This window comes from Trachypithecus francoisi, unplaced genomic scaffold, assembly GCF_009764315.1.
Source record: "Trachypithecus francoisi isolate TF-2019V2 unplaced genomic scaffold, Tfra_2.0 Lachesis_group12, whole genome shotgun sequence".
NCBI lineage: Eukaryota > Metazoa > Chordata > Mammalia > Primates > Cercopithecidae > Trachypithecus > Trachypithecus francoisi.
The window spans coordinates 9,033,234-9,104,454 of NW_022681457.1; the positions used below are offsets into that span (position 1 = coordinate 9,033,234).

The 71,221-nt window shown below is 47.1% G+C and overlaps 1 protein-coding gene and 2 non-coding genes across 3 annotated transcripts; 2 read left to right on the forward strand and 1 right to left on the reverse strand.

The window, feature by feature from the left end:
* The first annotated feature begins 21,544 nt into the window (after positions 1 to 21,544).
* Positions 21,545 to 22,107, forward strand: LOC117093789 (60S ribosomal protein L10-like). Its single transcript, XM_033229285.1, has one exon. The coding sequence runs from the start codon at positions 21,636 to 21,638 to the stop codon at positions 22,065 to 22,067; it is 432 nt and encodes a 143-aa protein (XP_033085176.1). The 5' UTR covers positions 21,545 to 21,635; the 3' UTR covers positions 22,068 to 22,107.
* Positions 21,552 to 21,685, forward strand: LOC117094043. The gene has a single exon (XR_004441373.1). It is a non-coding gene; the product is annotated as a small nucleolar RNA SNORA70 (small nucleolar RNA).
* A 15,960-nt stretch (positions 22,108 to 38,067) lies between the features above and the next one.
* LOC117094013 lies at positions 38,068 to 38,172 on the reverse strand. Its single transcript, XR_004441350.1, has one exon. It is a non-coding gene; the product is annotated as a U6 spliceosomal RNA (small nuclear RNA).
* Positions 38,173 to 71,221: the final 33,049 nt, after the last annotated feature.

Here is a 71,221-nt window from a genome sequence, read left to right on the forward strand (position 1 = left end):
CCTGCCTCAGCCTCCCAAGTAGCTGGGACTACAGGCACCTGTCACCACGCCTGGCTAATTTTTTGTATTTTTAGTAGAGATGAGATTTCACTGTGATAGCCAGGATGGTCTCGATCTCCTGACCTTGTGATCCGCCCGCCTCAGCCTCCCAAAGTGCTGGGATTACAGGCGTAAGCCACTGCACCCAGCCTCGATTTAATTTTTAAATTTTAGAGATGGGCGTCTCTCTATGCCACCCAGACTAAACCGGGCTGTGCCCCTGTGCCCTCCCTAGTAGCTGGGACTTCAGGCGAATATTAGCCCATGCACAAGCAAGGAGAAAGGAAGGACTATTCTTTGGCTCTGTCTGACTTTTTGAGACAGTCTGTGACCTCCCCTCACTGCAAACTCTGCCTCCTGGGTTCAAGCAATTCTCTTTTTATTCAGTCAGTCTCTCTGCTCCTAGACTGGAGTCCAGTGGCAGGATCTTGGCTCACTGTAATCCCAGCCTCGTGAGTAGCTGGGATTACAGGTACATGCCACCACGCCCGTCTAATTTTTGTATGTTTGTAGATACTGGGTTTTACCACGTTGGCCAGGATCCACCCACCACAGCCTGCCAAAGTGTCAGGATTGCAGGTGTGAGCCTCCGTGCCCAGCCCTATCTCTGACCTTTGTAAACTGAGGAAATGAGCTTTTGAAATAGACTCTGAAATGTGAATGTTTAGCACATTTGCAACGACCACCACTCTAGTTTTAGAAGATTTTCATCACTCCAGTCTTATTCCCATTTGCAGTCAGTTCCCACCCCACTCATCTACCCAGACTCTGGCCACCGCTCCCCGTCTCTCTACCTCTGGATCTGCCTCTTGTGGGCATGTGACATAGATCAGTTTTGAATGGGTGGCCTGTTGTGACCACTTATTGAGGATAACGAGTTGGTTCTGGTTGTCTGCAGTGTGAATCTTACCACTGAAGGGTGGTCCCTGGATGGAAGCAGGAGGCTGGGAGAACTGGGAGAACATCCTTTGGGAATGGAGTGGGATGGGCAGACCCTGATGTCTGGGAAGCTCACAAGGGTGGAAGACCCCATGTTCCTCCCTGAGAACTGCAAGGTGACCCTCCTGGGGCGCTGGAAGGAGTGAAGGCATCCGGACTGGGAACACCAGGGCACTGCACCGGTGCAGGCAGGACAGCCGAGGGGAAAGGAGGGCCAGGCATCACTGGCTGGGGCCATTTTGGGTTTGATCTGGATGGAGCAGGTGTCTTCTGGGGGAGAGAGAGCCCCTGGGATTTTCGCTCTGCTCCCTGGCTGTCTTTCAGTCCAAGAATCTGATGACAAAGGCTCCCGCCCAGGGCCACTTCATTTGGTTTCTGAAGCCCCGTGGTCCTTCCTGCCTGGACTTGGGATCTTTTGGGGAAGTTTGGGATCTGGCAGGGCATTTGCATAATCCATAGAAATCCCTGAGAGTCCCTTCCCTTGACTGACGTCTCCGTGTTCCTACCCATTACCTTCCTAAGAAGACCCTTATCTGAATTACCAAAGGGGGCTTCCCAGGGCAGAGAAACCCCGTTAACTTTGTATTTCAGATCAACAGCATACTTGAGATGTACTTGAACTAGAAATGATTGGTTGTTTAGATGTGGGCATTTGTGTTACCTAACTTGGTCTCCAAGAAAAAACAAAAAATTATTGAGGTTTTACAGCCTAGCCTGTGGTCTATCCTGAAGAGTGTTTGTGTGTGTGACAATGTACTTTTTTTTTTTTTCTCCGCTCTGTCAAATTTTACTGAGGAGCTTTTATGACCTCACCTGTTGTCTATCCTGGAGGGTATTCGTGTGTGCAACAATGTATATTCTTAAGCATTATCTTAGATTCCATTTTGGATGCTCCCATCAGGACTGTGTGTCCCTGTGCTGGAACTCAAGTGAACACTGGCTCAAAATCTCTAGAAATGCAGCCCAATTCTCTTGGTTAAAGATAAGGTATGCATAGTAGACATTGCTTTTTCTCTTTGGAGACAAAACTCAGGAGCATTGCCCCTTGATGAACAAGGCTAACCTGCTGAGCCTTTGAAGCAAGGAACTGGACATGGTCCTTTAAGGGGTTTATGTTCTGGATTCCAGAAAACATGCAGACAGGGGCAATGAGTGGATCTTTTTTATTTTTATTTTATTTTATTTTGAGATGGAGTTTTACTCTGTCTCCAGTCTGGAGTGCAGTGGCACGATCTTGGCTCACTACAACTTCTGCCTCCTGGTTCAAGCAGTTCCCCTGCCTTAGCCTCCCGAGTAGCTGTGACTACAGGCACCCACCACCACGCCCGGCTAATTGTATTTTTAGTAGAGATGGGGGTTCACCATGTTGGCCAGGATGGTCTTGATCTCTTGACCTTGTGATCCGCCTGCCTAAGCCTCCCAAAGTGTTGGGATTACAGGCGTGAGCCACCATGCCCGGCCAATGAATGCATCTTTATCTTTGTGTCCATTTTAACCTGGTAAGGAAAATTACAACAAAAAACCGAGTTTTGGAGCGAGAAGATCTCATGCAGTCATTCTCCAATAGGAAGCACCCTCTGTTGTCTGAAAGCAAGCAGAGTGCCTCCTTTTGGAGCATTACTGTTTGAGAAAAACCACGTCGAAGTTGCTGCTAATCCAGTAATACATTTGCAGAGCCTGCTTCTTATCATCAGGCTTGCGTGATGTTGGGGTTCTGTTTTTGTTTAGGCTTTTTTGCAACACAGGGTCTCTGTTGCCCAGGCTGGAGTGCAGTGGCACTTCCAACCTAGGCCTCTTGGGCTCAATTCATCCCCACCCCTCCCTTATTTTTCTCTTGCTCTGTGGCCCAAATGCAGTGGTACGTTCTCTGCTCACTGCAACCTCTGCCTCCTGAGTAGCTGGGATTACAGGCACCTGCCACCACGCCTGGCTAATTTTTGTATTTTTAGCAGAGATGGAGTTTCATCATATTGGCCAGGTTAGTCTTGAACTCCTGACCTCAGGTGATCTGCCTGCCTTGGCCTCCCAAAGTGCTGGGATTACAGGCATGAGGCACTGTGCCCGACCGACAAAGTATGTTCTTAAATATCATCTTAGATTCCATTTTGGATGCTCCCATCGGGACTGTGTGTCCCTGTCCTGGAACTCAAGTGAACACTTGGCTCAAAATCCATTGCTGTTCTCTAGAAATCCAGGCCAATTCTCTTGGTTAAACATAAAGTATGTGTAGTGTGGGCTTTGCTTTTTTTGTTTTGAGACAAAACTTAGGAGGATTGTCCCTTGATGAACAAGGCTAACGTGCTGAGCCTTTGAAGCAAAGAACTGGAGATAGTCTTTTTCGGGGTTTATATTCTGGATTCCAGAAAACATGGGGACGGGGCCAATAAATGCGTCTTTATTTCTGTGTCCATTTTAACCTGGTAAGGAAAATTACAACAAAAAACCCAGAGTTTTAGAGCGAGAAGATCTCATGCAGTCATTCTCCAAAAGAAAGCACCCTCTGTTGTCTGAAAGCAAGCAGAGTGCCTTCTTTTGGAGCATTACTGTTTGAGAAAAACCACGTCGAAGTTGCTGCTGATCCAGTAATACATTTGCAGAGCCTGCTTCTTATCATCAGGCTTGCGTGATGTTGGGGTTCTGTTTTTGTTTAGGCTTTTTTGCAACACAGGGTCTCTGTTGCCCAGGCTGGAGTGCATGGCACTTCCAACCTAGGCCTCTTGGGCTCAATTCATCCCCACCCCTACCTTATTTTTCTCTTGAGACAGTCTTGCTCTGTGGCGCAGATGCAGTGGTACGTTCTCTGCTCACTGCAACCTCTGCCTCCTGAGTAGCTGGGATTACAGGCACCTGCCACCACGCCTGGCTAATTTTTGTATTTTTAGCAGAGATGGAGTTTCATCATATTGGCCAGGTTAGTCTTGAACTCCTGACCTCAGGTGATCTGCCTGCCTTGGCCTCCCAAAGTGCTGGGATTATAGGCATGAGGCACTGTGCCCGGCCGACAAAGTATGTTCTTAAATATCATCTTAGATTCCATTTTGGATGCTCCCATCGGGACTGTGTGTTCCTGTCCTGGAACTCAAGTGAACACTTGGCTCAAAATCCATTGCTGTTCTCTAGAAATCCAGGCCAGTTCTCTTGGTTAAACATAAGATGTGTGTAGTGGGCTTTGCTTTTTTTGTTTTGAGACAAAACTTAGGAGGATTGTCCCTTGATGAACAAGGCTAACGTGCTGAGCCTTGGGGAACTGGAGATGGTCCTTTTCAGGGTTTATGTTCTGGATTCCAGAAAACATGGGGACGGGGCCAATAAATGCGTCTTTATTTTTGTGTCCATTTTAACCTGGTAAGGAAAATTATAGCAAAAAACCCAGAGTTTTGGAGCGAGAAGATCTCATGCAGTCATTCTCCAATAGGAAGCACCCTCTGTTGTCTGAAAGTAAGCAGAGTGCCTCCTTTTGGAGCATTACTGTTTGGGAAAAACCACGTCGAAGCTGATGGCTGATCCAGTAACACATTTGCAGTGCATGCTTCTTATCATCAGACTTGGCATTTTCTGTTTCTGTTCAGTTCTGTTCTGTTTTTGTTTAGTTGTTTTGCAACACAGGGTCTCTGCTGTCCAGGCTGGAGTGCGGTGACGCTTCCAACCTAGATCGCTTGGGCTCAATTGGTCCCCCCAGCTTTTTTTTTTTTTTTTTCTTGCGACAGAATCTCACTATGTGGCCCAGGCTGGCGGGCAGTGACACATTCTCTGCTCATTGCAACCTCTACCTCCCGAGTAGCTGGTATTACAGGCACGTGCCACCATGCCTGGCTGAATTTTGTATTTTTAGCAGAGGTGGAGTTTCACCATATTGGCCAGGTTAGTCTTGAACTCCTGACCTCAGGTGCTCTGCCCGTCTCAGCCTCCCAAAGTGCTGGGATTACAGGCGTGAGCCACCACACCCGGTCAGGAGTTATTTTTAATGTGAGCATACATTATATTTTTTTTTTCTCAGACAGGGTCTCAAAAATATATGATGTATAGTTAATCATATAGTCTTATGTATATAATATAGTCATATGTATACCAAATTCTGTTCTACGCACAGAGAATATTCTTATATCACTTTGGGTTTTTATTTATTTGTTTCTTTCTGTGTTTTTCTTGTTTGTTTGTTTTGTTTTGAGACAAGGTCTGGCTTTATCGCCCAGGCTGGAGTGTGGTGGTACCATCTAGGCTCACTGCATCATGCACCTGCCACCTCAGCCTCCTGAGTTCCTGCCTACAGGTGCGCACCACCACACCCAGCTAACTTTTGTATTTTTTGTACACACAAGATTTCACCATGTTGCCCATGCTGGTCTCAAACTCCTGAGCTCAAGTGATCCTCCTGCTTTGGCCTCCTTAAGTGCTGGGTTTAGTGGTGTGAGCCACCACGCCCCACCCATACTTGTGTATTTCTGTATTTACTGAGGAGCTTTTACAGTGTACCCTGTGGTCTATCCTGGAGGATGTTTGTGTGTGAGACAATGTATGTTCTTGAACATCGTAGATTCCATTTTGGATGCTCCCCTGGGGACTGTGTGTCCCTGGGCTGGAACTCAAGTGAACACTTGGCTCAAACTCCATTGACTCCATTGCTGTTCTCTAGAAATCTGTGTGTAGAAGAGTGTTTTGTGTGTATATGACTATATTACATGTATAATAAGAATATGAGGCCGGGCGCGGTGGCTCACGCCGGTAATCCCAGCACTTTGGGAGGCCGAGGCGGGTGGATCACGAGGTCAGGAGATCGAGACCATCCTGGCTAACATGGTGAAACCCCATCTCTACTAAAAATACAAAAAAAAACAAAAAATTAGCCAGGTGTGGTGACGGGCACCTGTAGTCCCAGCTACTCGGGAGGCTGAGGCAGGAGAATGGTGTGAACCCAGGAGGCAGAGCTTGCAGTGAGTGGTTACATTTAACCCAATTCTCTTGGTTAAATGTAAGCTATGTGTAGTAGGCATTGCGTTTTTCTCTTTGGAGACAAAATCAGGAGGATTGTCCCTTGATGAACAAGGCTAACCTGCTGAGCCTTTGAAGCAAGGAACTGGAGATGGTCCTTTTCAGGGTTTATGTTCTGGATTCCGGAAAACATGCGGACGGGGCCAATAAGTGCGTCTTTATTTCTGTGTCCATTTTAACCTGGTAAGGAAAATTACAACAAAAAACCCAGAGTTTTGGAGCAAGAAGATCTCATGCAGTCATTCTCCAAAAGAAAGCACCCTCTGTTGTCTGAAAGCAAGCAGAGTGCCTCCTTTTGGAGCGTTACTGTTTGAGAAAAACCACGTCGAAGTTGATGCTGATCTCAGTAATACATTTGCAGTGCCTGCTTCTTATCAGGCTTGCGTGATGTTGGGGTTCTGTTTTTGTTTAGTTTTTATTTTGCAACACAGGGTCTCTGTTGCCCAGGGTGGAGTGCGGTGTCTCTTCCAACCTAGATCTCTTGGGCTCAAGTGGTCCCGTGCTTTTTTTTTTTTTCTTTATTTTTTTCTTGAGGCAGTTTCTCTCTGTGGCCCAGGCTTGAGTGCAATGGCATGTTGTCTGCTCACTGTAACCTCTGCTTCCCGAGTAGATGGTGCACGTGCCACCATCCCTGGCTAATATTTACATTTTTAGCAGAGATGGAGTTTTGCTACATTGGCCAGGTTTGTCTCCAACTCCTGACCTCAGGTTATCCACCCGCCTCAGCCTCCCAAAATGCTGGGATTATAGGCTTGAGCCACCCCACCTGGCCTCCATTTTTTTTTTTTAATGTGTGCTGCCAATGCAAGCACATATGTGTAGGAATTATTTTTCATGTGAGCATACAGTATATGGAACTTTATTTTTATTGATAGAGAGTCTCAAAAATATATGTATTTTATCATATTCTTTTCTTTTTCTTTTTTTTTTTTTTGAGATGGAGTCTTGCTCCAGGCTGGAGTGCAGTGGCGCACTCCACTCACTGCAAGCTCTGCCTCCTGGGTTCACACCATTCTCCTGCCTCAGCCTCCCGAGTAGCTGGGACTACAGGTGCCCGTCACCACACCTGGCTAATTTTTTGTTTTTTTTGTATTTTTAGTAGAGATGGGGTTTCACCATGTTAGCCAGGATGGTCTCGATCTCCTGACCTCGTGATCCACCCGCCTCGGCCTCCCAAAGTGCTGGGATTACCGGCGTGAGCCACCGCGCCCGGCCTCATATTCTTATTATACATGTAATATAGTCATATACACACAAATAGTCATATATACACAAAACACTCTTCTACACACAGAGAATATTCTCGTATCATTTTGGGTAATTATTTGTTTGTGTGTGTGTGTGTTGTTTTTTTTTTTTTTTTTTTAGATAAAGTCTGGGTCTGTCACCCAGGCTAGAGTGCAGTGGTGCCATCTTGGCTCATTGCAGCCTCCACCTGCCACCTCAACCTTTTGAGTAGCTGTCTACAGGCGCACACCACCACACCCGGCTAACTTTTCTGTTTTCTCTGCACACAAGGTATCATCATGTTGCCCAGGCTGGTCTCAAACTCCTGAACTCAAGCGATCCCCCTGCCTCAGCCTCCTAAAGTGCTGGGTTTAGAGGTGTAAGCCACCATGCCTCACCTACAGCTGTATATTTCTGCTCATTTTATTGAGGAGCTTTTACTGCCTAGGTTGTGGTCTATCCTGGAGGATGTTTGTGTGTGTGATAATATATATTCTTCAACATCTTAAATTCCATTTTGGATGCCCCCATCGGGACTGTGTGTCCCTGTCCTGGAACTCAAGTGAACACTTGGCTCAAAATCCATTGCTGTTCTCTAGAAATCCAGCCCAATTCTCATGATTAAATATAAGGTATATATAGTAGGCATTGCTTTTTTAAACAAGGAGCTGGAGATGGTACTTACAGGGGTTTATGTTCTGGATTGCAGAAATCATGCAAACAGGGCCAATAAATGCATCGTTACTTTTGTTTCCCTTTTAACCTGGCCAAGAAAAATTCCAACAAAAAATCCACGGTGCCAGAGCAAGAAGATCTCAGTCTGTAATCCTCTAGAAGGAAGCGCTTTCTGTTGTCTGAAAGAAAAGTAAGTGCATCATTTTAGAGGATTACAGTTTGAGAAAAGCAACGGTGAAGTTGATGCTGATCTTGGTAATACATTTGCAGAGCATGCTTATCATCAGACATGGATGACGGTGGGGTTTGGTTTCTGTTTTGTGGGTCTCTGTTGCCCAGGCTGGAGGGCAGTGGCACTTCCAACCTAGCTTTCTTGGGCTCACGTGGCCCTCTTTGCAGGGTCATGATCTCCGCTTACTTCAATCTCCCCTTCCCAGGTTGGAGCGGTTCTCCCGCCTCAGTCTCCTGTGTAGCTGGGAGTACAGGCGCACGCCACCACACCCTGCTAGTTTTTGTATTTTTAGCGGAGACTGGGTTTCACCATGTTGGCCAGGCTGGTCTCAGCTCCTGACCTCAGGTGATCCACCTGCCTCGGTCTCCTAAGTCGTTGGGACTACATGGGGCGTGCCACCACACTTGGCTAAGTTTTTTATTTTTGGTCTGTTGCTCAGGACGGTCTCAACTCTAGAGCTCAAGCCATTCTACAGCTGTGAACCACCTTGTCCTGAGGACCATTTCAAAGATAGTTGACGTGGTCAGGCATCGTGGGCCACACAGTCCCAGCTACTGCAGAGGCCGGGGTGGGAGGGTCCTTTGATTTCAAGGCTCTACCATGTACTAAGCTACTGCACTCCAGCCTGAGCCAACATAGCAAGATCCCATCTTTTTTTTTTTTTGAGACAGAGTCTTGCTTTTATGCCCAGGCTGGAGTGCAATGGTGTCATCTCGGCTCGCTGCAGTCTCCACCTCCTGGGTTCAAGTGATTCACCTGCTTCAGCCTCCCCAGTAGCTGGGATTACAGGCATGTGCCAGCACGCCTGGCTAATTTTTGTATTTTTAGTAGAGATGGAGATCCACCATGTTGGCCAGGATGGTTTCCATCTCCTGACCTCATGATCCCCCTACCTCGGCCTCCCAAAGTGCTGGGATTACAGTCATGAACGACTGCACCCACCCTTTGATCCAAATTTTGAATATGGAACCCATCATAAATTTGGGTGTCACCTCTGTGCAGGGGCCGTGGTGATCTCTGTCACCCCATTCATTTCTTATGTGTGCTGCCAAGGCAAACATTTATGTGTAGGAATAATTCTTTATATGAGCATACAGTATCTGGAACTTTCTTTTTTTTTGAGATAGGGTCTGAAAAATAAATGATGTACAACCAGGCACGTGAGTATATGAGCGGTTTTTTGTGTGTGTATGAGCGGTGGCTCATGCCTGCAATATCAACACTTTGGCAGGTTGAGGCGAGTGGGTCACTTGAGGTCAGGAGTTTGAGACCAGCCTGGCCAACATGGTGAAATCCTGTCTCTACTAAAAATACAAAAAATTAGCCGGGTGTGGTGGCGCATGCCTGTATCCCCACCTACTGGGGAAGTTGAGGGAGGAGAATCACTTGAACCAGACGTAGGTTGCAGTGAGCCAAGATCACGCCACCACACTCCAGCCTGGGCGAGAGAATAAGACTATGTCTCAAAAAAAAAGTGTATATATATGTGTGTGTGTGTGTCTATATACGTGTGTGTGTATATATATATACACATATATGGATGTGTGTGAGTGTATACATATGTATGTATATATGATGTATATTTCATCATATAACCATATATATATAATTATATACACAAAAAATACTCTTCTACACACAGAGATGACTCATGTCACTTTGGGGTTGTTTTTGCTTATGTGTTTTAAAAAATTTTTTTTTGTGACAAGGTCTGCCTCAATCACCCAGGTTGGAGTACACTGTTGCAATCTTGGCTCACTGCAACCTCCACCTCCCACCTCAGCCTCCTGAATTAGTATCTACAGGCATGCACCACCACACCTGGCCTACATTTGTATTTTTTGTACAGACAAGGTTTCACCATGTTGTACAGGCTGGTCTTGAGCTCCTGACCTCAAGTGAGCCTCCTGCGTTGGCCTCCTGAAGTGCTGGGATTAGAGGTGTGAGCCACCACAGCCAGCTGGTACTTGTGTATTCCTGCTCAAATTTTATTGAGGAGCTTTTACCACCTAGCCTGTGGTCTATCCTGGAAGGTGTTTGTGTGTGCGACAATGTATATTCTTCAACATCTTAGATTCCATTTTGGACGTTTCCATCGGGACTGTGTGTCTCCACACTGCAACTCAAGTGAACACTTGGCTCAGAATCCATTTGCTGTTCTCTGGAAATCCAGTCTAATTCTCTTGGGTAAGTATAAGGTATGTGTAGTAGGCAGTGCTTTTTCTCTTTAGGGACAAAACTCAGGAGGATCGTCCCTTGATGAACAAGGCTAACCTGCTGAGCCTTTGAAGCAAGGAACTGGAGATGGTCCTTTTCGGGGTTTTATCCTGGATTCCAGAAAACAGGCAAACAGGGCCACTAAATGCATCTTTATTTTTCTGTCCATTTAAACCTGATCAAAGGAAATTCCACCATGAAACCCAGAGTGCTGGAGCAAGAACATCCCAAGCTGTGACTCTACAAAGGAAAGCACTTTCTGTTGTCGAAAGAAAAGAAAGTGCTTCCCTTTTTAGAATTACGGTTTGAGAAAAGCAGTGTTGAAGTTGGGTTTATCTTGGTAATACATTTGCAGAGCGTACTTATCATCAAGCTTGGACCATGGTGGGGCTCTGTTTTGGTTTTGGGTTTTTCTAAGACAGGGTCTCTGTTGCCCGGGCTGGAGTGCAATGGCACTTCCAGCGTCCATGTCACAAGTAGCTGGGATTACAAATGCTCACCACCACGACCTGCCAGTTTTTGTATTTTTAGTACAGCTTGCGGGGCTGGTCTCAACTCTTGACCTCAGGTGATCCGCCCACCTTGGCCTCCCAAAATGCTGGGATTACAGGCGTGAGCCACTGTGCCCGGCCTTTTTTCCCTAATTTTGAATCTGAAACTCGTCATGAATTTGGGTGTCACCTTTATGCAGGGGCCATGGTAATCTCTGTCATTCCATTTATTTTTTATGTGTGCTGCCAAAGCAAGGACTTATATGTAGGAATTATTCTGTGAGCATACAGTATATGGAACTTTCTTTCTTTGGAGACGGGGTCTCAAAAATATATCATGTATGGCCAGGTGCGGTGGATTGCGCTTGTAATCCCAGCAGTTTGGGAGGCCGAGGCGGGTGGATCACCTGAGGTCAGGAGGACGAGACCAGACTGGCCAACATGGTGAAACCATGTCTCTACTAAAAATATAAAAAATTAGCTGGGCGTGGTGGCGCGCATCTGTAGTCTCAGCTACTCCGGAGGGTGAGGCAGGAGAATATCACTTGGAGGTTGTATTTGTGTGTGTGTGTGTGTGTGTGTGTGTGTGTGTTTTCTAATTCTTTCGAGACACAGCCTGGCTATATTGCCAAGGCTGGAGTGTAGTGGTGCGATCTCAGCTCACTGAAACCTCCACCTGCCAACGCAGCCTCCTGGATTAGCGTCTACAGGCATGCACCACCACACCAGGCTAACTTTTGCATTTTTTTGTACAGACTAAGTTTCACCGTGTAGCCCAGGCTTGTCTTGAACTCTTGAGCTCAAATGATCCTCCCACTTTGGCGTCCTGAAGTGCTGGGATTAGAGGTGTGAGCCACCGCACCCAATCGGTGTTTGCGTATTTTTTTAATCGAGGAGCTTTTACAGCATCGCCTGTGGTCTGTCCTGGAAGAGGTTTGTGTGTATAACAATGTATATTCTTCAACATCTTAGATTCCATTTTGGATGCCCCTGTGGGGACTGTGTGCTCCTGTACTGGAACTCAGGTGACACTTGGCTGAAAATCCATTGCTGTTCTCTAGAAATCCTGCCCAATTCTCTTGGTTAAAGATAAGGTATGTGTAGTAGGCATTGCTTTTTCTCTTTGGGAACAAAACTCAGGAGGATTGTCCCTTGATGAGCAAGGCCAACCTGCTGAGGCTTTTGAAGCAAGGAACTGGAGATGGTCCTTTTAGTGGGGTTTTATTCTGGATTCCAGAAAACATGCAAACGGGGCCAGTAAATGCATCTTTATTTTTGTGTCCATTTAAAACTGGTCAAGGAAAATTCCAACAAGAAACCCAGAGTGCTGGAGCCAGAAGATCTCAGGCTGTGACCCTCCAGAGGGAAGTATTTTCTGTTGTCTGAAGGAAAAGAAAGTGCTTCCCTTTGGACTGTTTCGGTTTGAGAAAAGCAACATTGCAGTTGATGCTGATCTTGCTAATACATTTGTAGAGCGTGCTTATCATCACACTTGGATGATGGTGGGCTTCTGATTTTGTTTTGTTTTTGTTTTTGTTTTTTCCAAGACAGGGTCTCTGTTGCCCAGGCTGGAGTGCGGTGGCAGTTCCAACCTAGCTCTCTTGGGCCCAAGTGATCCTCTATTCATTCATTCATTCATTCATTCGTTCAGAGATGGAATCTGGCTCTGTGACCCAGGCTGGAGTGCAGTAGGACGATCTCCACTCACTGCAACCTCCACCTCCCAGGTTCCCGTGGTTCTGCCACCTCAGCCTCCCAAGTAGCTGGGATTACAGGCACCCGCTACCATGTCGTGCTAATTTTTGTATTTTTAGCAGAGATGGGGTTGCACCATGTTTGTTGGGCTGGTCTCAACTCCTGACCTCCAGTGATCTGCCTCCCTGGCTTCCCAAAGTGCTGGGATTACAGGCTTGAGCCACCGTGCCCGGCCCAGTCTCCCAAGTAGTTGGGATTACGTGGGGCCTGCCACCACACTTGGCTCAGGATTTAATTTTTGGTAGAGGACGGTCCTCCTGAGCTCAAGCGATCCTACAGGTGTGAGCCACCTTGTCCTGATGATCCATTTCAAAGATAGCTGACTTGGCCAACTATCACACCTTTGAATAGCCACTGCACTCCAGGCTGGGCCAACATAGCAAGATCCCATTTCTTTTAAAACGTAGATTACATGGCACCTGGTCCCACAGACTTAATTTGGGTTGGTCATGTCATACAATGGCCTCCCATCAATTTAATGTAATCAATCCAAACCATGTTTCCTTCATTAAGAGAGTGAGTAATCCTCCAAGTCCTTCCAGTCTATTCCGTAATCCCCAGTGGATGTCCGTATTGGTACAATTTCTTTTTGTTCCTGTTCACTCGTGTCTTTTTAGTTTAATCTGCTTGTCTGTAACACTGAAATTTGTTTTTCCCCAGCAACTTGCCATCATTTCTCAGAATAGACTCTCTGCAGGAAGGGTGTAGTTGATTCAATTAATGGCAACCCCAGTGAGTTCTTTGACTGAAGCTGCCATGTTTATCCTATTTTCTTGGGGTAACAATTTCGAGGTACCATTCCAATGGGCTAAACCTTGCATCTAAATGCCAGTTACTTGGTAAGAGGTCCAATGTTTGCTGTGGCTAATATAAGAAACTGTTGGCTGGGCGTGGTGGCTCACGTCTGTAATCCCAGCACTTTGGGAGGCCAAGATGGGTGGATCACCTGAGGTCAGGAGTTCAAGAGCAGCCTGGCCAACATGGTTGAAACCCCATCTCTACAAAAGTACAAAAAAATTAGCTGGGCATGATGATGGCGGGTGCCTGTAATCCCAGCTAGTGGGGAGACTGAGGCAGAAGAATCACTTGAACCTGGGAGGCGGAGGTTGCAGTGAGCTGAGATCATGCCATTGCACTCCAGCCTGGGTGAGAGAGTGAGACTCTGTCTCAAAGAAAAAAAAAAAAAAAAAGAAAAAAAAAAAGAAACTGTTGTAGGCAAGATGAATCTCAGTGACAGTGATAAATGTAGCATGCGACAAAACCACAGTTATTTTCACAAAAATCTTGAGGACGCTAGAAGGGGCTCCCTAGTAACAGGTGGAATGTTCAGCAGCTGTTCTTGTTGCCATAGTGAGCGATGCGTGTTCTTCCAGCCCTCATCACCTTTTATTTATTTATTTATTTATTTATTTACTTTTTGAGACAGAGTCTCATTCTGTCGCCCAGGCTGGAGTTCAGTAGCGTGATCTCAGCTCACTGCAACCACTGCCTCCTGGGTTCAAGTGATTCTCCTGCCTCAACCTCCTGTGACTACAACAGTGTGCCACCATGCCCGGCTAATTTTTGTATTTTTAATAGAGACAGGGTTTCGCCATGTTGGCCAGGTTGGTCTGGAACTCCTGACCTCAATTGGTCCATCTGCCTCAGCCTCACAAAGTGCTAGGTGTGAGCCATCACGCCTGGCTATCAACAACTTTTCCTACATGGAAATTATTTGCACCCTGGTTTATAGAATCTCACGTGGGGTCAGGTAGAGTTGAAGGGACCTCAGTGTCCCTTACAGATGGGATGTGCACTGCTTAGCAAGAGTACGGAGGTGGAGTGCATGGGGTTTCAGTTTTCACTGGGGAAATGAAACTGAACTCTTGGGTGCCTGACCAGGTCATCTATGCAACGAGAGGGGGTCTCACTATGCTGCCCAGGCTAAAGTGGGTTTAGATCCTCCTGCCTCTGCCCCTCCCCAGTCCTTAGTAGCTGGGACTACATGTGAATATTAACCCATGCACAGACAAGAGGAAAGTAAGGACTGTTATTTGGTTCATGCCCGGCCCCCAGTTAAACTTGTATTTTAGATAAACAATGTATTTGAGATGTACTTGGACATTGCTGTTTAGGTGTGGGCATCTTTTGCTTTTTCCTAATTTTAAATATGGGACTAGTCTGGGTATGGTGACTTCTGCCAGTAATTCCAACACTTTGGGAGGCTGAGACAGGAGGATCACCTGAGGTCAGTTGTTCGAGACCAGTCTGGCCAGCATGGTGAAACCCCGTTAGTACTAAACATACAAAAATTACCCGGGCGTGGTGGTGCCCACCTGTTATCCCAGCTACTATGGAGGCTGAGGCATGAAAATTGCCCGAACCCAGGAGGAAGATATTTCAGTGAACCGAAATCACGCCCTTGCACTTCGACAGGAGTGACAGAGCGAGATTCAGTCTCAAAAAATAAATTTATTAATTAAAAATAAATACAGGCCGGGCGTGATAGCTCATGCCTGTAATCCCAGCACTTTGGGAGGCCAAGGCGGGCGGATCATGAGGTCAGCAATTCAAGACCAGCTTGGCCAACATAGTGAAACCCCGTCTCTACTAGAAATACACAAAATAGCCGGGTGTGGTGGCACACACCTGTAATCCCAGCTACTCGGAAGGCTGAGGCAGGAGAATTCACTTGAACCCGGGAATTGGAGGTTACAGTGAGCAGAGATCATACCATTACACTCCAGCCTGAGCAACAGTGTGAGACTCTGTCCAAAATAAATAAATAAATAAATAAAAAGAAATAGATGAATATGAGACCATCATGGACTTGGGGTCGTCTTTGTGCAGGGGCCAGGGTATTTATTCTATGTCATTTAAATGTTTTTATGTGTACTGCCAAAGCAAGCACTTATATGTAGGAATTATTCCTCCTATAAGCATACGATATTTGGAACAGGGTCTCAAAAATACATGATGTATATTTAAGTTTATATTCTTATATATATATAAAATATACACACAAAATACTCTTCTAAACGGAGAGAATACTCCGATATCACTCTGGGGGTGTGTGTGTGTATGTGTGGTTTTTTTTGAGACAGTGTCTGCCTCTGTCACCCAAGATGGAGTATAGAGGTGCGATCTCGGCTTACTTGCACCCCCCACCTCCCACGTAAACCTGCTGAATTAGTGTCTACAGGCATGCACCACCACACCTGGTAACTTCTGTAATTTTTGTACACATGGGTTTCACCCTGTTGTCGGCACAGGTCTCGAGCTCCTGAAGCAGGTGATCCTCCCGCCTGGGCCTCCTAAAGTTTGAGGAATTAGAGGTCTGAGCCATCGGGCCCCATTTGTACTTGTGTATTTCTGTTCAAATTTTATTGAGGAGTTTTTGCGTCCTAGCCTGTGGTCTACCCTGGAGAGTGTTTGTGCATACGACAGTGTATATTCTTCGACATCGTAGACTCCATTTCAGATGCTCCCTTCCTGACTGTGTGTCCCTGTTATGTCAAGAACATAACCTTATATGTTCTTGAACATTGTAGACTCTACTTTGGATGCTGCCATTGGGACTGTGTGTCCCTGTGCTGGAACTCAAGTGATGCTTGGCTGAAAATCCATTGATATTCTCTAAAAATCCAGCCCAATTCTCTTGGCTAATACAAGGTACGTGTCGTAGGCATTGCTTTTTCTCTTTGGGGACAAAACTCAGGAGGATTGCCCCTTGAACAAGGCTAACCTGCTGAACCTTTGAAGCAAGGAACTGGAGGCGGTCTTTGTAGAGGTTTATATTCTGGGTTCCAGAAAACACGCAAACAGCGTCAATAAATGCATCTTTTATTTTTGTGTTCATTTTAACCTGGTCAAAGAAAATTCCAAGAAAAAATCCACGGCGTTGGAGCAAGAAGATTTCAGGCTGTGACCCTCTTGAGGGAAGCACTTTCTGTTGTCTGAAAAAAAAGAAAGTGCTTCCTTTTAGAGGCTTACGGTCTGAGAAAAGCAACGGTGAAGTCGATGCTGATTTTCGTAATGTCTTTGCAGAGCATGCTTATTATCAGACTTGGATGATGTTGGGATTTTGTTTTTCTTTTGTTTTTTATCTAAGACAGGGTCTCTGTTGCCCAGGCTGGAGTGCAGCGGGACGATCTCGGCTCACTGCAACCTCCGCCTCCTGGGTTCAAGTGATTCTTCTGCCTCAGCCTCCCGCGTAGCTGGGATTATAGGACTGCGCCACCATGCCTGGCTAGTTTTGTATTTTTAGTAGAGACATGGTTTCTTTAGGAGCTTTTAAGGCCTCACCTGTGGTCTACCCTGGAGGATGTTCATCTGTGCAACAATGTATATACTTCAACATTGTAGATTCCATTTTGACTGCTCAGATCAGGACTGTGTGTCCCTGTGCGGGAACTCAGGTGAACACTTGGCTGAAAATCCATTGCTGTTCTCTAGAATTCGAGCCCAGTTCTCATGGTTAAATATAAGGTATGTGTATTGGGCATTGCTTTTTCTTTCTAGAGACAAAACTCAGGAGCATTGCCCCTTGATGAACAAGGCTAACCTGCTGAGCCTTTGAAGCAAGGAACTGGAGATGGTCCTTTTAGGGGTTTATGTTCTGGATTCCAGAAAACATGCAAACAGGGCCAATACATGAATATTTATTTTTGTCTCTATTTTAACCTGGTCCTGGAAAATTCCAACCAGAAAGCCATAATGCTGGAGCAAGAAGATCTCAGGCTCTGACCCTCTAGAGGGAAGCGCTTTCTGTCATCTGAGAGAGAAGAAAGTGCATCCTTTTAGAGGATTACGGTTTGAGAAAAGCAATGGTGAAGTTGATGCTGATCTTGGTAATGCATTTGCAGAGCCTGCTTACCATCAGTCTTGGATGATGGTGGGCTTCTGTTTTTGTTTTGGCTTTTTTCTATGACAGGGTCTCTCTTGCCCAGGCTGGATTGGGGTGGCACTTCCAACGAAGATCTTTTAGGCTCATATGGTCCTCTTTTTTTGAGGTGGAGGCTTGCTCTGTGACCCAGACTAGAGTGCAGTGGTGTGATCTCACTGCAAGCTCATCTCCCAGGTTCAAGCAAGTCTTCTGCCTCAGCCTCCCGAGTAGCTGGGACTACAGGTGCCTGCCACCACACCCAGCTGATTTTTGTGTTTTTAGTAGAGACTGGGTTTCACCATGTTGACCAGGCTGGTTTCAAACTCCTGACCTCATGATCCACCCGCCTTGGCCTCCTAAAGTGCTGGGATTACAGGCAGTAAGCCACTGCACCCGACGGTCCTCTTTTTTGAGATGGAGTCTTGCTCTGTGACCCAGGCTGGAGTATGCAGTGGCAGGAACTTTCCTCCCCACACCCTCCACCTCCCGGATTCAAGCCATTCTCCTGAGTCAGCCTCCCCAGTAGCTGAGATCGCAGATGTGAGCCACCACGCCTGGCTGATTTTTGTATTTTTATTATTTATTTATTTATTCATTGATTTTTGAGACAGAGTCTTGCTCTCTCCATCAGGCTGGAGGGCAGTGGCACAATCCCACGTTCAAGCAATTCTCCTGCCTCATCCTCCCGAGTAGCTGGGATTACAGGTGCATACCACCACACCCGGCTAATTTTTGTGTTCTTTTGTTTTTTTGTTTTGTTTGTTTTGTAGAGCCAGGGTTTCAACATGTTGGCCAGCCCGGTCTTCAACTCCTGACCTTAAGTGAGCCCATGCACAATCAAGAAGAGAGCAAGGCCTATTCTTTTTTTCTCTGTCTTTGACTGTTTGAGACAGTCTTGCTCTGTCATCCGAGATGGAGTGCAGTAGTGTGATCTTGGCTCACTGCAACCTCTGCCTCCTGGGCTCAAGAAATACTCTTTTTTTTTTTTGGAGACAGAGTCTCACTGTGTCTCCCAGGCTGGACTACAGAGGTGCAATCTCAGCTCACTGCAACCTCAGCCTTCCAAGTAGCTGGGATTGCAGACACGTACCCCCATACCAGTGATTGATGTATATGTATTTTTAGACACAGTTTCACCATGTTAACCAGGCTGTTCTGGAATCCTCAGGTGATTCGCCGACCTAGGCCTCCCGAAGTGCTGGGATTACAGGTATGAGCCACTGCACTCGGGCCTTTCTTCCTCATTTTGAATATGGGACCTATCATGGCTTTGGGTGTCACCTCCGTGCGGGGGCTGTGGTCATCTCTGTCACTTCATTCATTTTTTTATGTGTGCTGTCAAAGCACCAATATGTAGGGATTATTCTTTATGTGAGCATACAGTATATGGAACTTTGTTTTTTTTTGTTTTGATACAGGGTCTCAAAACTATATGATGTACATTTCATCATATAATGTTCTGTACATAATTATATACACACAAAATAGTCTTCTACACACAGAGAGCACTCATATCACTTTGGAGTTGTTTTCACTTGTGTATTTTGTTCTGCTTTTTATGAGACGGGGCCTGGCTATATCGCCGAGGCTGGAGTGCAGTGGTGAGATCTCGGCTCACTGCAACCTCCACCTGCCACCTCAGCCTCCTGGATTAGTGTCTACAGGCAGGCACCACCACCTGGCTAAGTTTTGTGTTTTTGGTACTGATGAGGTTTCACCATGTTCCCCAGGCTGGACTCTTAACTCCTGAGTTCAAGTGATCCTCCCACGTCAGCCTCCTAAAGTGCTGGGGTTAGAGGTGTGAGCCACCCTGCTCCACCTGTACTTGTGTATTTCTGTTCAGATTTTACTGAGGAGTTTCTATGGCCTCGCCTGTGGTCTATCCTGGAGTGTCCCTGTCCTGGAACTCAAGTGAACACTTACCTTAAAATCCATTGCTGTTCTCTAGAAATCTAGCCCAATTCTTTTGGTTAAGTATAAAGTATGCATACTAGGCATTGCTTTTTCTTTCTGGAGATGAAACTCAGGAGGATTGTCCCTCGATGAACAAGAATAACCTGCTGAGCCTTTCAAGCAAGGAACCAGAGATGGCTGTTTTAGGGGTTTATGTTCTGGGTTCCAGAAAACATGCAAATAGGCCCAATAAATGCATCTTTATTTTTCTGTCCATTTTAACCCAGCGAAGGAAGAGTTCAACCAAAAACCCACGGTGCTGGAGCAAGAAGGTCTCTCAGGCTGTGACTCTCCAGAGGGATGCACTTTCTCATATGTGAAAAAAGAGAAGGCGCATCCCTTTGGAGCGTTACGGTTTGGGTAAAGCAACGTTGACGTTGATGCTGATGTTGGTAATATGTTTGCAGAGCATGCTTATCAGATTTGGATGATGGTGGGTTTCTGTTTTGTTTTTTGTTTTAAATCGGAGTATCACTGTGTCGCCCAGGCTGGAGTGCAGTGGCACAATCTTGGCTCACTTCAACTTCCCCCTCCTGGGCTCTAGCGATTCTCCTGCCTCAGCCTCCTGAGTAGCTGGGATTACAGACATGCGCCGCCACACCCGCCTCAGTTTTTTAATTTGGTAGAGATGGGGTTTCATCATGTTCGTCAGGCTGGTCTTGAACTCCTGATCTCAGGTGATCCACCTGCCTCAGCCTCCCAAAGCATTGGGATTACAGGCGTGAGCCACTTGCCAGGCCTCTTCAACATCTTAGATTCCATTTTGGATGCTCGCATGAGGACTATGTGTCCCTGCGCTGGAACTCAAGTGAACACTTGGCTCTCCATCCATTGCTGTTCTCTAGAAATCCAGCCTGGTTCTCTTGGTTAAAGATAAGGTATGAGTAGTCTGCATTGCTTTTTCTCTTTGGGGACAAAACTCAGGAGCATTGCCCCTTGATTGAACAAGGCTAACCTGCTGAGCCTTTGACGCAAGGAACTGGAGATGGTCCTTTTAGGGGTTTATGTTCTGGATTCCAGAAAACATGCAGACAGGGCCAATAAATTCATCTTTATTTCTGTGCTCATTTTAACTTGGTCAAGGAAAATTTCTACAAAAAACCCAGAGTGCTGGAGCAAGAAGATCTCATGCTGTGACTCTCTAGAGGGAGGCCCTTTCTGTTGTCTGGAAGAAAAGAACGCGCTTCCCTTTAGAGGGTTACCCTTTGAGAAAAGCAATGTTGAAGTTGATGCAGATCTTGGTAATACATTTGCAGAGCCTGTTTATCATCAGACTCGGATGAAGGTGGAGTTCTGTTTTTTGTTTTTTGTTTTTTTTCTAAGACAGGATCTCTGTTGCCCAGGCTGGCATGTGGGTGGATGTGGTGGCTCTTCCTTTTCTTTTTTTTTTTTTTTTGAGATGGAGTCATGCTCTGTCGCCCGGGCTGCAGTACAGTGACACGATCTCAGCTCACTGCAATCTCCGCCTCCCGGGTTCCCGCCATTCTCCTGCCTCAGCCTCCCGAGTAGCTGGGACTACAGGCGCCCGCCACCACGCCCAGCTCATTTTTTGTATTTTTAGTAGAGGCGGGGTTTCACCGTGTTAGCCAGGATGGTCTCGATCTCATGACCTCGTGATCTGCCCGTCTCGGCCTCCCAAAGTGCTGGGATTACAGGCTTGAGCCACCGCGCCCGGCCAACAGTGTATATTCTTTAACATCATAGATTCCATTTTGGATGCTCCCATCGGGACTGTGTGCTCCTGTGCTGGAACTCCAGTGAACACTTGGCTCTCCATCCACTGCTGTTCTCTAGAAATCCAGCCCGGGTCTCTTGGTAAAGGTAAGGTATGTCTAGTAGACATTACTTTTTCTCTTTGGACACAAAACTCAGGAGGATTGTCCCTTGATGAGCAAGGCTAACCTGCTGAGCCTTTGAAGCAAGGAACTGGAGATGGTCCTCTTAGGAGTATATGTTCTGGATTCCAGAAAACAGGCAAACAGGGCCAATAAATGCATCTTTATTTTTGTGTCCATTTTAACCCGGTGAAGAAAAATTCCAACAAAAAAACCCACAGTGCTGGAGCAAGAAGATCTCAGGCTGTGACCCTCTAGAGGGAAGCACTTTGTCTTGTGTGAAAGAAAAGAAAGCGCTTCCCTTTAGAGGATTACTCTTGGAGAAAAGCAACGTTCTGCAGCCAATTAAGCCGACTGAGTTCCTTTCCTCATGGGGGCCCAGTGTGCAATGGCTGCAAACAGCAACTTCCCTGGTAGTGATGCAGCCTGTTTGTTGTATGGGTTGCTCTAAGGGACCTTGGAGACAGTCCTTTCAGATGGATGTTCATGTTTCTGACCTTGCACTACCCCAGTGTAGGCTCCAAACAGGCATGCGAGGTGCCATTGGAAAGCCCCAGGGCACTGTGGCCAGGGTTCACATTGACCAAGTTATGTCCATCCGCACCAAGCTGCAGAACAAGGAGCATGTGATGGAGGCCCTGTGCAGGGCCAAGTTCAAGCTCTCCAGCCGCCAGAAGATCCACATCTCAAAGAAGTGGGGCTTCACCAAGTTCAATGCCAATGAATTTGAAGACATGGTGGCTGAGAAGCGGCTTATCCCAGATGGGTCAAGTACGTTCCCAATCGTGGCGCTCTGGACAAGTGGCAGGCCCTGCACTCATGACGGCTTCCACTGTGCTGCCCCCTCTTAATACTCACCAATAAATTCTACTTCCTGTCCACCTAAAAAAATTTTAAAAATGCCTTCACTTCAATTACCCCTCTTTCTTAACGTACTTTGTCTGTTATTTTAGTTTTATCCTGATTCCCTCAATAAACATTATTAGTATATTAAAAAAAAAAGAAAAGCAACGTTGAAGGTGATGCTGATCGTGGCAATAGATTTGCAGAGAATGCTTATCATCAGACATGGATGATGGTGGGGTTTTATGTTTGTTTTGTTTTCTAAGACAGGGTGTCTGTTGCCCAGGCTGCAGTGTGGTGGCCCCTCCAACCTAGATCTCTTGGGTTCAAGCGGCCCTCTTTTTTGGGTTAGAGTCGTGCTCTGTGGCCCTGGCTGGAGTGCAGTGTCGGGAACTCTGCTCACTGCAACCTCTGCCTCCTGGGTTCAGACGATTCTCTTGGTTCAGCTTCCAGAGCAACTGGGATTACAGTCATGTGCCTATAATTTTTGTAGTTTTATTTATTTATTTTTGAGACAGAGTCTTGCTCTTTCGCCCAGGCTGGAGAGCAGTGGTGCAAACTCGGCTCACTGCAACTCCCACCTCAGCCTCCTGAATAGCTGTCTACAGGCATGCACCACCACACCTGGCTAACTTTTGTATTTTTTGTACAGACATGGTTTCACCATGTTGCCCGGGCTGGTGATGAACTCCTGAACTCAAGTGATCCTCCCACCTCGGCCTCCTGAACTGCTGTGATTTAGAGGTATGATCCACCCTGCCCCACCTGTGCTTGTGTATTTCTGCACAAATTTTATTGGGGAGCTTTTATGGTATAGCCTGTAGTCTCTCTGGAGGATGTTTGTGCCTACGACAATGTATATTCTTCAATATGCTACATTCCATTTTGGATGCCATCATGGGGACTGGGTGTCCTCTTCAACATCTTAGATTCTATTTCGGATACCCCCGTCGGGACTGTGTGTCCCTGTCCTGGAACTCAAGTGAACACTTGGCTCAAAATCCATTGCTGTTCTCTAGAAATCCAGCCCAATTCTCTTGGTCAAAGGTAGGTATGTCTAGCAGGTATTGCTTTTTCTCTTGGAGACAAAACTCAGGAGGATTGCTCCTCGATGAACAAGGCTAACCCGCTGATTCTTTGAAGGGAGGAACTGGAGATGGTCCTTTTAGGGGTTTATATTCTGGATTTCAGAAAACATCCAAACAGGGCAAATAAGTGCATCTTTATTTTTGTGTCCATTTTAACCTGGTCAAGGAAGATCCCAACAAAAAATCCACGGTGCTGGAGCAAGAAGGTCTCGGGCTGTAACCCTCTAGAAGGAAGCGCTTTCTGTGGTCTGAAAAAAAAGAAAGTGCTTCCTTTTAGAGGGTTACCGTTTGAGAAAAGCCACGTTGCAGTTGATGCTGATCTTGGTAATACATTTGCAGGGCATGCTTATCAGAGTTGGTTGATGGTACGGTTCTGTTTTTGTTTTTCTTCTTTTTTTCTTTTTTTTTTTTAAACAAGGTGTCTGTCGCCCAGGCTGGAGTACGGAGGCACTTTTAACCTAGATCTCTTGGGCCCAAGTGGTCCTCTTTTTTGGGACAGTCTCGCTCTGTGACACAGTCTGGAGTACAGTGGCAGGAACACTGCTCATTGCACCCTTTGCCTCCCAGGTTCAAGCCATTCTCCTGACCCAGCCTCCCGAGCAGCTGGGATGACAGGCGTGAGCCACCACACCAGCTAATTTTTGTATTTTTAATAGAGATGGGCTTTCACCATGTTGGCCAGGCTGGTCTCCAACTACTGACCTTAAGTGAAACCAGGTACCATCAACAAGAGAGCAAAGCCTGTTCTTTGTTTCTGTCTTTGACTCGTTGAGACAATTTCGCTCTGTCTCCCCGGCTGGAGAATAGTAATGTGATCTTGGTTCACTGCAACCTCCACCCGGTGGGTTCAAGCAATTCTCTTTTTCTTTTTTCTTTTTTTTTTTTTTTTTTTTGAGACGGAGTCTCGCTCTGTCGCCAGGGCTGGAGTGCAGTGGCCGGATCTCAGCTCACTGCAAGCTCCGCCTCCCGGGTTCACGCCATTCTCCTGCCTCAGCCTCCCGAGTAGCTGGGACTACAGGCGCCCGCCACCTCGCCCGGCTAGTTTTTTGTATTTTTTTAGTAGAGACGGGGTTTCACAGTGTTAGCCAGGATGGTCTCGATCTCCTGACCTCGTGATCCGCCCGTCTCGGCCTCCCAAAGTGCTGGGATTACAGGCTTGAGCCACCGCGCCCGGCCAATTCTCTTTTTCTTTTGGAGTCAGAGTCTCGACGTGTTTCTCAGGCTGGGATTGCAGAGGTGTACACCCATACTGGTTATTTTGTCTTCTATATTTTTAGAGACGGTTTTACCATGTTGGCCGGGCTGTTCTCAAACTCCAGACCTCAGGTGATTCGCCTACTTAGGCCTCCCAAAGTGTGGGTCTTTTTTGCTAATTTTGAATGTGGGACCCATCATGAATTTGGGTGTCACCTCTGGGCAGGGGCCGTGGTCATCTCTGTCACTCCATTCATTTTTTATGTGTGCTGTCAAAGCAAGTACTTGGGTGTAGGAATTATTAGGAATTAGGTGTGAGAATACAGTATATGGAACTTCCTTTTCTTGAGACAGGGTCTCATTTCATACAATCTTCTATATATAATTATATACACACAAAATAGTCTTCTACACACAGAGAGTACTTTTTTTTTTTTTTTTTGAGATAGAGTCTCGCTCTGTGCAGTGGTGAGATCTTGGCTCACTGCAACCTCCGCCTCCTGGGTTCAAGTGATTCTCATGTCTCAGCCTCCCAAATAGCTGGGATTACAGGCGCCCACGGCTATGCCCAGCTAATTTTTGTATTTTCAGTAGAGATGGGGTTTCACCATCTTGGCCAGGCTGGTCTCGAGCTCCTGACCTTGTGATCCACCCGCCTCAGCCTCCCAAAGTGCTAGGATTACAGGCGTGAGCTGCCGCACCTGGCCAACACAGAGAATACTCTTATGTTACTTGGGTTGTTTTTTGTTTGTGTATTTAAAAAAATTTTTTTGCCGGGCGCGGTGGCTCAAGCCTGTAGTCCCAGCACTTTGGGAGGCCGAGACGGGCGGATCACAAGGTCAGGAGATTGAGACCATCCTGGCTAACACGGTGAAACCCCGTCTCTACTAAAAAAATACAAAAAACTAGCCGGGCGAGGTGGCGGGCGCCTGTAGTCCCAGCTACTCGGGAGGCTGAGGCAGGAGAATGGCGTGAACCTGGGAGGCGGAGCTTGCAGTGAGCCAAGATCCGGCCACTGCACTCCAGCCTTGGAGACAGAGCGAGTCTCCGTCTTAAAAAAAAAAAAAAAATTTTTTTTGAGACACAATCTGGCTCTATTACCTAGGCTGGAGTGCAGCGTTGTGACGTGACATCGGCTCATAGCAACCTCTACCTCCCACCTCAGCCTCCTGAATTAGTCTCTACAGGCATGAACCACCGCACGTGGTAACCTTTGTATTTTTGGACAGATGAAGTTTCACCATGTTACCCAGGCTAGTCTTGAACTCCTGAGTTCAAGTGATCCTCCCACCTCCGACTCCTAAAGTGCTGGGATTACAGGTGTGAGCCACTGCACCCCACCTGTACCTGCGTATTTCTTTTCAAATTTTATTGAGGAGCTTTTACAGCCTAGGCAGTGGTCTATCCTGGAGAATGTGTGTATGACAATGTATATATATATATATTTTTTTTCGGAGATGGAGTCTCACTCTGTCACCCAGACTGGAGTGCAATGGCATGATCTCGGTTCACTGTAACCTCTGCCTCCTGGGTTCAAGCAGTCCTCCTGCCTCAGGCTGCTGAGTAGCTGGGATTACAGGCGTGCGCCACCATGCCCAGCTAAAATATTTAGATTCCATTTTGGATGCTCCCATCGGGACTGTGTGTCCCTGGGCTGGAACTCCAGTGAACACTTGGCTCAAAATCTATTGCTGTTCTCTAGACATCCAGCCCGATTCTCTTGGTTAAAGATAAGGTATATGTAGTAGGCATTGCTTTTTCTCTTTAGGGACAAAACTCAGGAGGATCATCCCTTGATGAACAAGGCCAACCTGCTGAGCCTTTGAAGCAAAGAACTGGAGATGGTCCTTTTAGGGGTTTACGTTCTGGATTCCAGGAAATACACAAACAGGGCCAATAACTGCATCTTTATTTTTGTGTCCATTTTGACCTGGTCAAAAAAATTCCAACAACAACAACAACAAGAAAAAACCAGTGTGGGAGCAAGAGTATGTCAGGCTGTGACGCTCCAGAGGGAAGCACTTTCCATTGTCTGAAAGAAAGCAAAGCGCTCCCCTTTAGAGGATTGCAGTTTGAGTAAAGCAGCGTTGAAGTTGGTGCTGATCTTGGTAATACATTTGCAGAGCATGCTTACCATCAGACTTGGAGGATGGTGGCCTTCTGATTTTGTTGTGTTTTTTTCTAAGACAGGGTCTGTGTTGCCCAGACTGGAGTGCGGTGGCGCTTCCAACCTAGATCTCTTGGGCTCAAGTGGTCTTCTTTTTATTTTATTTCATTATTTTTTGGAGACAGAGTCTCACTCTGTCACCCAGGCTGGAGTACGGGGGCAGGATCTCCGCTTGCCGCAACTATAGGCTCCCAGGTTCCAGACATTCTCCCACCTCAACCTCACAAGTAGCTAGGATTATGAGCACCCGCCACCACGCCCTGCTTTTTGTATTTTTAGACAAGAAAGGCCTTCACCATGTTGGCCAGGCTGGTCTCAACTCTTGACCTTCAGTGATCCTCCTCCCTGGCCTCCCAAAGTGCTGAGATTACAGGCCTGAGCCACTGCGCCCGCCCTCTAGTGGCCCTCTTGAGTCAGCCTCCCAAGTAGTTGGGACTACGTGGGGCATCCACCACACTTGGCTAAGTTTTAAATTTTCGGTAGAGTTGGGGTGTCTTTTGCCCAGGATCATCTCATCTCTGCAGCTTATGCAATCCTACACGTGTGAGCCACCTCGTCCTGATGACCCATTTCAAAGACAGTTGACATGGCCAGGCTTCACGCCACTGCAGATGCCGGGGTCGGAGGGTCGTGTGATTTCCAGGCTATACCATGCACAGATCACACCTTTGAATAGCCACAGCACTCCAGCCTGGGCCAGCATAGCAAGACCCCATCTCCTTAAAAACATAGATTACATGGTACCTGGTTCTGGAGGCTCTATCTGGGTTCATGATTTGAAACTGGCCTCCCATCAATTTAGTGTAATCGATCCAAATCATTTCCTTCATTGAGAGAGTAAGTAGCCGGGGCATGGTGCCTCATGCCTGTAACCACAGCACTGTGGGAGGCCAAGGCAGGTGGATCGCCTTAGGTCAGGAGTTGAAGACCAGCCTGGCCAAGATGGTGAAACCGCGTCACTACTAAAAATACAAAAATTAGCCGGGCGTGGTGGCGGGCACCTGTTATCCCAGCTGTTCTGGAGGCAGGAGAACGGCTTGAACCCGAGAAGCGGAGGTTGCAGTGAGCTGAGATTGTGCCACTGCCCTCCATCCTGGGCGACTGAGCTGGACTCCGACTTAAAAAAAAAAAAAAGTAAGTAACCCTTCAAGTCTATCCGGTCTTAATTTGTAATCTCCAATAGATGTCCATATTAACAATTTTCTTGTTTTTCCTGTTTGTGTCTTTTTAGTTGAATCTGCTTGTCCTTGACACTGAAACATTTTTCTCTCCAACAACTTGCCGTGGTTTCTCGGAAGAGACCTGCTTTCTCTGCAGGAATGGTGTAGTTGATTCAACCGTCACCCACTAAGGCCAACCCCCCTGAGTTCTTTGACTGCAGCTGCCCTGTTTATACTGTTTTCTTCAGCTAATGATTGCAAGGTACCGTTTCAACAGGCGACACCTCGCATCTAAATGCCAGTTGCCTGGTGAGCTGTGAAATGTCTGCTGTGGCTGATATCAGAAACAAACTATTGTAGACAAGATGAGTCTCAGTGACAGTGAGAAATGTCACATGGGACAAAACCAGAGATACTTCCACAAAAACCTTGAGAACCCTAGAAGGGGCTCCCCGGTAACAGGTGGGATGCGTGGCAGCTCTTCTTCTTACCATTCACCCACATTCTTTCTTTCTTTCTTTTTATTTTTGAGTCTTGCCCTGTCACCCAGGCTCACTGCAACCTCCGCCTCCCGGATTAAAGGATTCTCCTGCCTCAGCTTCCTGAGGACTTGGGATTACAGACACCCACTAGCACAACCAGCTAAGTTTTGTATTTTTAATAGAGACAGAGTTTCGCCGTGTTGGCCAGGGCTGGTCTTGAATTCCTGACCCTCAGGTGAGCCACCCGCCTCGGCCTCCCAAAGTGCTGGCATTACAGGCGTGAGCCACCGTGCCCAGCCTCTTCAACATCTTAGATTCCATTTTGGATGGTCACATGAGGACTGTGTGTCCCTGTGCTGGAACTCCAGTGAACACTTGGCTCTCCATCCATTGCTGTTCTCTAGAAATCCAGCCAAGTTCTCTTGGTTGAAGATAAGGTATGCGTAGTAGGCATTGCTTTTTGTCTTTGGGGACAAAATTCAGGAGGGTTGTCCCTTGATGAACAAGGCTAACCTGCTGAGCCTTTGAAACAAGGAACTGGAGTTGGTCGTTTTAGGGGTTTATGTTCTGGATTCCAGAAAACATGCAAACAGGGCCAATACATGCATCTTTATTTTTTGTGTCCAGTTAAACTGGTCAGGGAAAATTTTTACAAAAATCCCAGAGTGTAGGAGCAAGAAGATCTCATGCTGTGACTCTCCAAAGGGAAGAACTTTCTGTTGCCTGAAAGAAAAGAACGCACTTCCCTTTAGAGTGTTACCGTTTGAGAAAAGCAACGTTGAAGTTGATGCTGATCTTGGTAATAACTTTGCAGGGACTGCTTATCATCAGACATGGAGGATGGTGGGGTCCTGTTGGTTGTTATTGTTGTTTTTCTAAGACAGGGTCTCTGTTGCCCAGGCTGTAGCGTGGTGGCACTTCCAACCTAGGTCTCTTGGGCTCAAATGGTCCTCTTTTTTCGGACAGTCTTGCTCTGTGACCCAGGCTGGAGTGTAGGATCTCGGCTCACTGCAACCTCTGCCTCCCAGTTTCAAGCGGTTCTTCTGCTTCACATTCCTGCGTAGCTGGGATTATAGGCGCCTGACACCACACCTGGCTAATATTTGCGTGTTATTTATTCATGTATTTATTTGTTTTGAAATGGAGTCTCACTGTCCCTCAGGCTGGAGGACAGTGGCAGGACCCTTGGCTCACTCAAACCTTTGCCTCTTGGGTTCAAGCAAGTCTCCTGCCTCAGCCTCCTGAGTAACTGGACTCACAGGCACCCGTCACCACGCCCGGCTACTTTTTTTTTTTTTTTTTTTGTAGAGAATGGGTTTCACCATGTTGGCCAGGCTGGTCTCAAACCCCTGACCTCAAGTGAGCCACCCAAAGTGCTGGGACTACAGGCGTGAACCACTGCGCCCGGCCAACAATGTATATTCTTCAACATCGTAGATTCCGTTTTGGATGTTCCTATCGGCACTGTGTGCCCTGTCCTGGAACTCAAGTGAACACTTGGCTCAAAATCCATTGCTGTTCTCTAGACATCGAACCTAATTCTCATGGTTAAATGTAAGGTATGTGTAGTAGGCATTGCTTTTTCTGTAGACAGAATTCAGGAGGGTTGTCCCTTGATGAACAAGGCTGACCTGCTGATTCTTTGAAGCAAGGAACTGGAGATGGTCCTTTTAGGGTTTTCTGTTCTGGATTCCAGAAAACACGCAGACAGGGCCAATAAATGCATCCTCATTTTTGTGTCCATTTTAACCTGGTGAAGGGAAGATTCCAACCAAAACCCACAGTGCTGGAGCAAGAAGAGCTCAGGCTGTGACCCTCTAGAGGGAAGCACTTTCTGTTGCTTGAAAGAAGGCAAAGCGCTTCCCTTTAGAGGATTACTCTTGGAGAAAAGCCATGCTGACGTTCACACTGATCTCAGAGAGCATGCTTATAATCACACTTGGATGTTGGGGTTTTCTGGGTTTTGTTTTGTTTTGTTTTCTAAGACAGGGTGTCTGTTGCCCAGGCTGGAGTGTGGTGACCCCTCCAACCCCGATCTCTTGGGTTCACATGGCCCTCTTTTTTAGGACAGAGTCTTGCTCTATGGCCCTGGCTGGAGTGCGGTGTCAGGAACTCTGCTCACTGCAACCTCTGCCTCCTGAGTTCAAGCAATTCTCCTGCCTCAGCCTCCTGAGCAGCTGGGATGACAGGCATGTACCACCACACCCGGCTAATTTTTATATTATTATTATTATTTTATTCATTTTAGAGACAGAGTCTCACTCTGTTGCCCAGGCTGGAGTGCACTGGTGCGATCTCGGCTCACTGCAACCTCCAGGTCCCACCACCGCCTCCTGAATAGCTGTGTGCAGGCATGCACCACCACACCTGGCTTTTTTTTTTTTTTTTTACGGATGTGGTTTCACCATGTTGCCCAGGTTGGTCTTGAACTCCTTAGCTCAGGTGATCCTTCCGCCGTGGCCTCCTAAAGTGCTGGGATTGGTGGTGTGAGCCGTCGTGCCCTACCAGTACTTGTGTGTTTCTGCTCAGATTTTACTGAAGAGCTTTTACGGGGGTATCCTGTGGGCTACCCTGCAGGATGTTTGTGCCTACAACAATGTATATTCTTCCACATCTTAGATTCCATTTTGGATGCCTCCACGGGAACTGTGTGCTCCTGTCTTGGAACTCAAGCGAACACTTGGCTCAAAATCCCTTGCTGTTCTCCAGAAATCCAGCCCAGTTCTCTTGGTTAAAGATAAGGTATGTGTAGTCGGCACTGCTTTTCCTCTTTGGGAACAAAACTCGGGAGCATTGCCCCTTGATGAACAAGGCTAACCTGCTGATTCTTTGAAGGAAGGAATTGGAGATGGTCCTTTTAGGGGTTTATGTTCTGGATTCCAGAAAACATCCAAACAGGGCAAATAAATGCATCTTTATATTTGTGTCCATTTTAACCTGGGCAAGGAAGAGTCCAACAAAAAATCCACGGTGCCGGAGCAAGAAGACCTCAGGCTGTGACCCTCTAGAGGGAAGCACTTTCTGTTGTCTGAAAGAAAAGAAAGTGCTTCCTTTTAGAGGGTTACCGTTTGGGAAAAGCCACGTTGCAGTTGATGCTGATCTTGGTCATGCATTTGCAGAGCATGCTTATCATCAGACTCGGATGATGGTGGGCTTCTGTTTTTCATTTTTTGTTTTTTTTTCTTTTTTCTTTTTTTTTTTGTTTTTGAGACGGAGTTTCATTCTTGTTGCCCAGGCTGGAGTGCAATGGCGCAATCTCGGCTCACCACAACCTCCGCCAACCGGGCTCAAGCAATTCTTCTGCCTCAACCTGCCGAGTAGCTGCGATTACAGGCATCTGCTTCCACACCCAGCTAATTTTGTATTTTTAGTAGAGGTGGGGTTTCTCAATGTTGGTCAGGCTGGCCTCGAACTCCTGACCTCAGGTGATCCACCCACCTCGGCCTCCCAAAGTCCTGGGACTACAGGTGTGAGCCACAGTGCCCAGCTGTTTTGATTTTTTTCTAAGACGAGGTCTCTATTGCCCAGGTTGGAGTGTGGTGGCACTTTTAACCTCGATCTCCTGGGCTCAAGTGGTCCTCTTTTTTTGGGACAGTCTCGCTCTGTGACCCAGGCTGGACTACACTGGCAGGAACACTGCTCACTGCACCTTTTGGCTCCCAGGTTCAAGCCATTCTCCTGACCCAGCCTCCCAAGCAGCTGGGATGACAGGCATGAGCCACCACGCCTGGCTATTTTCTGTATTTATTTATTTATTTATTGTTGAGATAGAGTCTCACTCTTGCCCAGGTGCAGTGGCACAGTCTCTGCTCACGGCAACCTCCTCCTCTCAGGTTCAAGTGATCCTCCTGCCTCAGCCTCCCAAGTAGCTGGGATTATCGATGCCCACCAACACGTCCGGCTAATTTCTGTATTTTTTCAGTAGAGACAGGGGTTCCCCATGTTGGCCAGCCTAGTCTCCTTAAGTGAGCCCATGCACAGGCAAGAAGAAAGCAAGTCCCGTTCTTTGTTTCTGTCTTTGACTTGTTGAGACACTCTTGCCCTGTCACCCAGGTTGGAGTGCAGTAGTGTGATCTCGGCCCGCTGCAATCTCTGCCTCCTGGGTTCAAACAATTCTCTTTTTTTTTTGGAGTCAGAATCTCACTGTGTCTCCAAGGCTGGACTGCAGTGGTGCGATCTCAGCTCACTGCAACATCAACCTTCCAAGTAGCTGGCATTGCAGACGCCTATCTGCACGCCAGTTATTTTGTCTTCTGTATTTTTTTTTTAGAGACAGTTTCTCTATGTTGGCCAGGCTGTGTTCTCAAACTTCTGACCTCAGGTGATTCGCCAACGTAGGCCTCCCAAACTGCTGGGATTACAGGCATGAGCCACTACACTTGGCCTTTTTACCTAATTTTGAATATGGGAGCCGTCATGAATTTGGGCATCACCTCTGTGCAGGGGCCGTGGTCATCTCTGTCACTCCATTCATTTTTCATGTGTGCTGTCAAAGCAAGCACTAATATGTAGGGATTATTCTTTATGTGAGCATATAGTATATGGAACTTTGTTTTTTTTGAGACAGGGTCTCCAAAATATATACATGGCATCCTATAATCTTCTGTGTCTAATTAATACACACAAAATAGTCTTCTACACACAGAGAATACTCTTATATCACTTTGGAGTTGTTTTTGTTTGTGTTTTATTTTATTTTATTTTATTTTTTTTTTTTTTCTGAGACGGAGTCCCGCTCTGTCGCCCAGGCTGGAGTGCAGTGGCCGGATCTCAGCTCACTGCAAGCTCCGCCTCCCGGGTTCCTGCCATTCTCCTGCCTCAGCCTCCTGAGTAGCTGGGACTACAGGCGCCCGCCACCTCGCCCGGCTAGTTTTTTGTATTTTTTAGTAGAGACGGGGTTTCACCGTGTTCGCCAGGATGGTCTCGATCTCCCGACCTCGTGATCCGCCCGTCTCGGCCTCCCAAAGTGCTGGGATTACAGGCTTGAGCCACCGCACCCGGCCTGTGTTTTATTTTTCTTTGAGACACAATCTGGCTCTGTGGCCCAGGCTGGAGTGCAGTTGTTGTGACCTCAACTCACTGCAACCTCTACTGCCCACCTCAGCCTCCTGAATTAGTGTCTACAGGCATGAACCACTAGACCTGGCTATCTTTTGTGTTTTTGCAGATGAGGTTTTGCCATGTTGGGCGGACTAGTTTTGAACCCTTGAGCTCATGTAATTTTCCCGCCTTCGACTCCTCAAGTGCTGGGATTAGAGGTGTGAGCCACTGCACCCCACCGGTACTTCTGTATCAAATGTTATTGAGGAGCTTTCACAGCCTAGACAGTGCTCTGTCCTGGAGAATGTTTGTGTGTACAACAATGTATAGTCTTTTTTTTTTTTTTTTTCCAGAGACAGAGTCTCGCTCTGTCGCCCAGGCTGGAGTGCAGTAGCATGAACTCATCTCACTGCAACCTCTGCCTCCCGGATTCAAGCAATTCTCCTGCCTCAGCCTCCTGAGTAGCTAGGATTCCAGGTGGGTACCACCACGCTCGGCAAATTTAGATTCCATTTTGGATGCTCCCTTCATGACTGTGTGTCCCTGTGCTGGAACTCAAGTGACCATATGACTCAAAATCCATTGCCTGTTCTCTAGAAATCCAGCTCAAGGCCGGGCGCGGTGGCTCAAGCCTGTAATCCCAGCACTTTGGGAGGCCGAGACGGGCGGATCACGAGGTCAGGAGATCGAGACCATCCTGGCTAACACGGTGAAACCCCGTCTCTACTAAAAAGTACAAAAAACTAGCCGGGCGAGGTGGCGGATGCCTGTAGTCCCAGCTGCTCGGGAGGCTGAGGCAGGAGAATGGCGTGAACCCGGGAGGCGGAGCTTGCAGTGAGCTGAGATCCGGCCACTGCACTCCAGCCTGGGCGACAGAGCGAGACTCCGTCTCAAAAAAAAAAAAAAAAAAAAAAGAATCCAGCTCAATTCTCTGGGTTAAAGACAAGGTATGTGTAGTAGGCATCGCTTTTTCTCCTTGGAGACAAAACTCAGGAGGATTCCCCTTGATGAGGAAGGCTAACCTGCTGAGCCTCGAGATGGTCCTTTTAGGGGTTTATGTGCTGGATTCCAGAACATAGGCAAACAGGGCTAATGAATGCATCTTTATTTTTGTGTCCATCTTAACCTGGTCAAGGAAAATTTCAACAAAAATCCCTGAGTGCTGGAGCGAGAAGATCTCATGCTGTGACTCTCTAGAGGGAAGCGCTTTCTGTTGTCTGAAAGAAAACAAAGCGCTTCTCTTTAGAGAGTTACGGTTTGAGAAAAGCAACGTTGAAGTTGATGCTGATCTTGGTAATGCATTGGCAGAGCGTGCTTATCAGGCTTGGACGATGGCGGGGTTCTGCTTTGGTTTTGTTTTTTTCCAAGACCAGTCTCTGTTGCCCAGGCTGGAGAGGGGTGGCACTCCAACCTAGATCTCTTGGGGCCAAGTTTTGCTCTATTATTTTATTTTATTTTGTTTCAATTTATTTTATTTTATTTCAGACGGAGTTTTGCTCTTGTTGCGCAGGCTGAAGTGCAATGGTGCGATCTCGGCTCACCGCAACCTCCACCTCCTGGGTTCAAGTGATTCTCCTGCCTTGGTCTCCCTAGTAGCTGGGATTACAGGCATGTGCCACCACGCCCGTCTAATTTTGTATTTTTAGTAGAGACGGGGTTTCTCCATGTTGGTCAGGCTGGTCTCGAACTCCTGATCTCATGGAGCGTGCCACCAGACTGGGCTCAGGTTTTAATTTTTGGTAGAGATGGGGTCTCTTTTGCCCAGGATGGTCTCAACTGCACTTAAGTGATTCTCAATGTGTGAGCCACCTTTTCCTGATGACCCATTTCAAAGAGAGGTGACATGGCCAGGCATCCTGGGGCACACAGAGTCCCAGTGACTGCAAAGGCTAGGGTGGAAGGGTCCTTTCTTTGATTTCCAGGCTACACCATGCACTGATCACACCTTTGAATAACCACTGCACTCCAGCCTGGGCCACATAGCATGATCCCATCTCTTTAAAGACACAGATTACACGGCACCTGGTTCCAGAGGCTCCATTTGGGTTGGTCACTTCAAACACAGACCTCTCATCAGTTTAGTTTAATTAATCCAAACCATGTTTCCTTCATTAGGAGAGTAAGCACTGGGCGTGGTGGCTGACACCTTTAATCCAAGCACTTTGGGAGGCCGAGGCAGGCTGATCATGAGGTCAGAAGTTCGAGACCAGCCTGACCAACATGGTGAAACCCCCATCTCTAGGCCGGGCGCGGTGGCTCAAGCCTGTAATCCCAGCACTTTGGGAGGCCGAGACGGGCGGATCACAAGGTCAGGAGATCGAGATCATCCTGGCTAACATGGTGAAACCCCGTCTCTACTAAAAATACAAAAAAAAAAAAAACTAGCCGGGCGAGGTGGCGGGCGCCTGTAGTCCCAGCTACTCGGGAGGCTGAGGCAGGAGAATGGCGTAAACCCGGGAGGCGGAGCTTGCAGTGAGCTGAGATCTGGCCACTGCACTCCAGTCCGGGCGACAGAGCGAGACTCCGCCTCAAAAAAAAAAAAAAAAGAAAGAAACCCCCATCTCTACTAAAAATACAAAAATTAGGTGGGCGTGGTGGTGCGTGCTTGTAATCCCAGCTACTCAGGAGGCTGAGGCAACAGAATCGCTTCAACCCACGAGGCAGAGCTTGCGGTGAGCCAAGATTGCGCAGGTGCACTCCAGCCTGGGCGACAGAGCGAGACTCCATCTCAAAACAAAAAAACAAAAAACAACAAAAAAATGTAGGCCTCCACATCTATCCAGTCTATTCTGTAATCCCCAATGGACGTCAATATTAATATAATTTTCTTATTTTTTCTATTTATTTGTGTCTTTTTAATTGAATCTCCTTGTCCCTGACACTAAATATTTTTTATTTTTATTTATTTTTATTTTTTTGAGATAGTCTTGCTCTGTCGCCTAGGCTGCAGTGCAGTGGTGCAATCTCAGCTTACTGCAGCCTCTGTCTCCCGGGTTCCAGTGATTCTCCTTCCCTGCCTCCAGGGTAACTGGGATTTTCAGACACACACCACCATGCTCAGCTAATTTTTTTGTATTTTTAGTAGAGACAGGGTTTCACCATGTTGGGCAGGCTGGTCTTGAACTCCTGAACTAAGGTCATCCGCCCCCCTCGGCCTCCCAAAGTGCTGAGATTAGGGGTAAGGCTAACCTCCTTATTCTTTGAAGCAAGGAACTGGAGATGGTCTTTATATAGGGGTTTATGTTCTGGATTCCAGAAAACTTGCAAACAGGGCAAATAAATACATCTTTATTTTTGTGTCCATTTTAACCTGGGCGAGGACAATTCCAACAAAAAACCCAGAGTGCTGGAGCAAGAAGATTTCATGCTGTGACCCTACAAAGGGAAGCACTTTCTTTCTATTGTCTAAAAGAAAAGAAGGCGCTTCCCTTTGGAGTGTTACGGTTTGAGACAAGCAACGTTGAAGTTGATGCTGATCTTGGTAACACATTTGCAGAGCCTGCTTCTCATCAGACTTGGATGATTAAGGGGTCTGTTTTGGTTTTGCTTTTTTATTCTAAGACAGGGTCTCTGTTGCCCAGGCTGGACTGCAGTGCCACATCCAACGTAGGTCTCTTGGATTCAAATGGTTTTTTTTAGGGGGCGGAGTCTCTATCACCCAGGCTGAAGTGCAGTGATGTGATCACTGCAACCTCCGCCTCCCGGGTTCAAGCAGTTCTTCTGCCTCAGCCTCCTGAGTAGCTGGAATTACGGGAGCCCAATACCGCACCTGGCTGCTTTTTGTATTTTTTTTTTTTTTTTTTTAGTAGAGATGGAATTTCACCATGTTGGCTAGACTGGTCTCAAACCCCTGACCTCAAGGGAGCCACCCGCCTCTGCCTCCCAAAGTGCTGGGATTACAGGTATGAGCCACCACACCTGGCCTACTTTTTATATTTTCAGCAGAGACGGGGTTTCACCATGTTGTCCAGGCTGGTCTCAGCTCCTGACAGGTGATCTACTGGTCTCTGCCTCCCAAAGTACTGAGAATACAGGCATGAGCCACCGCACCTGGCCATCAACACCTTTTACTCCATGGAAATTATTCTGGCACTTGTTTACAGAATCTCACGTGGGGTCAGGTGGAGTTGAAGGGGACCCCGATGTCCCTGCAGACAGGATGTGCATTGCTTAGCAGGAGCACGGAGGTGGAGTGCATGAGGTTTCAGTTTTCACTGGGGAAATGAAACTGAACTCTTGGGTGCCTGACCAGGTCCTCTATGCAACGAGAGGGGGGTCTCACTATGCTGCCCAGGCTAAAGTGGGCTTAGATCCTCCTGCCTCTGCCCCTCCCCAGTCCTTAGTAGCAGGGACTACATGTGAATTTTATTAATCCATGCACAAAAAGAGGAAAGTAAGGACTATTCTTTGGGTCACGCCCCACCCCCAGTTACATTTGTATTTTAGATAAACAATGTATTTGAGATGTACTTGAACAACAAATGATGTGCTATTTAGGTGTGGGCATCTTTTTTTTTTCCCCCTGATTTTCAATATAGGAAAAGGCTAGGTACGGCAACTCTCACGCCTGTAATTCCATCATTTTGGGAGGCCAAGGCAGGTGGATCACCTGAGGTCAGTTGTTCGAGACCAGCCTGGCCATCATGGAGAAACCCCATCTCTACTAAAAATACAAAAATTAGCTCAGAATGGTGGTGGTTCGCACCTTTAATCCCAGCTACTCAGGAGGCTGAGGCAGGAGAATCCCTTGAAGCTGGGAGGCTGAGCTTTCGGTGAACTGAGATCGTGCTACTGAACTCCAGCCTGGGTAACAGAGTGAGACTCCGTCTCAAAAAAAAAATAATAATAAAAACAAAATAAAAATAAAAATTAAATAGATAAATATGGGACCATCATGAATTTGGTTGTCACCTTTGTGCAGGGGCCATGTTAATCTCTTGTCATTCCAATTTTTTTTTTATGTGCCCTGCCAAAGCAAGCACTGACGCATAGGAATTACAGCTGTGGTGGTGGGTGCCTCTAATCCCAGCTACTCAGCGCGGGAGAATCGCTTGAACCCAGGAGGCAGAAGTTGCTGTGAGCCGAGATCGCACCACTGCATCCAGCCTGGGCGACAGAGTGAGACTCCGAGTCAAAATAAAAGAAGAACTCACGCAGTGACCCTCTAGATGGAAGCACTGTCTGTGGTCTAAAAGAAAAGATCGTGCATCCTTTTAGAGTGTTACTGTTTGAGGAAAGCAACGGTGGAGTCGATGCTGATCTCGGTAATACTTTTGCAGAGCGTGTTTATCATCAGACTTGGGTGCTGGTGGGGTTTGATTTGAAATTTTTCCAAGACAGGCTTTCTGTTGCCCAGGCAGGAGGGGGTGGCACCTCCTACCAAGATCTCTTGGGCTCAAGTGGTCTTTTTATTTTTTGATTTTTTGAGACGCACTCTCGTTTGGTTGGGAGTGCAGTGGTCGCAGGATCTCTGCTCACCAGAAACTCTGCCTCCCAGGTTCCAGTGATTCTCCCATATCAGCCTGCCGAATCCTTGGGAGTTCAGGAGCCTGCCATCATGTCCTACACTCTTGTTGCCCATCCTGGAGAGCACTGGCATGATCTCGGCTCACTGCAACCTCTGCCTCCCAGGTTCCAGTGATTCTCCTGCCTCAGCCTCCCAGGTAGCTGGGATTACAGGCGCCTACTGCCCCACCCAGCTAATTTTTTATGTTTTTAGTAGAGACCGGGCTTTACCATGTTGGCCAGGCTGGTCTTGAACTCCTGCTTTCAGGTGATCCACTAGCCTTGGCCTCCCAAAATAGTGGGATTACAGGCGTGAGCCACCACCTCTAATCTCAAGTGGTCCTCTTAAATCTGCCTAGCCTGTGATCTATCCTGCAGGATGTTTATGTGTGCAACAATGTATATTCTTCAACATTGTAGATTCCATTTTGGATGTTCCCATGGGGACTGTGTGTCCCTGGGCTGGAAATCCAGTGAACACTTGACTCAAAAATCCATTGCTGTTCTCTAGAAATTCAGTCCAATTCTCTTGGTTAAAGATAAGGTATGCATAGTAGGTGTTGCGTTTTCTCTTTGGAGAATAAACTCAGGAGGATTGTCCTTGATGAACAAGGCTAACCTGCTGAGCCTTTGAAGCAAGGAACTGGAGATGGTCCTTTTAGGGGTTTATGTTCTGGGTTCCAGAAAACAGGCAAACAGGGCCAATACATGCACCTTTATTGTTGTGTTAATTTTAACCTGGTCAAGGAAGATTTCAACAAAAAACCCAGAGTGAGGGAGCGAGATCCCATGCTGTGACCCTCCAAAGGGAAGCACTTTCTGTTTGTTGTCTGAGAGAAAACAAAGTGCTTCCTTTTAGAGTGTGACCGTTTGGGAAAAGCAGCGTTCAGGATGATGCTGATCTTGGTCATGCATTTGCAGAGCGTGCTTGTCATCAGGCTTGGATGATGTTGGGAGTCTGTTTCTGTTTTGTTTTCCTTTTTTGTTTTTTATTTGTTTGTTTGTTTGTTTCTAAGACAAGGTCTCTGTTGCCCAGGAGAGACTACAAAGGCACTTTTAACATAGGTCTCTTGGGCTCAGATGGTCCTTTTATGGGACACAGTCTTGCTCTGTGACCCAGGCTGGAGTACAGTGGTGCAATCTTGGCTCACTGCAACCTCCACCTCCTGGGTTCAAGCGATTCTACCGCCTCAGCTTCCTGAGTAGCTAGGATTACAGGCGCCTGACATCACACTCGGCTAATATTTGTATTTTTCTTTTTTATTCATTCATTTATTTATTTTTGAGATGGAGTCTCGCTGTCACCCAGCCTGGAGGGCAGTGGCGTGATCCTGGCTGACTCCAACCTCTGCCTCTCAGGTTCAAGCAATTCACCTGCCTCAATCTCCTGAGTAGCTGGAATTACAGGCACCTGCCACTACACCCGACTACTTTTTGAATTTTTTTTTTTTTTTTTTTTTTTTTTTGACCTCATGATCTGCCCGGCCTCCCAAAGTGCTGGGATTACAGGCATCAGCCGCTGAGCCGGGCCTGTTGGTTATTTTTGAGACAAGGTCTGGCTCTCTCGCCCAGGATGGAGTGTAGTGGTGCGATCTCAGCTCACTGCAACCTCCACCTCCCACCTAAACCTGCTGAATTAGTGTCTACAGACACGCACCAGCACACCTGGCTAACTTTTGTGTTTTTCATACACAGGGGATTACACCATGTTGCTGGGGCTGGTCTCAAACTCCTGAGCTCATGTGATCCTCCCGTCTTGGCCCCCTAATGTGCTGGGATGAGAGGTATGAGCCAGCCCGCGCCCCTCATACTTCCGTATTTCTGTTCAGATTTTATTGAGTTTGTATGACCAAGCCTGTGGTCTATCCTGGAGGATGTTTGTGTGTGTGACAATGCATATTCTTCAACATCGTAGACTCCATTTTGGGTGTTCCCATTGGGACTATGTGTCTCTGTACTGGAACTCCAGGGAACACTTGGCTCATAATCTATTCTGTAGAAATATTGCCCAATTCTCCTGGTCAAATACAAGCTATGTGTAATAGGCATTGCTTTTTCTTAGCAGATACAAAACTCAGGAGGATTGTCCTATGTTAAACAAGGCTGACCTGCTGATTCTTTGAAGCAAGGAACTGGAGATGGTCCTTTTAGGGGTTTATGTTCTGGATTCCAGAAAAAATGCAAACAGGGCCAATGCACGCACCTTTATTTTGTGTCCAGTTTAGCCTGGTCCACAAAACTGTCAACAAAAAAGCGAGAGTGCTGGAGCAAGAAGATCTCATGCTGTGACTCTCCAAAGGGAAGCACTTTCGGTTGTCTGAAGGAAAAGAACGCACTTCCCTTCAGAGTGTTACCATTTGAGAAAAGCAGTGCTGAAGTTGATGTTGATCTTGGTAATAACTTTGCAGAGCCTGCTTATCATCAGACTTCGACAATGGTGGGGGTCTGTTTTTGTTTTTTTTTTTTTCTGAGACAGGATCTCTGTTGCCCAGGCTGGAGTGTCGTGGCCCTTCCAACCTAGGTCTCTTGGGCTCAGATGGTCCTCTTTTTTGGGACAGAGTCTTCTTGCTCTGTGACCCAAGCTGGAGCACAGTGGCGCGATCTTGGCTCACTGCAGTCTCTGCCTCCCAGGTTCAAGTGATTCCCCTGGCTCAACTTCCTGAGTAGCTGGGATTACAGGTGCCTGACACCATGCCTGGCTATCATTTTCATATTTCTTATTTATTTATTTTTGAGACGTAGTCTCGCTGTCGCTCAGGCTGGAGAGCAGTGGCAGGATCTCGGTTCACGTCAAACTTTGCCTCTCAGGTTCAGGCAATTTTCCTGCCTCAGCCTCCCAAGTAGCTGGAATTATATGTGCCGCCACCACACGCTGCTACTTTTGTATTTTTTTTTTTTTTTGTAGTAGAAAATGGGTTTCATCATGTTTGCCAGGTTAGTCTCAAATCCCTGACCTCAAGTGATCCGCCTGCCTCAGCCTCCCAAAGTGCTAGAAATACAGGTGTGAGCCACTGTGCCGAGCCATCAACACCTTTTACTCCATGAAAATGATACTGGCGCTGATTGATAGAACCCCACCTGGGGTCAGATAGAGTTAAAAGGGACCTCAGGCTGGGTGCGGTGGCTCACGCCTGTAATCCCAGCACTTTGGGAGGCTGAGGTGGGTGGATCACCTGAGGTCAGGAGTTCAAGACCAGCCTAACCAACATGGAGAAACCCCGTCTCCACTAAATTAGCCGGACACGGTGGCACGTGCCTGTAATCGCAGCTACTGGGGAGGCAGAGGCAGGAGAATCGCTTGAACCCCTTGGGGTGGAGGTTGCAGTGAGCCGAGATTGTGCCATTTTATTCCAGCCTGGACAACAAGAGCAAAACTCCGTCTCTAAATAAATAAAACGATATTAAATAAACATTAAAATAAACATTTAAAAATAAATAGATAAATATGAGATCATCATGAATTTGGGTGAAACCTTTGCACAGGGGCCAGGCTAATCTTTATCCTTCCAATTTTTTTTTTTTTTTTTGGAGACAGAGTCTCGCTCTGTCGCCCGGGCTGGAGTGCAGTGGCCGGATCTCAGCTCACTGCAAGCTCCGCCTCCCGGGTTTACGCCATTCTCCTGCCTCAGCCTCCCGAGTAGCTAGGACTACAGGCACCCGCCACCTCGCCCGGCTAGTTTTTGTATTTTTTAGTAGAGACGGGGTTTCACCATGTTAGCCAGGATGGTCTCGATCTCCCGACCTCGTGATCCGCCCGTCTCGGCCTCCCAAAGTGCTGGGATGACAGGCTTGAGCCACCGCACCCGGCCTATCCTTCCAATTTTTTTATACGTGCCGCCAAAGCAAGCACTTACGTGTAGGGAGCATTCTTCCTGTGGGCATACAATATAGGGAGGTTTCTTTTTTTCTTTTTTTCTTTTATTGAGACTGAGTTTTGCTGTTGTTGCACAGGCTGAAGTGCAGTGGTGTGATCTCGGCTGCCCGCGATGTCCGCCTCCTGGGTTAAAGCCATTCTCCTACCTCAGCCTCCTGAGTAGCGGGGATTGTAGGCATACACCACCAGGGCTAGCTAATTTGTTGTATTTTCAGTAGAGACGGGATTTCTCCATGTTGGTCAGGCTGGTCTCGAACTCCCGAGTTCAGGTGATCCGCCCACTTTGGCTTTCCAAAGTACTGGGATTGCAGACATGAAGCACCACGGCTGGCCTTCATATATTCCTACATATATAATATCATACACACACAAAATACTACGCACAGAATACTCATATCACTTTGGGCATTTTGTTGTTTGTGTGTGTGCCTTTTTTGTTTGTTTTTGAGACAAGATCTGGCTCTGTCACCTATGCTGGAGTGCAGTGGTGTGATCTCGGCTTCCTGCAACCTCCACCTCCCACCTCAGCCTCCTGAATTAGTGTCTACAGGCATGCACCACCACACCTGGCTCACTTTTGTATTTTTACAGATGAGGTTGTATTTTTACAGATGAGGTTTTATGATGTTTCCCAGGCTGGTGTCTAACTGCTGAGCTCAAGTGATCCTCCAGCCTTGGCCTACTTAAGTGCTGCAGTTAGAGGTGTGAGCCACCGTGCCCCACCTGTCCTTGTGTGTCTCTGTTCAAATGTTATTGAGGAGCTTTTACGGCATAACGTGGTCTATCCTGGAGAATGTTAGTGTGTGAGACAATGTCTGTTCTTCAACATTTTAGATTCCATTTTAGATGCTCCCATTGGGACTGTGTGTCTCTGTCCTGAAACTCAAGTGAACACTTGGCTCGAAATCCATTGCTGTTCTCTAGAAATCCTGCCCAATTCTCTTTGTAAAATATAAGGTATATGTAGTTAGGCGTTGCTTTTTCTCTTTGAAGGCAGAACTCAGGAAGATTGCCCCTTGATGAACAAGACTAACCTGCTGAATGTTTGAAGCAAGGAACTGGAGAGGGTCTTTGTATCAGTTTATGTTCTGGATTCCAGAAAACGTGCAAACAGGGCTAATAAACCCATCTTTATTTTTGTGTCCATTTTGACCAGGTCAAGGAAAATTTCCACAAGAAACCCAGAGTGCTGGAGCCAGAAGATCATGCTGTGACTCTACAAAGGGAAGCCCTTTCTGTTGTCTAAACGAAAAGAAAGTGCTTCTCTTTGCTGGGTTACGGTTTGAGAAAAGCAACGTTGAAGTTGGTGCTGATCTTGGTAATACATTTGCAGTGCATGCTTATCACACTTGAACGATGGTGGGGTTCTGTTTTGGTTTTGCTTATTTATTCTAAGGCTCTGTGCTACCCATGCTGCAGTGCGGTGACGTATCCAATATATCTCTTGGATTCAGATGGTCAGCCTGGGTGACACAGTGAAATTCTGTCTCAAAAAATAAACAAATGAATAAAAATACAAAATAAAGCCGGGCGTGGTGGCTCATGCCTGTAATCCCAGCACTTTGGGAGGCTGATGCGAGTAGATTATCTCAGGTCAGGAGTTTGAGACCAGTCTGACCAACATGGTGGAAATCTGTCTCTACTAAAAATACAGCAACAACAAAAAATTACGCCAGTGTGGTGGTGGGCACCTGTAATCTCAGCTACTTGGGAGGCTGAGGCAGGAGAATTGCTTAAACCCGGGAGGCGGAGGTTGCAGTGAGCCAAGATCGTGCCACTGCACTCCAGCCTGGGTGACAGAGTGAGACTCCATCTCAAAAAAAAAAAAAAAAATGCCAGGCGCTGTGACTCACGCCTGTAATCCCAGCACTTTGAGAGTTTGAGGCAGGCGGATCACGAGGTCAGGAGATGGAGACCATGCTGGCTAACACAGTGAAAACCCATCTCTATTTAAAAATACAAAAAATTGGCCGGGCGCGGTGGCTCAAGCCTGTAATCCCAGCACTTTGGGAGGCCGAGACGGGCGGATCACGAGGTCAGGAGATCGAGACCATCCTGGCGAACACTGTGAAACCCCGTCTCTACTAAAAAATACAAAAAACTAGCCGGGCGAGGTGGCGGGCGTCTGTAGTCCCAGCTACTCGGAGGCTGAGGCAGGAGAATGGCGTGAACCGGGAGTCGGAGCTTGCAGTGAGCTGAGATCCGGCCACTGCACTCCAGCCCCGGCGACAGAGCAAGACTCCGTCTCAAAAAAAAAAAAAAAAAAAAAAATACAAAAAATTAGCCGGGCATGGTGGCGGGCACCTGTAGTCCCAGCTACTCGGGAGGCTGAGGCGTGAGAATGACTTGAACCCAGGAAGCGGAGCTTGCAGTGTGCCGAGATCATGCCATTGAACTCCAGCCTCGGCAACAGAGCAAGACTCCATCTCGAAAAGAAAAAGAAAAAACCCAGAGTACTGGAGCAAGAAGATCTCATGCAGTGACACTCTAAATGGCAGCACTGTCTGTGTTCTAAGAAAAGATCGTGCAGCCCTTTAGAGTATTACTGTTTGAGAAAAGCAACGGTGAAGATGATGCTGACCTTGGTGGTACATTGCAGAGTGTGTTTATCATCAGACTTGCATGATCCTGGGGTTCTGTTTGTTTTTTTCCAAGACAGGCTTTCGGTTGCCCAGGCGGGAGTGGGTGGCACCTCCAACCGAGATCTCTTGGGCTCAAGTGGTGCTCTTTTTATTTTTTGATTTTTTTGAGATGCATTCTCACTCTGTTGTCCAGGCTGGAGTGCAGTAGCAGGATCTCTGTTGACCGGAAACTCTGTCTCCCAGGTTCCAGCGATTCTCCCACCTCAGCCTGCTGAATAGTTGGGAACACAGATGCCTGCCATCGTGTCCTACCAGTTATTATTATTTTGTTGTTGTTGTTGAGATGGAGTTTCACTCTTGAGGTCCAGGCTGGAGTGCAGTGGTGCAATCTAGGTTCACTTCAGCCTCCGCCTCCTGGGTTCAAGCGATTGTCCTACTGCAGCCTCCCAGGTAGCTGGGATTACAGGTGCCTACCGCCTCTCCCAGCTAATTTTTTTTTTGTTTTTAGTAGATACGGGGTTTCACCATGTTGGTCAGGCTGGTCTCAAACTCCTGACCTCAGGTGATCCACCAGCCTTGGCCTCCCAAAGAGCTGGGCGCGAGCCACCGCCACTAATCTCAAGTGGTCCTCTACAGTCAGCCTAGACTGTGGTCTATCCTGGAAAGTGCATGTGTGACAATATATATTCAAAATCAGCCCAATTCTCTTGGTTAAATGTAAGGTATGAGTAGTAGGTATTCCTTTTTCTCTTTGGGGAAACAACTCAGGAGGATTGCCCCTTGATGAACAAGGCCAACCTGCTGAGCCTTTGAAGCAAGGAACTGGAGATGGTCCTTTTAGGGGTTTATGTTCTGGGTTCCAGAAAATATGCAAGCAGGGCCAATAAATGCATCTTTATTTTGTGTCTGTTTTAACCCGGTCAAGGAAAATTCCAACAAGGAACCCAGAGTGCTGGAGTGAGAAGATCCCATGCTGTGGCCCTCTAGAGGAAGCACTTTCTGTTTGTTGTCTGAGAAAAAACAAAGTGCTTCCCTTTAGAGTGTCACCGTTTGGGAAAAGCCACATGCAAGATGGTGCTGATCTTGGTCATGCATTTGCAGAGCATGCTTGTCATCAGACTTGGAGGATGTTGGCAGTCTGTTTTGTTTTTGTTTTCTAAGGCAGGGTCTCTGTGGCCCAGGCTGGAGTACAGAGGCACTTCCAACCTAGGCCTCTTGGGCTCAGATGGCCCTCCTTTTTGGGACAGAGTCTTGCTCTGTGACCCAGGCTGGAGTGCAGTGGTGTGATCTTGGCTCACTGAAGCCTCCACCTCCTGGGTTCAAGCAATTCTCCTCCCTCAGCTTTTGAATAGCTGGGATTACAGGCACCCGACATCACACTCCGCTAATATTTGTATTTTTCTTTTTTATTCATTCATTTATTTATTTTTGAAATAGAGTCTTGTGGTTACCCCGGCTGGAGGGCAGTGGCGTGATCCCAGCTGACTCCAGCTTCTGCCTCTCAGGTTCAAGCAGTTCTGCCTCAGTCACCTGAGTAGATGGAACTACAGGTGCCCGCCACCACGCCTGGCTACGTTTTAATTTTTTTTTTTTTAGAAGAGACTGGTTTTGCCATGTTGGCCAGGCTGGTCTCAACCCCTGACCTCAAGTAAGCCACTCACCTTGGCCTCCGAAAATGCTGAGAATACAGGCACGAGACAGCATGCGGCCATCACCACCTTTTACTTTAGGGAAATTATCTGGCACTGGGATAGAACCTCACGTGGGGTCAGGTGGAGTTGAAGGGATCTCAGTGTGCCCTGCAGATGGAATGTTCATGGCTCAGCAGGGGCACGGAGGTGGAGTGCGTGGGGCTTCAGTGTTTATTGGGGAAATGAAGCTGAACTCTTGGGTGCATGACCAGGAGATAAATGCATGAGATGGGGGTCTCACTACGCTGCCCAGGCTAAAGTGGGCTTAGATCCTCCTGCCTCTGCTCCTCCCCAGTCCTTGGTAGGTGGGACTACATGTAAATATTATGCACAGGCAGGAAGAAAATTAAGGACCATTTTTTGGTTCACCCTGGCCCTCAGTTAAACTTGCATTTTAGATAAACAATGTGTTTGAAATGTACTTGAACAACAAATGATTTGCTGTTTAGGTGTGGACATCTTTTTTTTTCTTTTTTTTTCTAATTTTAAATATGGGACTAGTCCAGGTATGGTGACTCCCATCTGTAATTCCAGCACTTTGGGAGGCCAAGACAGGAGGGTCATCTGAGGTCAGTTGTTCAAAACCACACTGGCCAACATAGTGAAACCCTGTCATACTTAAAATACAAAAATCAGCCAGGCATGGTCACACACACGTATAATCCCAGTTACTCTGGAGGCTGAAGCAGAAGACTCGCTTGACGCCAGGAGGCTGAGCTTTCAGTGAGCCGAGATTGCGCCACTGCACTTTAGCCTGGGTAGCTGAGTCTCAGTCTCAACAAAGTAAAACATAGTCCAGGCGTGGTGGCACACACCTGTAATCCCAGCACTTTGGGAGGCTGAGACGGGAGGATCACCTGAGGTCAGGAGTTCAAGACCCAACGGGGCCAACATGGCAAAGCCTCGTCTCTACTATAAATACAAAAATGAGCTGGGTGCGGTGGTGCACATCTGTGATTCCAGCTACTCAGGAGGCTGAGGCAGGAGAATCACTTGAACCCAAGAGAGATTTCAGTGAGCTGAAATCACGCCATTGCATTCCAGCCTGGGCCACAGACCAAGATTCTGTCTCAAAAATATATAAAATAAATAATAAAATTAAACAAACAAAAAAAACAAATAGATAAAGACAGGACCATCATGAATTTGAGTGTCACCTTTGTGCAGGGGCCTGGGTAATCTCTGTCATTCCAGTTTTTTTTATGTGCATTGCCAAAGCAAGAATTTGTGTAGGTGGCTGGGCGCGGTGGCTCACGCCTGTAATCCCAGCACTTTGGGAGGCCGAGGAGGGCGAATCACGAAGTCAGGAGATCGAGACCATCCTGGCTAACATGGTGAAACCCCATCTCTACTAAAAATACAAAAAATTAGCCGGGCGTGGTGGCAGGCGCCTGTAGTCCCAGCTACTCGGGAGGCTGAGGCAGGAGAATGGCGTGAACCCGGGAGGCGGAGCTTGCAGCAAGCGGAGATCGCACCACTGCGCTCCAGCCTGGGCGACAGAGTGAGACTCCGTCTCAAAAAAAAAAAAAAGAATTCGTGTAGGAATCATTCTTCCTGAGAGCATACAATGTATGGAACTTTCTGTGAGACAGGGTCTCAAAAATATGTATATTTTATCATATTCTTATATATAATACCATGTACACATAAAATTCTGTTCTAAATATAGAGAATATTCTGATACCGCCTTGGGTATTTTTTGTTTCTTTGTGTGTGTGTGTTTTATTTGATTGGTTGGTTGTTTTTGAGACAAGGTCTGGCTCTATCGCCCAGGCTGGAGTGTAATGGTGCCATCTCAGCTCACGGCAACCTCCACCTCCCACCTAGGCCTGCTGAATTAGTGTCTCCAGGTATGCACCACCACACCTGGCTCACTTTTGTATTTTTTATACACATGGGGTTACACCATGTTGCCGGCGCTGGTCTCAAACTCCTGAACTCATGTGATCCTCCTGTCTCAGCCTCCTAAAGTACTGGGATTAGAGGCATGAGCCACCACACCCCACTGGTATTTGTGGGTTCCTGTTCAAATTGTATTGAGGAGTTTTTATGACCAAGCCTGTGGTCTATCCTGGAGGATGTTTGTGTGTGTGACAGTGTCTATTCTTCAACATTGTAGACTCGATTTTGGATGCTCCCATCGGGACTGTGTGTCCGTGTACTAGAACTCAAGTGAACACGTGGTTCCAAATCCATTGCTGTTCTCTGTAAATCCTGCCCAATTCTCTTGGTTAAATATAAGGTATGTGTAGTAGGCATTGCTTTTTCTTTCCAGAGACAAAAATTCAGGAGGATTGTCCCTTGATGAACAAGGCTAACCTGCTGATTCTTTAGCAAAGAACTGGAGATGGTCCTTTTAGGGGTTTATATTCTGGATTCCAGGAAACATGCAAACAGGGCCAATAAATGCATCTTTATTTTTGTGTCAATTTTAACCTGGTCAAGGAAAATTACAACAAAAAATCCATGGTACTAGAGCAAGATCTCATGATATGACCATCTGGAGGTAAGAAGCACTTTGTTTTGTGAAATAAAGTGCTTCCTTTCAGAGGGTTACTCTTTGAGAAAAGCACCTTGAAGTTGATGCTGATCTTGGTAATACGTTTGGAGGGCATGCATTATCATCAGACATGGATGATGTTGGAGTTTTGTTTTTTCTAAGACAGGGTATCTGTTGCCCAGGCTCGAGTGCAGTGGTACTTCCAACCTAGATCTCTTGGGCTCAAGTTTGCATGCTCTACACATGCATTACCAAGATCAACATCAATTTAAACGTTGCTCTTCTCAAAGAGTAACCCTCTGAAAGGATACACATTCTTTGCTTTCAGATCACAGAACGGTCACAGCACGAGATCTTCTTGCTTCAGCACCATGGACATGGTATTGGAATCTTCCCTGGCCTGGTTAAAACAGACACAAAAATAAAGGTGCATTTATTGTCCTGTTGGCGTGTTTCCTGAATCCAGAACATCTGTCCCTCTTTTTCGGACAGTGTCTCACTCTGTGACCCTAGCTGGAGTGCAGTGGCAGGAACTTGGCTCACTGCCACCTCTGCCTGCTGGGTTGAAGTGATTCTCCTGCCTCAGCCTCCCGAGCAGGGGTATTGGTATGTGGCAGCACATCTGGCTGATTTTTTGCATTTTTATTATTGATTGATTGTTGAGACAGAGTCTCACTCTGTTGCCCAGGCTGTAGTGCAGTGGTGCGATCTTGGCTCACTGCAACCTCCCCCTCCCACCTCAGCCTTCTGAATACCTGTCTACAGGGATGCACCACCATCGCTGGCGAACTTTTGTATTTTTTGTACGGATGAGGTTTCACTGTGTTGTCCAGGCTGGTCTTGAACTCCTGAGCTCCAGTGATCCTCCCACCTCGACCTCCTAAAGTGCGACTAGTAGTGTGAGCCACCATGTCTCACCCCTACTTGTGTGTTTCTGCTTAAATTTTATTGAGGCGCTTTTACAGCATAGCCTGTGGTCTATCCTGGGGAATGTTTGTGTGTGTGACAATGTATATTCTTCGACATCTTAGATTCCATTTAGGATGCTCCCATTGGGACTCTTGTGTTCCTGTATAGGAACTCAAGTGAACACTTGGCTTAAAATCCATTGCTCTTTAGAAATTTAGCCCAGTTATCTTGGTTAAAGATAAGGTGTGTCTAGTCGGCACTGATTTTCCTTTCTGGAGAAAAAACTTAGGAGACTTTCCTCTTGATGAACAAGGCTAACTGCTGAGCCTTTGAGGCATGGGATCTGGAGATGATCCTGTTAAGGGTTTGTGTTTTGGATTCAGGAAACATGCCAACAGGACACATCAATGTAACTTTATTTTTGTGTCTGTTTTAACCAGGCCAGGGAGGATTCCAACACCATGTCCATGGTGCTGAAGCAGGAAGATCTCGTGCTGTGACCCGTCTAGAGGGAAGCACTTTCTGTGGTCTGAAAGCAAAGAATGTGTATCCTTTCAGAGGGTTACTCTTTGAGAAGAGCAACGTTTAAATTGATGTTGATCTTGGTAATACATTTGTAGAGCACGCTTATCATCAGACTTGGCCGATGGTGGTGTTCTCTTTTTGTTTTTGTTTTCTACAACACGATGTCTGTTGCCCAGGCTAGAGTGCAGTGGCACTTCCAACCTAGATCTCTTGGGTTCAGATGGTCCTCTTCTTTTTTTTTTTTTTTTTTTTTTGAGGCGGAGTCTCGCTCTTTCGCCCAGGATGGAGTGCAGTGACGCAATCTCGGCTCACTGCAAGCTCCGCCTCCCGGAGCTCCGCCTCCCGGATTCACGCCATTCTCCTGCCTCAGGCTCCTAAGTAGCTGGGACTACAGGCGCCCGCCACCGCACCCGGCTAATTTTTTGTATTTTTAATAGAGACGGGGTTTCATCGTGGTCTCGATCTCCTGACCTTGTGATTCGCCCGCCTCGGCCTCCCAAAGTGCTGCGATTACAGGCGTGAGCCACTGCGCCCAGCCCAGATGGTCCTCTTCTTTGGGGCAGAGTCTTGCTCTGTGGCCCAGGCTGGAGTGAAATGGCAGGAATTCCACTCACTGCAAGCTCCGCCTCCCGGGCTCAAGCGATTCTCCTGCCTCAGTTTTCTGAGTAGCTGGATTACAGGCGCTCACCACCACACCCAGCTAATATTTGTAGTTTTCTTTATTATTCTTTTTTTATTTTAATTTTTGAGACGAAGTCTCGCTGCTGCCTAGGGTGTAGTGCAGTGGCGTGATCTCGGCTCACTACAACCTTCGCCTCCCAGGTTCAAGCAATTCTGCCTCAGCCTCCCAAGTAGCTGGAATTATGGAAACACACCACCATGTCCACCTACCTTTTGGATTTTTTTTTTAGTAGAGAAGGAGTTTCACCATGTTGGCCAGACTAGTCTCAAACTCCTGACCTCATGTGAGCCGCCTACCTCAGCCTCCGAAAGTCCTGGGATTACAGCCGTGAACCACTGCGCCCGACCATCATATATTCTTATATATATTATCATATACACACAAAATACTCTTCTACACACACAGAATACTCTTCTATCACTTTGTGTATTTTTTTGTCTGTATGTGTATGTGTGTGTTTTCTGTTTGTTTGTTTGTTTGTTTGTGAGATAAGGTCTGGCTGTGTCACCCAGTTTGCAGTTCAGTTGTCAATCTCGGCTCACTGCAACCTCTGCCTCCCACCTAATCCTGCTGAATGAGTGTCTCCAGGCATGCACCACCACACCTGGCTCACTTTTGTAGTTTTTGTACACATGGGGTTACACCATGTTACCAGGGCTGGTCTCAAACTCTTGAGCTCAGGTGATCCTCCCGTCGTGGCCTCCTAAAGTGCTGTGATTAGAGGTGTGAACCCCCGTGCCACACCTGTACTTGTGTATTTAGGTTCAAACTGTATTGAGGATTTCTACGGCCTAACCTGTGGTCTACCCTGCAGGATGTTTGTGTGTGAGACAATGTATGTTCTTGAACATCGTAGATTCCATTTTGGATGCTCCCTTCGTGACTGTGTGTCCCTGTCCTGGAACTCAAGTGAACACTTGGCTCAAAATCCATTGCTGTTCTCTAGAAATCCAGCTCAATTCTCTTGGTTAAACATAAGGTATGTGTATTGGGCATTGCTTTTTCTTTCTAGAGACGAAACTCAGGAGGATTGTCCCTTGATGAACAAGGCTAACCTGCTGATTCTTTGAAGCAAGGAACTGGAGATGGTCCTTTTATGGGTTTATGTTCTGGATTTTAGAAAACATGCAACAGGGCCAATAGATGCATTTTTATTTTTGTGTCCATGTTAACCCGGTGAAGGAAGATTCCAACAAAAAACCCACAGTGCTGGAGCAAGAAGATCTCATGATGTGACTCTCTAGAGGGAAGCGGTTTCTGTTGGCTAAAAGAGTAGGAACCGCATCCCTTTAGAGCGTTACGCTTTGAGAAAAGCAACGCCGATCTTGGTAATACATTGGCAGAGTGAGCTGCCCACCTCGGCCTCCCAAAGTGCTGGAATACCAGGTATGAGCCATGACGTCTGGCCTAGTTTTTGTGTTTTTAGAAGAGACAACGTTTCACCACGTTGGCCAGGCTGGTTTCAGCTCCTGACCTCAGTTGATCCGCCCCCTCCGCCTCCCAAAGTGCTGGGACTATAGGCGTGAACCACCTCACCCATCCTCAAGTGGTCCTCTTGACTCAGCCTCCCACGTAGTTGGGACTACATGGGACGTGCCACCACACTTGGCTAAGTGTTTAGTTTTTCATCCAGATGTGGTCTCTGTTGTTGAGGAAGGTCCCAACTCCTGAGCTCAAGCGATTCCAGAGGTGTGAGCCATGTTCTGCTGCTGACCCATTTCAAAGATAGTTGACATGGCCAGGCAATGTGGGGCACAGAGTCCCAGCTACTGCAGATGTCGGGGTGAGAGGCTCCTTTGATTTCCGGACTATACTATGCACAGATCACACCTTGTTTAGACTTTTTGTTTGTTTGTTTGACAGAGTCTCAGTTTGTTGCCCTGGCTGAAGTGCAATGGTGTGATCTTGGCTCACTGCCACCTCTGCCTCCAAGGTTCACATGATTCTCCTGCCTCACCCTCCAAAGTAGCTGTGATTACAGGCGTGCGCCAGCACACCCAGCTCAGTCTTTGCGTTTGGTAGAGACAGGTTTTCACCATGTTGGTCGCGCTGGTCCTGAGCTCCTGATCTCAGGTGATCTACCTGCCTCAGCCTCCCAAAGAGCTGGTATTTTAGGCGTGAGCCAACACGCCCGGCCTGTATTTCCTAATTTTAAATATGGGACCCATGATGAATTTGGATGTCACTTTGTTCAGGGGACATGAGAATCTCTGTCATTCCAATGTTTTTAATGCTGTTCTGTGTACGAATGATTCTTCTTGTGAACAAACAACATAGAGACCTTTCTTTTTTTGATACTGGACCTCAAAACTATATAATATACATTTTATTATATTGTCTGATATTGATCATATAATCATATACACAGATAATACTCTTTTATATACAGAGAATACTCATCTCACTTTAGGGTTTTTTTGTTTGTGTGCGTTTTGGGGATTTTGTGGGTTTGTTGTTTTGTTTTGTTTTGTTTTGAGACAACATCTGGCTCTGTTACCCATGCTGGAGTGCAGTGGTGCGATCCGGCTCCCTGCAACCTCCACCTCCCACTTCAGCCTCCTAAAGAGCTGAATACAGGCGTGTACCTCCACACCTGACTAACTTGTATTTTTTGTACACACAGGGTTTACCATGTTTCCCAGGCTGGACTGGAACTCCTGAGCTCAAGTGATCCTCCCGACGTGGCAAGTGCTGGGGTGAGAGGTAGGAGGCACCGTGACCCACTGTACTTGAAGTTTCCTATCCAAATGTTATCGAGGAGCTTTTATGGCCTAAACTGTGGTCTATCCTGGAGGATGTTTGTGCGTATGACAATATATAGTCTTCATTTTTTTTTTCTTTTTTTGAGAGGGAGGGAGTTTCGCTCCTGTCACCTAGGCTGGGGTGTAATGACGTGATCTCGGTTCACTGCAACCTCCGCCTCCTGGGTTCAAGCCATTGTCCTGCCTCAGCCTCCTGAGGAGCTGGGATTATAGGCACCCGCCACCACGCCCAGCTAAGTTTGTGTTTTCAGTAGAGACGGGCGTCTCCGTGTTGGCCAGGCTGGTCTCAGACTCTCGACCTCCGGTGATCCACCCTCCTTGGCCTCCCAAAGTGCTGGGATTACAGCCGTGAGCCACTGCGCCCGACCATCATATATTCTTATCATATGTATAATATCATATACACACAAAATACTCTTCTACACACACAGAATACTCTTATATTGCTTTGGGTATTTTTTTGTTTGTATGTGTGTGTGTGTTTTCTGTTTGTTTGTTTGCTTATGAGATAAGGTCTGGCTGTGTCACCCAGTCTGGAGTGCAGTTGTGCCATCTTGGCTCACCTCCCACCTAATCCTGCTGAATGAGTGTCTCCAGGCATGCACCACCACACCTGGCTCACTTTTGTAGTTTTTGTACACATGGGGTTACACCATGTTGCCGGGGCTGGCCTCAAACTCTTGAGCTCAGGTGATCCTCCCGTCGTGGCCTCCTAAAGTGCTGTGATTAGAGGTGTGAGCCCCCGTGCCACACCTGTACTTGTGTGTTTAGGTTCAAACTATATTGAGGATTTCTACGGCCTAACCTGTGGTCTACCCTGCAGGATGTTTGTGTGTGAGACAATGTATGTTCTTGAACATCGTAGATTCCATTTTGGATGCTCCCTTCGTGACTGTGTGTCCCTGTCCTGGAACTCAAGTGAACACTTGGCTCAAAATCCATTGCTGTTCTCTAGAAATCCAGCTCAATTCTCTTGGTTAAACATAAGGTATGTGTATTGGGCATTGCTTTTTCTTTCTAGAGACGAAACTCAGGAGGATTGTCCCTTGATGAACAAGGCTAACCTGCTGATTCTTTGAAGCAAGGAACTGGAGATGGTCCTTTTATGGGTCTATGTTCTGGATTTTAGAAAACATGCAACAGGGCCAATAGATGCATTTTTATTTTTGTGTCCATGTTAACCCGGTGAAGGAAGATTCCAACAAAAACCCACAGTGCTGGAGCAAGAAGATCTCATGATGTGACTCTCTAGAGGGAAGCGGTTTCTGTTGGCTAAAAGAGTAGGAACCGCATCCCTTTAGAGCGTTACGCTTTGAGAAAAGCAACGCCGATCTTGGTAATACATTGGCGGAGTGAGCTGCCCACCTCGGCCTCCCAAAGTGCTGGAATACCAGGTATGAGCCATGACGTCTGGCCTAGTTTTTGTGTTTTTATTTTTTTATTTTTTTTTTTGTTGTTGAGACGGAGTCTCGCTCTGTCGCCCAGGTGGAGTGCAGTGGCCGGATCTCAGCTCACTGCAAGCTCCGCCTCCGGGTTCACGCCATTCTCCTGCCTCAGCCTCCCGAGTAGCTGGGACTACAGGCGCCCACCACCTCGCCCGGCTAGTTTTTTTTTTTGTATTTTTTAGTAGAGACGGGGTTTCACCGTGTTAGTCAGGATGTCTCGATCTCCTGACCTCGTGATCCGCCCGTCTCGGCCTCCCAAAGTGCTGGGATTACAGGCTTGAGCCACCGCGCCGGCCAAGTTTTGTGTTTTTATTTTTTTATTTTTTTTTTTTTGTTGAGACGGAGTCTCGCTCTGTCGCCCAGGCTGGAGTGCAGTGGCCGGATCTCAGCTCACTGCAAGCTCCGCCTCCCGGGTTCACGCCATTCTCCTGCCTCAGCCTCCCGAGTAGCTGGGACTACAGGCGCCCACCACCTCGCCCGGCTAGTTTTTTTTTTTGTATTTTTTAGTAGAGACGGGGTTTCACCGTGTTAGTCAGGATGGTCTCGATCTCCTGACCTCGTGATCCGCCCGTCTCGGCCTCCCAAAGTGCTGGGATTACAGGCTTGAGCCACCGCGCCCGGCCAAGTTTTTGTGTTTTTAGAAGAGACAACGTTTCACCACGTTGGCCAGGCTGATTTCAGCTCCTGACCTCAGGTGATCCGCCCCCTCCGCCTCCCAAAGTGCTGGGATTATAGGCGTGAACCACCTCACCCATCCTCAAGTGGTCCTCTTGACTCAGCCTCCCACGTAGTTGGGACTACATGGGACGTGCCACCACACTTGGCTAAGTGTTTAATTTTTCATCCAGATGTGGTCTCTGTTGTTGAGGAAGGTCCCAACTCCTGAGCTCAAGCGATTCCAGAGGTGTGAGCCATGTTCTGCTGCTGACCCATTTCAAAGATAGTTGACATGGCCAGGCAATGTGGGGCACAGAGTCCCAGCTACTGCAGATGTCGGGGTGAGAGGCTCCTTTGATTTCCGGACTATACTATGCACAGATCACACCTTGTTTAGACTTTTTGTTTGTTTGTTTGACAGAGTCTCAGTTTGTTGCCCTGGCTGAAGTGCAATGGTGTGATCTTGGCTCACTGCCACCTCTGCCTCCAAGATTCACGTGAATCTCCTGCCTCACCCTCCAAAGTAGCTGTGATTACAGGCGTGCGCCAGCACACCTAGCTCAGTTTTTGCGTTTGGTAGAGACAGGTTTTCACCATGTTGGTCGGGCTGGTCTCGAGCTCTTGATCTCAGGTGATCTACCTGCCTCAGCCTCCCAAAGAACTGGGATTTTAGGCGTGAGTCAATGCGCCCGGCCTGTATTTCCTAATTTTAAATATGGGACCCATGATGAATTTGGATGTCACTTTGTTCAGGGGACATGGGAATCTCTGTCATTCCAATGTTTTTAATGCTCTTCTGTGTAGGAATTATTCTTTCTGTGAACAACCAACATAGAGACATTTCTTTTTTTGATACTGGACCTCAAAACTATATAATATACGTTTTATTATATTGTCTGATGTTGGTCATATAATCGTATACACAGAAAATAGTCTTCTATACATGGAGAATACTCATCTCACTTTGGGGTTTTTTTGTTTGTGTGCGTTTTGGGGTTTTTGTGGGTTTGTTGTTTTGTTTTGTTTTGTTTTGTTTTGAGACAACATCTGGCTCTGTTACCCATGCTGGAGTGCAGTGGTGCGATCCGGCTCCCTGCAACCTCCACCTCCCACTTCAGCCTCCTAAAGAGCTGAATACAGGCGTGTACCTCCACACCTGACTAACTTTTGTATTTTTTGTACACACAGGGTTTACTGTGTTTTCCAGGCTGAACTGGAACTCCTGAGCTCAAGTGATCCTCCCAACTTGGCAAGTGCTGGGGTCAGAGGTAGGAGCCACTGTGACCCACTGTATTTCTAATTTTCTATCCAAATGTTATCGAGGAGCTTTTATGGCCTTAACTGTGGTCTATCCTGGAGGATGTTTGTGCGTATGACAATATATAGTCTTCATTTTTTTTTTTCTTTTTTTGAGAGGGAGTTTCGCTCCTGTCGCCTAGGCTGGGGTGTAATGACGTGATCTCGGTTCACTGCAACCTCCGCCTCCTGGGTTCAAGCAATTCTCCTGCCTCAGCCTCCTGAGTAGCTGCGATTACAGCACTCGCCACCACGCCCAGCTAAGTTTGTGTTTTCAGTAGAGACGGGCGTCTCCGTGTTGGCCAGGCTGGTCTCAGACTCCCGACCTCTGGTGATCCACCTGCCTTGGCCTCCCAAAGTGCAGGGATTATAGCCGTGAGCCACTGTGCCCGACCATCATATATTCTTATCATATGTATAATATCATATACACACAAAATACTCTTCTACACACACAGAATACTCTTATATCCCTTTGGGTATTTTTTTGTTTGTGTGTGTGTGTGTGTGTTTTCTGTTTGTTTGTTTGTTTATGAGATAAGGTCTGCCTGTGTCACCCAGTCTGAAGTGCAATTGTGCCATCTTGGCTCACCTCCCACCTAATCCTCCTGAATTAGTGTTTACAGGCATGCACCACCACACCTGGCTCACTTTTGTAGTTTTTGTACACATGAGGCTACACCATGTTGCCAGGGCTGGTCTCAAACTCTTGAGCTCAGGTGATCCTCCCGTCGTGGCCTCCTAAAGTGCTGAGATTAGAGGTGTGAGCCCCTGTGCCACACCTGTACTTGTGTATTTAGGTTCAAAGTGTATTGAGGAGTTTTTACGGCGTAACCTGTGGTCTACCCTGCAGGATGTTTGTGTGTGAGACAATGTATGTTCTTGAACATCGTAGATTCCATTTTGGATGCTCCCTTCGTGACTGTGTGTCCCTGTCCTGGAACTCAAGTGAACACTTGGCTCAAAATCCATTGCTGTTCTCTAGAAATCCAGCCCAATTCTCTTGGTTAAACATAAGGTATGTGTATTGGGCATTGCTTTTTCTTTCTAGAGATGAAACTCAGGAGGATTGTCCCTTGATGAACAAGGCTAACCTGCTGAGCCTTTGAAGCAAGGAACTGGAGATGGTCCTTTTAGGGTTTATGTTCTGGATTCCAGAAAACATGCAACAGGGCCAATAGATGCATTTTTATTTTTGTCCATGTTAACCCGGTGAAGGAAGATTCCAACAAAAACCCACAGTGCTGGAGCAAGAAGATCTCATGATGTGACTCTCTAGAGGGAAGCGGTTTCTGTTGGCTAAAAGAGTAGGAACCGCATCCCTTTAGAGCGTTACGCTTTGAGAAAAGCAACGCCGATCTTGGTAATACATTGGCAGAGCATGCTTATCATCAAATGTGGAAGATGGTGGGGTTTTGTGTTTGTTTTGTTTTCTTTTCTAAGACAGTGTGTCTGTTGCCCAGGGTGGAGTGTGGTGGTCCCTCCAACCTAGATCTCTGATGTCCAAGCGGCCCTCTTTTTTGGGACAGAGTCTTGCTCTGTGACCCTGGCTGGATGCCCTGTCAGGAACTTCACTCACTGCAACCTCCGCCTCCTAGGTTCAAGGGATTCTCCTGCCTCAGCCTCCCAAGCAGCAGGGATTACAGGTATGTGCCACCACGCCTGGCTAATTTTTGTATTTTTATTATTTATTGATTCATTCATTCATGCATTTATTTATTTATTTTTGAGACAGAGTCTCACTCTGTCGTCCATGCTGGAGTGCAGTGGTGCAATCTCGGTTTGCTGCAAACTCCACCTCCCACCACAGCCTCCTGAATTAGTGTCTACAGGCGTGCACCACCACACTTGGCTAACTTTTATATTTTTACAGATGAGGTTTTACCATGTTTCCCGGGCTGGTGTCTGACTCCTGAGCCCAAGTGATCCTCCTGCCTTGGCCTACGTAAGTGCTGCAGTTAGAGGTGTGAGCCACCGCGCCCCACCTGTCCTTGTGTATCTGTGTTCAAATGTTACTGAGGAATATTTACAGGGCAACCTATGGTCTATCCTGGAGAATGTTTGTGTGTGAGACAATGTGTATTCTTCAACATCGTAGATTCCATTTTGGACGCTCCCCTCGGGACTGTGTGTTCATTTCCTGGAACTCCAGTGAACACTTGGCTCTACATCCATTTGCTGTTCTCTAGAAATCCAGCCCACTTCTCTTGGTTAAATATAAGGTATGTGTATTGAGCATTGCTTTTTCTCTTTGGAGACAAAACTCAGGAGGATTGTCCTTGATGAACAAGGCTAACCTGCTGAGCCTTTGAAGCAAAGAACTGGAGATGGTCCTTTTCAGGGTTTATGTTCTGGATTCCAGAAAACATGCAAATAGAGGCAAAAATTGCATCTTTGTTTTTGTGTCCTTTTTGACCTGGTCAAGGAAAATTTCAAAAAGAAACCCGGAGTGCTGGAGCAAGAAGATCTCATGCTGTGACCCTCCAAAGGGAAACGCTTTCTGTTGTCTAAAAGAAAAGAAGGCGCGTCCCTTTGGAGTGTTACCGTTTGAGAAAAGCAACATTGACGTTGATGCTGATCTTGGTAACACATTTGCAGAGCCTGCTTCTCATCAGACTTCCATGATTATGGGGTTCTGTTTTGGTTTTGCTTTTTAATTCTAAGACAGGATCTCTGTTGCCCAGGCTAGAGTGCAGTGGCACATCCGACCTAGATCTCTTGGGTTCAAATGGTCCTTTTTGGGGGGCAGAGTCTTTCTCTGTCACCCAGGCTGATGTGCAGTGGCACGATCTCGGCTCACTGCACCCTCTGCCTCCCAGGTTCAAGCAATTCTCCTGCCTCAGCTTCTGAAGCAGGTGAGATTTCAGGCGTTCATCACCACGCCTGGAAAATGTTTGTATTTATTTATTTATTTATTTATTTTTGAGACGGAGTCCCACTGTCACCCAGGCTGCAGTGCAGTGGCACGATCTCGGTTCACTGCAACCTCTGCCTCCCGGGTTCAAGCTGGGATTACAGGCATGAGCCACCGCACGTAGCTTCAGGTGGTCCTCTTAAGTCAGTCTAGACTGTGGTCTATCCTGGAGGATGCTTGTGTGTGTGACAATGTATGTTCTTCAACATCTTAGATTCCATTTTGGAGGCTCCCAAGGGAACGATGTGTCCCTGTGATGGAACTCAAGTGAACACTTGGCTCACCATCCATTGCTGTTCTCTAGAAATCCAGCCTGGTTCTCTTGGTTGAAGATAAGGTATGAGTAGTAGGCATTGCGTTTTCTCTTTGGGGACAAAACTCAGGAGGATTGTCCCTTGATGAACAAGGCTAACCTGCTGAGCCTTTGAAGCAAGGAACTGGAGATGGTCCTTTTCGGGGTTTATGTTCTGGATTCCAGAAAACAGGCAAACAGGGCCAATAAATGCATTTTTATTTTTGTGTCCATTTTGACCTGGTCAAGGAAAATTCCAACAAAAAACCCAGAGTCCTGGAGCAAGAAGATCTCATGCTGTGACCCTCTAAAGGGAAGCGCTTTCTGTTGTCTGAAAGAAAACGAAGCGCTTCTCTTTGGAGCGTTACGGTTTGAGAAGCTCAACGCCGAAGTTGATGCGGATTTTGGTAATACATTTGCAGCGCGTGCTTATCACCAGATGATGATGTGGTTCTGTGCTTTTTTTTTTTTTATTTTTCCCTAAGACAAAATCTGTGTTTTCCAGGCTGAAGTCCATAAGCACTTCCAACCTAGGTCTCTTGTGCTCAAATGGTATATACACACCCACCCACACACATATATATATAAAGCCGGGCATGGTGGCAGGTGTGGGCAATCCCAGCTACTTGGGAGCCTGAGGCAGGAGAATAGCTTGAACCTGGGAGGTGGGGGTTATTCTTTATCACTTTGGGTTTGTTTTTTGTTCATGTGTGTGTGGTGGTGGTTTGTTTTTGAGACAAGGTCTGGCTGTGTCACCCAGGCAAAAAGTGCAGTAGTGTGATCTTGGCTCACTGTAACCTCCACCTCCCACCTTTGCCTCCTGAACTAGCGTCTACAGGCATGTACCACCACACCTGGCTCACTTTTTTTTGTTCGGTTTTTTTTAGAGGGAATTTTGCTCTTATTGCCCAGGCTGGAGTACAATGGCAAGATTTCAGATCACTGCAACCTCCGCCTTTCAGGTTCAAGTGATTCTCTTGCCTCAGCCTCCCAAGTAGCTGCAATTACAGGCGCCCACCACCACACTCAGCTAATTTTGTATTTTTAGTAGATACAGGTTTCCCCATGTTTGTCAGGCTGGTCTCCAACTCTTGACCTCTAGTGATCCACCCGCCACAGACTCCTAAATTGCTGAGATAACAGGCAGGAGCCACCGCACCTGGCCACCTGGCTAAAATTGTAGTTTTTGTACAGACAGGGTTTCACCATTTTACCTGAGCTGGTCTCCAACACCTGAGCTGAAGTGATCCTCCTGCCTTGGCCTCCTAAAGTGTTGGGATTGGAGGTTGGAGCCACCGTGCCTCATACTTGTGTATTTCTTTATTTATTTTTATGTATGCATGCATGTATGTATGTATGTATGTATGTATTTTGAGACAGAATTTCGCTCTTGTTGCCCAGGCTGGAGTGCAGTGGTACAATCTTGGCTCAATGCAACCTCCGCCTCTTAGGTTCCAGCGATTTTCCTGCCTCAGCTTCCCGGGTAGCTGGGATTAAAGGCACCCACCACTACACCCAGCTAATTTTTGTGTTTGTAGTAGAGACAGGGTTTCACCATGTTGGCCAGGCTGGTCTCGAACTCCCAACCTCAGGTAATCCCCCTGCCTCGGCCTCCCAAACTGCTGGGATTACAGGCATGAGCCACCGCACGTAGCTTCAGGTGGTCCTCTTAAGTCAGTCTAGACTGTGGTCTATCCTGGAGGATGCTTGTGTGTGTGACAATGTATGTTCTTCAACATCTTAGATTCCATTTTGGAGGCTCCCAAGGGAACGATGTGTCCCTGTGCTGGAACTCAAGTGAACACTTGGCTCTCCATCCATTGCTGTTCTCTAGAAATCCAGCCTGGTTCTCTTGGTTGAAGATAAGGTATGAGTAGTAGGCATTGCGTTTTCTCTTTGGGGACAAAACTCAGGAGGATTGTCCTTGATGAACAAGGCTAACCTGCTGAGCCTTTGAAGCAAGGAACTGGAGATGGTCCTTTTAGGGGTTTATGTTCTGGATTCCAGAAAACAGGCAAACAGGGCCAATAAATGCATTTTTATTTTTGTGTCCATTTTGACCTGGTCAAGGAAGATTCCAACAAAGAACCCAGAGTCCTGGAGCAAGAAGATCTCATGCTGTGACCCTCTAAAGGGAAGCGCTTTCTGTTGTCTGAAAGAAAACGAAGCGCTTCTCTTTGGAGCGTTACGGTTTGAGAAGCTCAATGCCGAAGTTGATGCGGAGTTTGGTAATACATTTGCAGCGCGTGCTTATCACCAGATGATGATGTGGTTCTGTGCTTTTTTTTTTTTTTATTTTTTCCCTAAGACAAAATCTGTGTTTTCCAGGCTGAAGTCCATAAGCACTTCCAACCTAGGTCTCTTGTGCTCAAATGGTCCTCCTTTTTGGGACAGAGTCTTGCTCTGTGACCCAAACTAGAGTGCAGTGGCGCGATCTCGGCTCACGGCAACCTCCGCCTCCTGGGTTCAAGCGATTCTCCTGCCTCAGCCTCCTGAGTAGCTGGGATTACAGGCACCCAACATCATGCTTGGCTAACATTTGTATTTTTCTTTTTTATTCATTTATTTATTTACTTTTCAGATGGAGTCTCGCTGTCGACCAGGCTGGAGGGCAGTGGCGTGATCCCGGCTGACTCCAACCTCTGCCTGTCATGGTCAAGCAATCTCCTGCCTCAGCCTCCGGAGTAGCTGGAATTACAGGAACACACCACCATGCCCAGCTACTTTTTGTATTTTTTTAAAATTTTTTAATTTTTTTTTTTTTTTAGTAAACAGGGGTTTCACCATGTTGTCCTGGCTAGTCCCAGACCCCCGATCTTAAGTGAACCACCGTGTGTGGCCGTCACCACCTTTGACTTTATGGAAATTTTTCTGGCACTGGGATAGAACCTCATGTGGGGTCAGGTGGAGTTGAAGGGACCTTAGTGTCCCTTGCAGATGGGATGTGCATGGCTCAGCAGGGGCACGGAGGTGGAGTACATGGGGCTTCAGTGTTTATTGGGGAAATGAAGCTGAAATTTTGGGTGCATGGCTAGGAGATAAATGCATGAGATGGGGGTCTCACTATGCTGCCCAGGCTAAAGTGGGCTTAGATCCTCCTGCGTCTGCCCCTCCCCAGTCCTTGGTAGCTGGGACTGCATGTGAATATTAACCCATGCACAGGCAAGAAGAAGGTAAGGACTGTTATTTTGTTCACACCCAGCCCCCAGTTAAATTTATCATATATATAATATGTCATATATATAACATAATTATATACACACAAAATGCTGATTTGAATACAGACAATACTCTGATATCACCTTGGGTATTTTTTTGTTTCTTGTGTGTGTACAGGGCCAATAAATGCATATTTTTGTTTGTGTCCATTTTAACCTGGTCGAAAAACATTCCAACAAAAAAATCCACCATGCACCGAGCAAGAAGATCTCAGGCTGTGACCATCTGGAGGTAAGAAGCACTTTCTGTTTTGTGAAAGAAAAGAAGGTGCTTCCTTTCAGAGGGTTACTCTTTGAGAAAAGCAACGTTGAAGTTGACGCTGATCTTGGTAACACATTTGCAGAGCATGCTTATCATCAGACGTGGATGACGGTGGAGTTTGGTTTTTGTTTTATTTTTTATCTTAGGGTCTCTGTTGCCCAGGCTGGAGTGTGGTGGCCCTTCCAACCTAGATCTCTTGGTCTCCAATGGTCCTCTTTTTGGGGGCAAAGTCTCACTCTGTCCCAGGCTGGAGTGCAATGGCAGGAACTCGGCTCACTGCAATCTCCGCCTCCTAGGTTCAAGTGATTCTCCTGCCTCAGTTTTCCAAGTGGCTGGGATTACAGGTGCACTCCACCACACCTGGCTAATATTTGTAGTTTTCTTTATTATTCATTTATTTATTTGTTTTTGAGAAGGAGTCTCGCTCATTGCCCAGGCTGGAGTGCAGTGGCACAATCTCGGCTCACTGCAACCTCCACCCCCTCGGGTTCAAGCAATTCTCCTACCTCAGCCTCCCAAGTAGCTGGAATTATAGGAACACACCACCACACCTGGCTACCTTTGGTTTTTTTTTTTCAGTAGAGACAGCCCCTAGAAGAGGCTCCCCAGTGACAGGTGGGATGAGCGGCAGCCCTTCTTGTTGCCATAGTGAGCAATGCCTGTTCGTCCAGCCCTCAACACCTTTTACTCCCTGGAAGTTATGCCTGCACTGCTTTACAGAACACCGTTTGGGTTGAGGTAGAGTTGAAGGAGACCTGACTGTGCCTTGTAGATGGGATGTTCACTATGTAGCAAGAGCATGGGGGTGGAGTGCACAGGGTTTGAGTTTTTATTGGGTAAATGAAGCTGAAATGGAGGGTGCATGACCACGTCATCAATGCACACTTGATTTTTTTTTTTTTTTTTTGAGACGGAGTCTTGCTCTGTCTCCCGGGCTGGAGTGCAGTGGCCGGATCTCAGCTCACTGCAAGCTCCGCCTCCCGGGTTTATGCCATTCTCCTGCCTCAGCCTCCGAGTAGCTGGGACTACAGGCGCCCGCCACCTCGCCCGGCTAAGTTTTTTGTATTTTTTAGTAGAGACGGGGTTTCACCGTGTTCGCCAGGATGGTCTCGATCTCCTGACCTCGTGATCCGCCCACCTCGGCCTCCCAAAGTGCTGGGATTACAGGCTTGAGCCACCGCACCCGGCCAATGCACACTGGATTTAATTGTTGTATTTTAGAGACGGGGCTCTCACTATGCCACTCAGGCTACACTGGGCTCTGTTCCTCTCGACTCCGTGGTAGCTGGGACTACAGGTGAAAGTTCTAATTCATGCACAGGTAAGAAGAGGGATAGGAGGGTTCTTGGGTTCTGTCTTTGACTTTTTGAGGCAGTGTCGCTCTGTTACCCAAGCTGGAGTGCAGTAACGCGATCTCGGCTCACTGCAACCTCTGCCTCCTGGGTTCCATCAATTTTTTTTGTTCTGGGGTGCAGTGACCCAATCTCAGCTCACTGCAACTTCTGCCACCGGAGTAGCTGGGATTTCAGGTGCGTGCCACCACGCTTGTCTAATTTTGTGTGTGTGTATTTTTAGACCTGGTGTTTTCCCATGTTGGCCAGGCTGATCTGGAACTCCTGGCCTCAGGTGACCCATGCACCTCAGCCTCCCAAAGTGCTGGGATTCCAGGCATAAGCCACCGCACCGGCCCTGTCTCTGACTTTTGTGAACTGAGGAAGTAACCTTTCGAAATTTACTCTGAAATGTGAATTGTTTTAGCATATTTTCAACCACCAACATTCTAGTTTGGGAGATTTTCATCACCCCAAAGAGGCTTATTTCCATTTGCAGTCAGTTCCCACCCTACTCTTCCACCCAGACTGTGGCAACCGCTCCACGTCTCTCCAGTCCTGGATCTGCCTCGTGGGCATGTCATATAGAACAACCTTGAATGGGTGGTCTGTTGTGACCCGCGTAATTGATGATAATGGGTTGGACCTGGTTGTCTGCAGTGTGAATCTTACCACTGAAGGGTGGTCCCTGGATGGAAGCAGGAGGCTGGGAGAACTGGGCAGAACATCCTTTGGGAATGGAGTGGGATGGGCAGACCCTGATGTCTGGGAAGCTCACAAGGATGGAAGACCCCATGTTCCTCCCTGAGAACTGCAAGGTGACCCTCCTGGGACACTGGAAGGAGTGAAGGCATCCGGACTGGGAACACCAGGGCACTACACCGGTGCAGGCAGGACAGCCGAGGGGAAAGGAGGGCCAGGCATCACTGGCTGGGGCCATTTTGGGTTTGATCTGGATGGAGCAGGTGTCTTCTGGGAGAGAGAGAGCCCCTGGGATTTTCGCTCTGCTCCCTGGCTGTCTTTCAGTCCAAGAATCTGATGACGACAAAGGCTCCCGCCCAGGGCCACTTCATTTGGTTGCTGGAGCCCCGTGGTCCTTCCTGCCTGGACTTGGGATCTTCTGGGGAAGTTTGGGATCTGGCAGGGCATTTGCATAATCCATAGAAATCCCTGAGAGTCCCTTCCCTTGACTGACGTCTCCATGTTTCTACCTATTGGTCTCCTTTGGAGACCCTTATCTGAATTACCAAAGGGGGCTTCCCAGGCCAGGGATACCCGGTTAAATTTGTATTTCAGATCAGCAGTATATTTGAGATGTACTTGAACAAGAAATGATCTGATGTTTAGGTGTGGGCATTTGTATTTCCTAATTTTTTTTTTTTTTTTTTAATTTTGGACAGAGTTTCACTCTTCTCGCCCAGGCTGGAGTGCAATGTCACAATCTCGACTCACTGCAACCTCCACCTCCCAGGTGCAAGTGATTCTCCTGCCTCAGCCTCTCAAGTAGCTGGGATTATAGGCATGCACTACCACAGCAGCTCAGTTTTTGCATTTAGTGGAAATGGGGGTTCACCATGTTGGCCAGGCTGGTCTCAAACTCCTGACCTCAGGTGATTCCCCTCCCGTGGCCTCCCAAAGTGCTGGGATTACAGGCGTGAGCCTCCATGCCTAGCCTCAAGTGGTCCTCTTGAGTTAACCTAGATTACGGTCTATGCTAGAGAATGTTCATGTGTATGACAATGCATGTTCTTGAACATCGTAGATTCCACTTCGGATGCTGCCATCGGGACTGTGTGCTCCTGTGCTGGAACTCAAATGACACTTGGCTGAAAATCCATTGCTGTTCTCTAGAAATCCTGCCCAATTCTCTTGGTTAAAGATAAGGTATGTGTATTGGGCATTGCTTTTTCTCTTTGGGAACAAAACTCAGAGGATCGTCCCTTGATGAACAAGGCTAACCTGCTGAGCCTTTGAAGCAAGGAACTGGAGATGGTTTTAGGGGTTTATATACTGGATTCCAGAAAACATGCAAACAGGGCCAATACATGCATCTTTATTTTTGTGTCCATTTTGACCTGGCTAAGGAAAATTTCCACAAGAAACCCAGAGTGCTGGAGCCAGAAGATCTCATGCTGTGACTCTACAAAGGGAAGCCCTTTCTGTTGTCTAAACGAAAAGAAAGTGCTTCTCTTTGCTGGGTTACGGTTTGAGAAAAGCACCGTTGAAGTTGATGCTGATCTTGGTAATACATTTGCAGTGCATGCTTATCACACTTGGACGATGGTGGGGTTCTGCTTTGGTTTTGCTTTTTTCATTCTAAGGCAGGGTCTCTGTTGCCCAGACTGGAGTGAGGTGGCAGTGACATGTCCAACCTAGGTGTCTTGGATTCAAATGGTCCTTTTTTGGAAGCAAAGTCTCTCTCTATCACCCAGGCTGGAGTGCAGTGATACGATCTTGGATCACTGCAACTTCTGCCTCCTGGGTGCAAGCGATTCTCCTGCGTCAGCTTCCCAAGTAATGGAGATTACAGGTGCCCATCAGCACACCTGGATAATATTTTCATTTTTTAAGATTCATTTATTTATTTATCAGACAGAGTCTTGCTGTCACCCATGCTGGAGAGCAGTGGCACGATCTTGGCTCACTGCAACTTCTGCCTCCTGGGTTCAAGCAATTATTCTGCCTCAGCCTCCTGAGTAGCTGGAATTACAGGAGCCCAACCCCGCACCTGGCTACTTTTTGTATTTTTTTTTAGTAGAGATGGGATTTCACCATGTTGGTTAGGCTAGTCTCAAACCCTTGACCTCAAGTGATCCGCCCACGTCTGCCTCCCAAATTTCTAGGATTACAGGCATGCGCCCCCACGCCTGACCTAATTTTTGTATTTTTAGGAGAGATGGGGTTTCACCATGTTGGCCAGGCTGGTCTCAGCTCCTGACCTTAGGTGATCTGCCTGCCTCAGCCTCCCAAAGTGCTGAGAATACAGGTGTGAACCACCACGCCTGGCCATTAACACCTTTTACTCCATGAAAATTATTCTGGCACTGGTTTATAGAACCTCGCTTGGGGTCAGGTGGAGTTGAAGGGGACCCCAATGTCCCTGCAGATAGGATATGCATTGCTTAGCAGGAGCATGGAGGTGGAGTGCATGGGGTTTCAGTTTTCACTGGGGAAATGAAGCTGAACTCTTGGGTGCCTGACCAGGTCCTCTATGCAACGAGACAGGGGTCTCACTGTGCCGCCCAGGCTAAAGTGGGCTCAGATCCTCCTGCCTATGCCCCTCCCCAGTCCTTAGTAGCTGGGACTGCATGTGAATGTTATTAACCCATGCACAGGAAGAGGAAAGTAAGGACTGTTCTTTGATTCACGCCCCAGCCCCGCTTAAATTTGTTTTCAGATAAACAATGTATTTGAGATGTACTTGAACAACAAATGATTTGCTCTTCAGGTGTGAGCCACATTTTTTGTTCCTAATTTTAAATATAGGAGAAGACTGGGTACCGCGGCTCACACCAGTAATTCCATCATTTTGGGAGGTCGAGACAGGAGGATCACCTGAGGTCAGTTGTTCAAGACCAGCCTGACCAACATGGTGAATCCCCATCTCTACTAAAAATACAAAAATTAGCCCGGTGTGGTTGTGGTTCACACCTTTAATCCCAGCTACTCAGGAGGCTGAGGCAGGGGAATCACTTGAAGCTGGGAGGCTGAGCTTTCAGTGAGCTGAGATGACACCACTGAACTCCAGCCTGGGCAACAGTGAGACTCAATCTCAAAAAAAAATAAAAAATAGGCCGGGTGCGGTGGCACACGCTTGTAATCCTAGCACTTGGGAGGTCGAGATGGGCGGATCACCTCAGGTCAGGAGTTTAAGAGCAGCCCCACCATCATGGCAAAACCTTGTCTCTACTAAAAATGCAAAATATAGCTAGGTGTGGTGGTGCACACTTATAGTCTCAGCTATTTGGGAGGGTGCAGCAAGAGAATCTCTTGAACCCGTGAGAAGGAGATTGCAGTGAGCCGAGATCACACCATTGTACTCCAGCCTGGGCGGCTCCATCTCAAAAAAAAAACAAAAACCCGGAGTATTGGAGCAAGAAGATCTCCTCATGCAGTGACACTCTAAATGGAAGCACTGTCTGTGGTCTAAGAAAAGATCGTGCAGCCTTTTAGAGTGTTACTGTTTGAGAAAAGCAACGGTGAAGATGCTGCTGACCTTGGTAATGTATTTGCAGAGCATGCTTATCATCCAGTTGCATGATGCTGGGGTTCTGTTTGTTCTGTTTGTTTTGTTTTTCTCCAAAACAGGCTTTCTGTTGCCCAGGTGGGAGTGGGTGGCACCTTCAACCGAGTTCTCTTGGGCTCAAATGGTCCCCTTTTAATTGTTTGATTTTTTGAGACGCATTCTCATTCCGTTGGGAGTGCAGTAGCAGGATCTCTGTTCACTGGAAACTCTACCTCTCAGGTTCCAGTGATTCTCCTACCTCAGCCTGCCGAATTGTTGGGAATTCAGGTGCCCGCCATCATGTCTTGCTAATTATTATTATTATTATTATTATTTTTTTTTTTTTTTTAGGTGGAGTTTCACTCTTGTTGCCCAGGCTGGAGGGCAATAGTGTGATCTTGGCTCACCGCAACCTTTGCCTCCTGGGTTCAAGTGATTCTCCTGCCTCAGCCTCCTGGGTAGCTGAGATTACAGGTACCTGCCACCACACCCAGCTAATTTTTGTGTTTTCAGTAGAGATGGGGTTTCACCATGTTGGCCAGGCTGGTCTCAAACTCCTGACCTCAGGTGATCCACCAGCCTTGGCCTCCCAAAGTATTGGGAGTACAGGCGTGAGCCACCGCCCCTAATCTCAAGTGGTCCTCTAGAGTCAGCCTAGACTGTGGTCTATCCTAGAGGATGTTTGTGTGTGAGACAATGTATATTCTTCAACATTGTAGATTCCATTTTGGATGCTTCCATCGGGACTGTGTGTCCCTGGGCTGGAATTCAAGTGAACACTTGGCTCAAAATCCATTGCTGTTCTCTAGAAATCCAGCCCAATTCTCTTGGTTAAATATAAGGTATGTGTAGTAGGCGTTGCATTTTCTCTTTGGGGACAAAACTCAGGAGGATTGTCCCTTGATGAACAAGGCTAACCTGCTGAGCCTTTGAAGCAAGGAACTGGAGATGGTCCTTTTAGGGGTTTATGTTCTGGGTTCCAGAAAATATGCAAACAGGGCCAATAAATGCATCTTTATTTTGTGTCTATTTTAACCCGGTCAAGGAAAATTCCAACAAGGAACCCAGAGTGCTGGAGTGAGAAGATCCCATGCTGTGGCCCTCTAGAGGAAGCACTTTCTGTTTGTTGTTGAGAAAAAACAAGGTGCTTCCCTTTAGAGTGTTACCATTTGGGAAAAGCAGCGTTCAGGATGGTGCTGATCTTGGTCATGCATTTGCAGAGCGTGCTTGTCATCAGGCTTGGAGGATGTTGGCAGTCTGTTTTGTTTTTGTTTTCTAAGACAGGGTCTCTGTGGCCCAGGCTGGAGTACAGAGGCACTTCCAACCTAGGCCTCTTGGGCTCAGATGGCCCTCCTTTTTGG

Excerpts from the sequence above, each read along its gene's own strand:
- LOC117093789 (XM_033229285.1), top strand. The coding sequence starts at position 21,636 with ATGCAGCCTGTTTGTTGTATGGGTTGCTCTAAGGGACCTTGGAGACAG.